At 39.1% G+C, this 72,089-nt stretch overlaps 2 protein-coding genes across 2 annotated transcripts; both read left to right on the top strand.

Moving 5' to 3' along the window:
- Window positions 1-22,857: 22,857 nt before the first annotated feature.
- On the top strand, window positions 22,858-23,799 carry LOC101118521 (olfactory receptor 9K2-like). Its single transcript, XM_015093949.2, has one exon. The coding sequence runs from the start codon at window positions 22,858-22,860 to the stop codon at window positions 23,797-23,799; it is 942 nt and encodes a 313-aa protein (XP_014949435.2).
- A 27,956-nt stretch (window positions 23,800-51,755) lies between these two features.
- On the top strand, window positions 51,756-52,697 carry LOC101120067 (olfactory receptor 9K2-like). The gene has a single exon (XM_004006622.3). It carries the CDS (start codon window positions 51,756-51,758, stop codon window positions 52,695-52,697), a length of 942 nt encoding a protein of 313 aa, XP_004006671.1.
- Window positions 52,698-72,089: the final 19,392 nt, after the last annotated feature.

Here is a 72,089-nt window from a genome sequence, read left to right as displayed (position 1 = left end):
CTGTTGTTTGGCTTGAGTAATTTCCTTCCCAACCTGGGCTTCAGTTTCCTCATTTGTAGAGCAAAATGGCTGTGGCTAGATGACCTTTAGGTCCCACGTGTCTCCTTCCATCTCTGATTTTACAGAGTCTCAACCTTTAATTCCTAAAGGGTAAATGTGTGTATATGTGGGACAGGGTCATGAGCTGGGGAAGGTTGGAGCAGGGAAATGTGTTAATGGCTGTGAGGAAAGATAGATCATTTCTTAAGTTACCTTCTTTCTATCTCAGCCCTTCCCCTTTTCCATTCTTTGTGCTCCAACCTGGGCAGTGTCTGAACTGGCCACAGCTTCAGCCTGATCTAATCTAATCTATCAGAGAGGTAATGAACTATAAAAGTGTGGATTCAATTACAATTAGAGGGGAGTTTTGTGTTGGCTGGAGTCTGGTGCTAGCCAGAGAATAGAAACTCAGGCTAGGTTGAAAGGCCCCATCTGTGCAAGCAGGGTCTGCCGTTAGGGGCTGGGCAAAACCTGACTGAACACAATGAGGGAAGAGCAGAACTCATACCAATGATTTTTTTCAAAGGGAAAAAAGTATTTTTAGATTTCGTCTTTTTTTTCAGGACAGGACCAGAGTAAGGAAAGATTTCCTTGATTTTCTTACTCTAATTTTTTGCCTAGAGACCAGGCATACCGACTCTTTATGGCTTTGACTCTTTCCTCTCAAAGACTCCTAGAGCTTCACCTCTCACCCTCTCCCCTCTTTTTCTAAATGGTAAAGCGTTAGGCAATGGAATAGCCTGTCCTTTGGGTTTCAGAAAACATCTCATTCTCTTGAAATCCAAAAATTCTGCCAAAGAACCTTAGAGATAGTCATTCTTTCTTTATTTCTGTAGTCCAAAATTGTACCCATCTTTCAAAGCATAGCTTTCTGGCATTTCCTAAGGATGTACCCTCAGAGGAATCTCAGAGAAATGTGATCTTTTCTCTCTTAAACTTCCATTTCTCTATACATCTCTCCCAAAAATATCTATTCTATTTTGCCTTGCATTAGAGACATTTGTGTTCTTGTTTTCACTCATTTTTCTTATCATCTTTACTGTGCTAAATCTCTTTGATTTCAGGGACTCCCCCCTCCACTAATCTTTATATCCTTTGCCCTGAGCCCATTGTTAATTAGTGTGTAATGTTCATTAAATACAAGCTTATGAGAGAATAAATACAAACTTGAGAAAGATCGTCTCCTCTTTTCTCTTTTATCTCTTTGCTACTCTACTTTCTTGTTTAGCTTAATTTTCTTTTCCAAAGGGAACACTGAACAAGCCAGTCAAAAAAATAAAATGAATTTTAAAAAGCAAAATGTTTTTTTCCCATGCTATTAGCATGGAAGAGAAGACCCTTGTCCCTTGATCCAATTATAATTATTCTAACCTGAAATGTTATAATTTAAAGTATAAGTTTGTGGAGTCCCACTACAATATATGGCTTTCCTGAAATTCCATATGAACTTAAGATAGTTTCAATATTCATCCATCTATAAGGCAATGTGACAATATTCTTTACATATAGATATTTTATTTTTACCTTTAATTAAGCAACTAATAAAAGCATACTTTATCCCATTTCTGTCTCGTACTAGTATTATGATATTGGGCATACAAAACTTCAGTTTCCTTATTTTTAAAGCAAGTATAATAATTGTATCTTCCTCAAAGATCTTTTGTGCAGATATTGTGTTGTAAAGCAAGTGATAATTACGTATTTGCTGTGTTTATTATATTTACAGTCAAAATTATTAAAAATAGAGAAGCAAAATTTTAAAAAAGTCTATGAAAATCACTCATAATTCATTATCATGTGTCTCGATTTCTTTGGAGAAAGTTTTTAAGTGGCTAAAACTTTTCTTTCATATTTCAACGGACACATATGTGTTAGGGACTGAACTGTTAATGTTTTGAGAATTTATAAAATGTTGAAAAAGACAGCTGTACCTATGTCTTTACAGAGGCTCTCACATTAGACCTATCTAATGAACTGTAGAACACCTGGGTCATGCAGGGAGTAAGAATTCATGCACTGTATTAGGGAGTGGGAACCACACACAGGAGGGCTTCTATTTTAAAATCAAGCAATAACATGAAAATCAGATGCAAAATAAAACCCAGATTAGCATATAATCACATTAGCAGACTAATTGAGTCAGGTGCTCAGCACTTCGGGTAATAAGGTTGCATCCTTCAAAGACAGAATAAGACAAAGTCCAAATTGTTTATCCATCCTTCTATTTCAATGCAGAGCAGAGAGTCTTGGGACCAGATGTGGCCAGGGTCCCATCCGGGCACTTAGCACAGTATCACTTACTCTAGGGGACCTATAAGAGGGGATTAGGGGTCATAGACTGAGTGGGGCAGCCCCCTAAGGCCTGAAGGATTAGCATTTGATGCAGTCAGCTTTGCAGAAAATCAGACTCAAATGAGGATCTAACCTCCTTTATTTATCTTCGTTTTTCAAAAGCTCCACGAGTGAGGGGGTTTCTCTATCTTTCCATACTGTGACATTTTTTCATCCAGAGGAGCCAGGGTGGGGACAGATACGTTGGATCTACAGGTATTGGGCAAATCTGAAATAAACTGACTTTCCTTCAATCCAGACTTCCTCTCCTTCTTTTGGGCTTTTGTTCTTTCTGCACAGTTACCTTTTATCCATTCTCTCCACCTAGATGCGTAACCTCAAATATTTCAATTGGAATTAGTTCCTCTTGAGTTTGAAAGGAATCAGAAAAATAAGTCCTTAATTTCTAGCCCCCTCAATGTATTTGAACCAGTTGTTAATGTTGCTACCTTTGCTTTTAGTCTCTCAAAATTTATCTGCATAGTGATTAATACACATAGTCAGGGTTTTCTAAGCTCCCTGTCTAAATCATTATAATATAATGGAGAACACTAGAACAAAACAGACTAGAACCTAGTGTAATTATATATCTAGATTAACTGCAAATTCATTTGGTTTACTTCCTTCAATTTTCATGATAAGTAGGATAAATTTACGAGATATTTTGGAAGGTGTTCATGACCCCAGGTCTAGATATTGGATGACAAAGCCATATCCAGGATCATTCACTTTCATAACAGGGTTCTTTTCACGATACTCCCAACGTACAATCATAGCTGACCCTTGAGCAATGCTGGAGTTAGAGGTGCTGACCCTGGTGTAGTCAAAAATACACATATAACTTTTTACTTTCCCTGAACTTACTTGCTAAAAGCCTACGTTGACCGAAAGCCTTATAAATAGTCCACTAATATATTTTGTAGGTTCTATATATATCTACATATGTTTTATGCATTCATGAAACATCTAGTTTAATTTTTTTATATTTATAGGCTATGCAGTTCGTAAGATTTTTCAAATTGCTGCAGTTCCCAAAAAGTTTTCCAATTTATCCATTGGGGGGGGGGGGGAAATCCATGTATAATTAGATCTGCACAGTTCAAACTCATGTTATTTAAGGGTCAATTATATTTCATTTTTCTGTTTCCCTCTACTATTTTTTTCAACATCTCACAAAGTTGCAATTATTACAACTTATCTGCAGCAATTAAGATTCATCTGAAAGTGGAATATTTTGTCCCCGTTTATTTTCTCCCTCAAATTTGCATTACACATTAACCAAAGGGATCAAATATTTCTACGAAATACTCCTATTTTCTACCTTTTTCTCTGAGGCATATGAAAAGCACAACAGACAAATTTCTTAGTAAATCTTCAAGCTAATAAGATGCATAGAAGTTCTTAGACTAATGACGCTTTTAATATTTATTACTTGTGTGGCAGTGGGCAAGATTCTCTGTAAGATTCAATTATATACCCGGTATGTAGAGGGTTCCCAGGTGGCACAGTGGCAAAGAATCCACCTGCCAGTGCAGGAGACTCTAGAGAAACGGTCAGGAAGATCCTCTGAAGGAGGAAATGGCAACCCACTCCATTATTCTTGCCTGAAGAAACCCATGGACAGAGGAGCCTGGCGGGCTACAGTTTATGGGGTCACAAAGAGTTGGACATGACCAAGTGACTGAACATGCACACTCACACACACACACACACACACACACACACACACACACACACACATATGGAAGTGAAAAAAAAGTGAAAATGAAAGTTGCTCAATCACGTCTGACTCTTTGTGACCCCATGGACTGTATACTCCACGCAATCCTCCAGGCCAGAATACTGGAGTGGGTAGCCTTTCCCTTCTCCAGGGGATCTTCCCAAAGCAGGGATCAAACCCAGGTCCCCCACATTGCAGGCAGATTCTTTACCAGCTGAGCCACAAGGGAAGCCCAAAAATACTGGAGTGGGTTGCCTATCCCTTCTCCAGTGGATCTTCCCAACCCAGGAATCGAACTGGGGTCTCCTGCATTGCAGGTGGATTCTTTACCAACTAAGCCTGCACCAGGGAAGCCAGCCAAATAGCAGTCTGTAAGCAAAAATATTTCTTAAATTGTCTTATACTTTGTAGACTTGGCATGGAGACAAAGGGAATTTAAAAGAAGGAGAACAAAACAGAATTTATGGCCCCAAGACATCAATAATCTAAATAAATGGCTGAAATCCCAAACTGCAAGCTCATAGAGAGAATTCTAGTTTCTGATTCCACATGTAAGGGGTTTAGAAGTTCCCTTTCTGTCCTAGCAAGAAAAAGCTGAGAAGACCAAAAAACCAATAACTCTTCTCGGATTCACAAGAGAGGGGAGGACACAAGGCAAACCATTATCCCCGAGACTGAAGAGCCAGACAGGACACAGGTGATCCAGTTCACCAGCGCAGAGGCTCACAAGTGACACCACTAAAGGCGAGGCACCTGTGCTGTAAATGATGAATTGCTGGAGGCTCAGCGCGGACACTTCTGAGAGTTAAAAACTCCAGGGGATCCCATCAGGAGGAGAAGGGAAGCACAGTTTTGTGATTTACCTGTGGGAGCTCAACCAGATTCTCACAGCAAATAACAGAAAAATCACTGGATGTTTCAGGCAGTTGGAGGGAAAGAAACAGTTTCTTGTTTTTGTTTTTTAATTGGAGTATAACTGCTTTACAATGTTGTGTTAGTTTCTGCTGTACGACAAAGTGAATCAGCTGTATGGATACATATACCCTCTCCCTCTGGGACCTTCCTTCCACCTCCCCTCCCCATCCTGCCCGCCTAGGTCATCACAGAGCACTGAGCTGAGCTCCCTGTTCTATATATACAGCAAGTTCCCACTAGCTGTCTATTTTACACACGGTAGTGTGTTTATGTTAAGTCTTGTCTCCAAATTCATCGCACCCTCTCCTTTCCACCGTGACCACATGTCTGTTCTCTGCATCTGCGTGTCGATTCCTGCCCTGGAAATAGGTTCATTTTTCTAGATAGGTACCATTTTTCTCTATTTTACATATATGTGTTAATATATGATATTTTTTTCTCTTTCCAACTTTGCTCCGTATGACAGCCTGTAGGTCCATTCACATCTCTACAAAAGACTCAGTTTTGTTCTTTTTTTATAGCTGAGTAATAATACCACTGTATATATGTATCACATAGTTTTGAAATACTTCAGAGCACTCTATTCTTAACAAGGCCTGTCTTCTGCAGAAACAAGTTCACCAGAACCTGCCTGACTAGCGGGTGGGAAACGCCCCATGTCAGCCATCTCTAGCTGTTGTGTCACCTAAGGTGGGGAGCAGAAACTGAGACGTTCTTGTGACGTTCACGGTCCAGAGGCACAGGCTCCTTAGAAGACAGAGACCTGGATTGTAGGAGACTATAGAGGCTTTTCCTCTTCACGCACCTCACAACCATATCACAAAAGGTCTATTTGTAACAGTTCCATTTACCCATTATGATACATCTGGTTATTAAGAAAAAGTTGTAAGGCATACCAAAAAGGTAAAAAAACACAATTTAAAGAGACAGAGCAAGCTTCAGAACTAGATATGACAACGTTGTTGGAAGTAAAACAGAAACCAACAAAATTCTGTAAGCAATTATCTTTCAATTAAAAAATAAATACATTAAAAAACACTGCACCCCCTGCAGTGGAAGCACAGAGTCTTAACCACAGGACCACCAACGAAGTCCTCACAGACGTTTTTCAGAAGTGTCTTCAGGCTTCCCTGCTGGTTCAGTGGTAAAGAATCCACCTGCAATGCAGGAGACGCAGGAGACCCCGGTTTGATCCCTGGGTCAGGAAGCTCTCCTGGAGCAGTGCATGGCAACCCACTCCAGCATTCTTGCATGGAGAATTCCACAGTGGAGCCTGGCAGGCTACAGTTCACGGGGTTGCAAAGAGCTGGACATGACTGAGTGACTGAACACACACATACCCCCCAGGATTTCATGTTGGGATAAAAAGCATAAGTTGCTGATCCATTCTTCAAGGGCATTGATGCCTAGGCAGAGACAGATATTACACTGTCACAAAATATATGATGTTTGCCTCTATCAAAGTATTGATCAAGTACTACATGACACAGGGAAAGGAAATTTGTATAGAGAGAAGACAGAGACTGTTAGACAGATGATTATTTCCCTGGTGGCTCAGACAGTAAAGCGTCTGTCTACAATGCAGGAGATCTGGATTCGATCCCTGGGTAGGGAAGATTCCCTGGAGAAGGAAACGGCAACCCACTCCAGTACTCTTGCCTAGAAAATCCCACCGACGGAGGAGCCTGGTGTCCATGGGGTCACAAAGAGTCGGACATGACTGAGTGACTTCCCTTTCTTTCTTTCACTTAAGTTATGCATTAAAGGATAAAAGTAGAGAGAAGCATTCCAAGCAATGGGGATGCCAGGCAAAAGACAAACTTAAGAATAATTGAGGTGTACTGGGAATAAGGGATGTTCTAAAAGATCACTGAGCAGTATTGGTGGGTGGTGGTGTGCGTGGAGGGGGTTGGTTAAGGATGAGTTCAGAAAAGCCATAACTAAGTAATGCCATTCTGAAGTGTTCGTGTTTGATCTTACCAATGATAGGGAGGCACTAGCATCTTTTACACAGAGAAGTGGCAGGATTCAGTCAGTGACTGGCATCCTGGTTCTAGGATTGGTTTATTTTGGAGAAGTATGATTAACAAATCAACGTATCCTGGTGGGATTTTGTTGTCTGTTGGGATGGTATGGTATATTTTCTCTGAGTCAGATTTAGGGAGACATAGATTACTGAGGGCCTCATTGATGAATGAGGAGTGGATTAGAGGCAGAGATGGCCCATCATGGATGTTCTGTCCCTAGACCTGGACTCCGCTCCCATCTCTCTGTGTGCTCACGAGAAACTTTTTCAAGGTGCCAGTCTGGTATTCATACCCCATCTGTCATGATTCTGGTCGCAGCCCTGACTCTCATTACAGTGGTGGGCAGCCCCCTTCCTGGCCACCTCCACCGCCCTCTCACCCAGCCTCTACACCCAAACAATCGGACCAGAGTCCGGTTGATTGTTTCCTATGGAAATCAGGCAAGTAGAGCCCCAGGGGGAATAGCTCTAGTCTCTTATATTCATTTTCTTCCAGAAAGGACAGGGATTGAGGAAGGCAGTTTCTAGCCCTTCACATATGTCTGAGAGAAAGGGACAGAAAATGGTTTAGGGTAGGAAGGGATAAGGCAGGAGCAACAGAGTTGCTTGCTTGCCTCACAGACACTTCTGATGGGGAAAGAACTCCAGATTTCTAGGGTGCTAAAAACCAAGAGAGGCAACTTCACATCCAGCTATCCTAAATGTTAGCATATTAACAATGTGAGGATATTATCATAAAGTGGGATAAAGAGACACCTCATTTGTTCTATTACACCAAGAATTCTATAAGCAAACACAACCTCATCTAGGGCTGCAGGTCATTTGCTTATTTTTGTTCTGTAGGACAGAGCTGGATAAAAGCATCTTTTTTCTTTTAAATTGGTTAGTTACTCAGTGATGTTCAAAGAGCCAGAAAGCTAATGTGCAGATAAAAATATCTGCAGGTTTGACAATTATTTTTAGACTTCGTATGGGTACTGACTTTTGATGATCCTTCATTATTTCCTAACTAAACTAGAACTCCTTTACAACCGTCTATATCTAATCTAACCTATATTTATATCTGTACCTCCTAGACATTTTGTTATACTTTCAAATTTGTATTAATTGTACCTTGTCTATGGCCCTTACTTTCTACCTACCAATTCCAAATTTTTGCAAAGAAAACAAACATGAATTACTGTGTAATTATTTTTTAAATTCCAAATTGATGTATTTTGTTAGAGAAACTTTGATATTATGAAACCAGGAATATTCCTGCCAATCGGACATTTGTGTAAATCAGAGGTTGAGCTAGGCTTAGGGCCCAGGTGTTCTCCCCAGGGGGCAATATGGGTGGATGATGCCCGGTTGGGAGTTGGATCAGAGGGTGAGTGAATGGACAGACTCAGACAGCTGAGGTTTTTATTTGATTTGATGATTTGATTTGATTTGAGAAATTTCTTAGACACAGAATAACCCTGTTCCTTTTGTTTCGTTTGCCTAGTGTTTATTTTTGACAGCATCTTATTAGCACACCTCCTTTTTTTTTTAGAAATTATGAGATTCCCCATTTCTTATTCAATTAAGTAGTAACACTGAGAACAGTCTGTCATTCAAAGCCTCCACCAATAATCTAAATTTATTACCCTAATCATTTACCCAAATATTTCTGATTACAAACTCTATATGCACTTTTAAAAACAGACCAAAAATTTTTTTCTATTAGTGCAGACTCTGCTTTGGACTTTCCTAGACAGGGCTTTTGCTCCTACATGAACTTTTGCTTGGATTTCTTATAATCTATTCCTCCCTCACTTCTCCTTAGACAACCCCATTTTTGCCGATTTCTTGAAATCAGTCAGATGGGATTTGGCTCCTTCATTTAAATCTTCAGGATAGTTCTTACTTCATTGATGTTATTTGCAGTTTTATTGTATTAACTTTTTAAAAGCCACATATCAATTTCACAGCTGTAGTCCAGGCCCTCGATGGGGTATTGGGTGACCTCCCCTTATCCTCACCCCCATCTCCAACCCACCAGATCCCTATACCTGAAAAATACATGATCTCTCCTACTAATTAGAGAAGAGGTAATGCACATTTTAACACACAAATATGTATGTGTGTGTGTGTGCGCATGCATGTATGTGCTAAATCGCTTCAGTTTTGTCTGACTCTTTGCAACCCTATGGACTGTAGCCCTCCAGGCTCCTCTGTCCATGGGATTCTCCAGGCAAGAACACTGGAGTGGGTTGCCATGCCCTCCTCCAGAGGATCTTCTTGACCCAGGGATTGAACCCATGTCTCTTATGTCTCCTGAACTGGCAGGCAGGTTGTTTACTACTAGAGACATCTGGAAAGCCTATATATATAAAGTTGGAAGATGCGAGATACTGAAGTTCACACACACACACACACACACACACACACACACACACACAGACACATGCTATATACCTTTGCATCTTCCAACTTTGGACCTCTATTTATTCAATGTAAAGTTAAAGGGGTTTGATTCAATGGTCTTTAACATGTATGACTGATTGATTGACAAACTGTTACAGATTCTACAGTGCTTCCTAACTGCTTCATTAAGGGCATTCTTTATGATTGTTGGAGGGCAGGGACTAGCCTTTAAAAAGGGCGTCTTACAGAATCTGTCTCATAAATATTTATTTGAATTAAAAGCAAATGTCTAGAGTCGTCTTTACTTTGAGAAGTTCAAATCGAGCCTCTTTCTCCCCTCTGTTGCCTCCCCAGTTAGCAGAAACCCTGCTGTGACTGCAGCCTCCTGTCCCCGGGCCTGGGTCACAGCTTGCTGAGACTCAGCTTTCCGGAGGGGCTGCAGACGCTGGGGGGTGACAGATGGCTCAGTAGCAGCAACAGTTTAGGAAGGAGTCACCGAGGGGAATCTGAGAAGAGCATGTGTCAGGTCTTCTTAAGAGGTAGAAGAAAAGATCAAAGGGGATATAAATATCAAGTGTTGTTTCAGAGAGAGGTTTTGGCGAATTTGGACTAAGGAAACACATACAAAATCCAAAGCTTCTTCCTCGGGTAAAAACTTAAATTTTCCACTTTCTCTGCCATCTTCAGAAATCGTTGCACAGATTGCTCTGTCCTTGCCGTCTCTTCCAGGTTAGATTAGATACCTTCAGGCAGGATCTTTTTTTCTGATTCACCAGGTTCTGGGGAGGGGTCAACACCTCTCTCTGGCCCAGGGTTAAGGCCCTAACCTGACACCTGAGCTGTGAGCCTAGAGTTCTAGAATACTGAACTTTCAGGGCTGGTAGGAGGCTAAGGAGTCACTGAGATTTGAATACCTGGGCCAAGGCCCTGAAGCGGCAGGAATGACTAGGGTATGAATAGGACACGGGTCCACTATGATTTTATTTCCAGTTTATCTTTGAGCAAGTGATTCAATTTCAGGGCCTAATCACCAGGCTGTTCACTCACGTGCAGCCTTGGGGAGAGCCCCTCCCTCTGGGGCCATTAATTCTGGAAATCCTCAACTTTCTAAACCTATTATACCATCACCTCGGTCAGGATTAGACAGGGTGTCCACCTAGCGGCAGCAGAGAAGAACAGTAGCTTGAAAGAGCCGTGTTCCTTAATTCTCTCTTTAAGATGCTGGGAGACAGAACAAGGAGTGACACTTCCTCAGGCACATTCTTCCAAAGGACCAATCATATTACTTTTGTGAAAGGCTGTCACCGAGTGCTTTACAGTTTATGAAAATGTTTTACAAAAGCTACAACTTTTATCATGCATAATGCTATGGTAGATGGTCATGAGAGATGATTGATATGAAAATGTAAGTTATACTAAGAGGATTTAAACAATTAAGGATCTTAATTTAATATAGGGCTTCCCAGGTGGTGCTAATGGTAAAGAATACTCCTACCAATGCAGGAAACTTAAGATACAAGAGTTGGAACCCTGGGTTGGGAGATTCCCTGGAGGAGGAAATGGCAATCCACTCCAGTATTCTGACGATGATTTAAAGTGGGTGACTTAAGGTGACTCTGCCCATTTCCTAGATGGGAAACCTGAGGTACAACATGAACAATGACCACAGAAGAAATCAGGGTCAAAATAAAATTAGGCTCATCACACTGGTTTTCAATCATTCTAATATACACAGCTGGCCCTCCATATCTTAGGGTTCTGCATCCATAAATTCAAACAACTGCAGATCAAAGATATTCCAAAAAATTCCAGAAAGTTGCCAAAAACAAAACTTGAGTTTACTCCACGCTGGCAACTATTTCTGTAGCATTTACATTGCAAGGGCTTCCCAGGTGGTGCTAGCAGTAAAGAACCCGCCTGCCAATGCAGTAGATGTAAGAGACGCAGGTTTGATCCCTGCAGACCCCCTGCAGAAGGAAGTGGCAACCCACTCCAGTACTCTTGCCTGGAGGATTCCACGGACAGTTGGCAGGCTACTTACAGTCCATGGGCTTGCACAGAGTTGGACACGACTGACATGACTTAGCATGCATACAGGCATTATAAGTAGTCGGCTGCTAAGTTATGTCAGTCATGTCCGACTCTGTGTTACCCCATAGACGGCAGCCTACCAGGCTCTCCCATCCCTGGAATTCTCCAGGCAAGAACACTGGAATGGGTTGCCATTTCCTTCTCTAGTGCATGAAAGTGAAAAGTGAAAGTGAAGTCGCTCAGTTGTGTCCGACTCTTTGCAACCCCATGGACTGTAGCCTACCAGGCTCCTCCGTCCATGAGATTTCCCAGGCAAGACTACCTGAGTGGGTTGCCATTGCCTTCTCCTATAAGTAGTCTAGTGAAACTGAATTCGCTCAGTTGTGTCCGACTCTTTGTGATCCCATGGATTGTAGCCCACCAGGCTCCTCCTCCACGGGATTTTCCAGCCAAGAGTACTGGTGTTGGGTTGCCATAAGTAGTCTAGAGATGATTTAAAGTATATGGGAGGATGGGTGTAAGTTACATGCAAATACTATGCCATTTTATATAAGGGACTTGAGCATCTGTGGATTTTGGTATCCAGAGGGGTCTGACAACCAATTCCTTATGGATACAGAGGGATGACTGTACTCACATATCAAACAATGGTATAGGTAGAATGACACTTGTTTCTTGAACATGCCTGAGCCCGAAGTGAGAATTCTCAGAGCAGTAGAAATAGGATACTCCTCCCACCTTTTCCCAGCCTCTTCAGTTCAGTTCAGTTGCTCAGTTGTGTCTGACTCTTTGTGACCCCATGAATTGCAGCACGCCAGGCCTCCCTGTCCTTCACCAACTCCCAGAGTTCACTCAGATTCATGTCCATTGAGTCAGTGATGCCATCCAGCCATCTCATCCTCTGTCATCCCCTTTTCCTCCTGCCCTCAATCCCTCCCAGCATCAGAGTCTTTTCCAATGAGTCAACTCTTTGCATGAGGTGGCCAAAGTACTGGAGTTTCAGCTTTAGCATCATTCCTTCCAAAGAAATCCCAGGGCTGATCTCCTTCAGAATGGACTGGTTGGATCTCCTTGCAGTCCAAGGGACTCTCAAGAGTCTTTTCCAACAACACAGTTCAAAAGCATCAATTCTTCGGCCCTCAGCTTTCTTTACAGTCCAACTCTCACATCCATACATGACCACTGGAAAAACCATAGCCTTGACTAGACGGACCTTTGTTGGAAAAATAATGTCTCTGCTTTTCAATATACTATCTAGGTTGGTCATAACTTTTCTTCCAAGGAGTAAGTGTCTTTTAATTTCTTGGCTGCAGTCACCATCTGCAGTGATTTTGGAGCCCCCCAAAATAAAGTCTGACATCCTCTTTACCAAGGATGTTTAGTGGGGTTTAAAAGACAAATTATTCCAAGTCTTAAGGGAGGTAAGGGGGAAAAGAAACCATACCACTGAGATAACTGTGGGGTGCTTTACATTTGTCATTCAAAGTTTAAAGCTAATGATAATTTTAAGAGAGAATATAGTGAAAGAACCCACATTGGAGAGCAACACTGAAAAATTTTCTGGTGTGAATTGTCATATATTGGAAGAAGTGCTAAGTGGCGCTTATGCAATTTCCTGCCTAAATACTTTAAATCTTTAAGGGGCAGATGAAACATGTTTAGTGATTATTTGTTCAAAACAATTTATGTATCTAATTAAAACATAACAACTGTCTGGTATAGTTATAATCACCCTCATTTTATACAGGAGTCAACTGAATATTAGAGATTTAAAGCTAAAATGTCACTCCAGTTCACACAGCTGGTAGTTGATTCTAAAATTCTTTCTCTTTTTATTATGCAACAGGTACACCTTGTTTTATTGCACTTCCTTTCATTGTACTTTGCAAATACTGCCGTTTTTACAAATTGAAGGTTTGTGGCAACCCTGAATGGAGCAGGTCTAATGGAGCCATTTTTCCAGCAGCATTTGTTCACTTCATGTCTCTGTGTCACATTTAGATAATTCTTGAAATATTTCAAACTTTCCCATTATTGTTATACTTGCTGTTGGTGATCTGTGATCAGCGATCTTTGATGTTACTATTGCAATTGCTCTGGGGCCCCATGAACTGCACCCATATAAGGTGGTGAACTTGACTGCTGATGTGACAACAAAGGATTTAGAATGAAACCATAAACTTAATTGATAAAGCAGCGACGGGGTTTGAGAAGATTGACTCCAAAATTGAAAGAAATTCTACTGTGGGTATGAAACTATCAAATAGTATCACATACTACAGAGAAACCATTTGTGAAAGGGACAGTCGATTGACGTGGCGAAATTCATTGTTGTCTTATTGTGAGCAACTGCCATAGTCACTTCAACCTTCAGCAACCACCACCCTGATCAGTCAGCAGCCATCAATATCAAGGCAAACCCCTCCACCAGTAAAAGGACTACGAGCTGCTGGAGGTTCAGATGTTGTTAGCTTTTTTTTTTTTTTTTTTGTTAGCAATATTTTTAAATTCAGGTCCGTATACTGTTTTTTGATAAGATGCTATTGCATACTTAATCGACTATGCTATAGTGTACAAGTAACTTTTATATGCACGGGAAAACCAAAACATTCATGTGACTCACTTAATTGTGATATTCAGTTTATATTGCAGTGGTCTGGAACCAAGCCTGCAGCATCCGTGAGGTCTGCCTGTGTGTGGGAGTCACGCACCTAGACTTCTGCTATCCATACATTAGCTACCGGCCACATGCTGATATTTAAATTAATTAAAATGAAGTAAAAATTTCTGTTTCTCAGTCACATAAGCTATATTCCAAATGTTCAACAGTCCCGTGTTGCCAGGGGCTACCCTACGGGACAGAGCAGACACAGAACATTTCTGCTAATGCAGGAAGTTGTAGACAGAACAAGATCCTGTCTAGATGAGAAATGGTACCAAGAAGTGAATGAGGGCACAGGCTCTAAGAACCCACAGATTTGGGCTTGAAACCTAGTTTCTCCATCATTAATTTTATAATCTTGAATAAGTCACTTATCTTCTTTAAACCTCAATTCATTGGTTTGAAGCATGAGAACAAGAAAAGATTTTCTCTCAATAGGTGATTATGAGTCAAACGGCAGAATCCCAGAAAACTCGCAAGCATTTGGCAAAAGTTAGCTGTTATTACACACATTCAAGTTTTAAGAAAATAACTAGGTTTTGTTAGAAAGAAGCGTAAAACTGGTTTGATTCACCAGAGTTGTAAAGTAAACCAGGTTGGTGTGGGAGCTTCCCTAAAGGGCATACAGGAAAAATGTGACATTCTGCTCAGACCTGGGCAAACTAGGAAGGTTAGTTCCCTGACTGCATTTAGCCTGAAGGAGAATGTTAGTGAAGTCAACTTAAAGATTTACCTATTTCTTTTTTTATTACTAATTTTTATTGGCTAATAGTTGGTTTACAAGGCTGTGTGATTTTATAGTCTAATATTACTTTAATTTAGTAACATCCATTAATCTTGCAGTTAAACATATGAGGTTCCTGTCCAAAAAAAAAAAAAAAAAAAAGAATTGATACCCAAATTGCTCCCATTTTGTTGTGGGAAGGGATTAGAAAATAGGAAGACCTGTAGGTCAGGACTGGGACTAGAGAAAGAGGAGCACGGCTCAAGAAAAAGCTGCTTGTTGCCTAGTATTCATGTTTTATTCCAAAGCATCATTTCTCTTAGCGACCACCACCATCCGGAGGCGTTGGGGTGGGGAAAGGGCATGTTGAAAGGTTTTTACACTACTAGGGAGTGTGCCCTGGGGGCTAGAAGATGAGGTTCTGATTCCAGTTCTGTCCATGAACTGCTTGTTTGACTTTGGAAAACTGCTTGTTAACTTTTCAGAAACTTTAGGTTTCTTTTTTGGAAGGTGAAGGGAAACTTGGGCTAAATTGATCCTGAATTTCTTCCTAAAGGTAACACTTGGGATTTGATGGGGCGTATCACTCAAGGTTTTCTTTCTGATCATAAACAAGTCAGTGTGGAAGCAGTGCTATTGTGGGGACGTGCTGCCACCTCGTGGTACCGTGGGTTGTCTGCATGCACTCCTTTGGAAAATGTCTGATTTGATACTGAAGTTTAATACTGGTTTCTATTAAAGGAATACAGATATTTGCTTACTATTTTGATGTTTTAGGATGCAATATTTGATACTTGAGCTTGTTTCTAGTGACTTTAAGTAATCGGGCACCATGTCTATACACACGATTTTTTTTTTGATGAAAAATTTGAATGCATTTCATGAACATATGAGATTTAAGTCAGTTATTTCTTAAACTTACAATACAAGGTATTTATGTCATCCACACGAGCCAAATTTTTTCTTAGTAGTTTTTAGAAAATTCATTTCTCAGTACCATGCACACATGCCCCTTTATATAGAGACATTTGCTAGGACAGTATCTTACTACTAGTGAGCATCCTCATCAGTCTATTGTATGAACAATAATAAACAGACTAAGTATGTACCTCCATACTTTGGAGTGGAGCTATCCACTCCAGTATTCTTGGGCTTCCCTTATAGCTCAGTTGGGAAAGAATCCACCTGCAATGCAGGAGACCCCGGTTCGATTACTGGTTTGGGAAGATCTTCTAGAGAAGGGAAAGGCTACCCACTCCAGCATTCTGGCCTGGAGAACCCTCTTTGGGTTGCAGAGAGTCGGACATGAATGAGCGACTTTCACTTCACTTCACATATTAGTATACTTAGTATGTACCTAGCGTCTTTTGTGTTGTCATTCATCTAAGTACTTTACAAACCTTGCTTTAAAAATACAGGTACTAAAGTATAGATCTAAGTACTTTAGAAATTTATTTTGAAATGTATTTCCTCGTATCACTTTTACCTTGTGCCTCTCTTCTTCAAAGTCTGATCAAGCTGAAGTGGGGCTCTGGAGAAGAAGGAATGGTGTAGATGCCTCTTCAAGTCTTGGTCTTGGTCTTTGAACCTTCAATCCCCATTCAGAGTAAAAGACACCTCAGTTGTTTTGCTCTGTATAAAAGTCATTGTGTCTTAAAAAAAAAACCCAAAAAACCACCTTGCACCTTGAGCAAAACTGGCTGTTTTTTTTTTTTAGCAATGGCAGTTGGTGGACATGTGTGGGGAGATTTTTGAGTTTGGAAGAGCTACTGGCCACTTAAGGGTTCATCCAAGCATGTGGTGAAATTATTCCTTCAAACTATAACCCAAAGAGAGACGTAAGAGGTATTGGGGTGTGAGATTAGGTCAGCAGGTAGAATTAGGGATTGGCTGATATCACCTTATTCTGACCGGTATAACACGTGGGATGGGAGGTAATGAGAAAGAAATAACTGAGTTCATGTGCCACTCAGGGACCAGGGAGTCAGGACAAAGAGTAAGCCTGTGCTCATTACTTTTGCTAGTCAACCTCTTCTTATCTCTATTTCAATTCTTAAAACAACTAAAATCCTTCAACAGTATGCAAAGTACTGAAAGCAGTATAATACATGGACATTTAGGAACAAATGTCCTCAATTTAGCAAATTTAACGTTTCCTATTTTTTGCTTCAAAGCTCTGTTTTTAAAATTAAACAATGAAGTGATTCTTCAGTTCAGTTCAGTCGCTCAGTCGTGTCCAACTCTTTGTGACCCCATGAATCGCAGCACGCCAGGCCTCCCTGTCCATCACCATCTCCTGGAGTTCACTCAGACTCACGTCCATCGAGTCAGTGATGCCATCCAGCCATCTCATCCTCTGTCGTCCCCTTCTCCGCCTGCCCTCAATCCCTTCCAGCATCAGAGTCTTTTCCAATGAGTCAACTCTTCACATGAGGTGGCCAAAGTACTGGAGTTTCAGCTTTAGCTTCATTCCTTCCAAAGAAATCCCAGGGCTGATCTCCTTCAGAATGGACTGGTTGGATCTCCTTGCAGTCCAAGGGACTCTCAAGAGTCTTCTCCAACACCACAGTTCAAAAGCTTCAATTCTTCGGTACTCAGCTTTCTTCACAGTCCAACTCTCACATCCATACCTGACTACTGGAAAAACCATAGCCTAAAATCTTAAACTTCTGTTATTTTATGCTCTCTCATGCATAGATTTTTATGGCTGCTATTTATGTTTAGATCCATAGATAATACATACTATGTTTAGTATAATTAATAGTTTATGAAAATTATGCCCTTCCATATACGATTTAACTTCTTTTCATTATTTAATGTTATGCTGGCAAGAGGTACATATCCTGATATATATACATATATGTATACATATGCTGTTTATTCATTTAGAAAATTTATAGCATATAGATCAATAAATTGCCCATCTAATGTCATATTGATTAGAGATTTGTTTCTTTACTCTTTTCATTAAAAATGAAAATGTGTGGATGTCTGCTATGCACATGTCTAAAGGCTTATTTGGAGTGTATGCCTAGAAATGGAATTGCTGGATCCTGTGATATGTAAATATTTTCTACTTTGCTATATATTTATAAATTACTTTCTGAATAGGTTTTGGCAGTTTACACTTCAGGTATAACAATGTCCATTTTTCTTTTCCCTCATTTGTCGGTTTGAATAGCGTGAAAAAAGTAAGGATTTTAACATTTACATGATTATTAGTGATTTTGAGAGCAATTTAAAATTTTTATTTGTTTTATCTTATATGAATTTATCATTAGTCCAACTATCTATTTAGTTCTTTAAAAAAATTTTTTTCTTATAAATTAACATGAAATAATTATGTGTTGAATAGTAAATCTTTGGAGGCTGTGGGTACTTCGTGTATTTTGCTCCAGCCTTTGAGTTGTTTTGTAAATATTGTTTGTGGTCTATTTTGTCATACAGATTAAAAAAATTTAAATATAGTCAAATTTGATAACTCATCATTGTCTTCCAGATAGAAACCTAATCCTGATTTTGAAAGCCCATTTACGAAGTAAAGAACTCATAGCTGTAGATTTCTAAACTAATAATCAAACTCCTGTTTCTTCCTGGTTGGGCTTCAAGGAGATCCTCTAAACATGTAGATATCTCTAAGTCTTTTTTTTTTTTTTTTAAACTAAGAAGAATTTGGCTTATGGCTCAGATAGTGGGGGAGAGGAAGGAGGTGTGTGTGCAGACTTGCCCTGATGAGGCTAGGACACAGAGCCCTTAACAGGTAGTTGAGTTGTCTGGAAATCAGATCAGTGTTCCATGTTCATCAGTTAGGAACTGCCTACCACACTCCTTTGAAAATTGTTGTTTTTAATTTTCCTTATTGAAGTATAGTTGATGTATGTGTGTGCTTAGTCACTCAGTTGTGTCCAGAACTTTGCCACCCCATGAACTGTAGCTCCTCTGCCCATGGAATTTCCCAAGCAAGAATACTGGAGTGGGTTGCCATTTCCTTCTCCAGGGGATCTTCCCTATCCAGAGAATGAACCTGGGTCTCCTGCATTGCAGGTAGATTCTTTACTGTCTGAGCCAGCATACTTGATGTATAATATTATTTAAATTATAGGTGTACAGTATAGTGATTCACAATTTTTAAAGGTTATACTCCATTTATAGTTATTGTAAAGTATTTGCTACATTCCCTGTGTTGTGCGATACATCCTTACAGCTTATTTTATATTTAATAGCTTTAAAGGTGAACATGGGAGCATTCTGAGTTGGATTGATACATAAAATGTAAATGTTGTGCATGCAGATGTATTTGTCTGTGTGTGTGTTTGTGTGTATGTACTACTTCAGATCTTGTATGGATTCCCCCAATTTATGCTGCTCTCACTTATTAGCAGGGGAGCTTACCCTTTTGGCAACTTCACTGATTGATTCTAGTTTCGACATTGTTAGCACTTTAGTTATCTCCAAGCAGTCTTATTTTTGTTAGATTATAGGCTCAAATAACTCTTTCCCATCTTTTTTCTCAGTAATGTCATATGTATTGAATTGAATAAGATGCATTTAGCAGCAAGTAACTAAAGACTCACTGAAAATAGCTTAAGCCTTCAGTTCAGTTCAGTTCAGTCGCTCAGTCGTGTCCGACTCTTTGTGACCCCATGAATCGCAGCACGCCAGGCCTCCCTGTCCATCACCATCTCCCGGAGTTCACTCAGACTCACGTCCATTGAATCAGTGATGCCATCCAGCCATCTCATCCTTGGTTGTCCCCTTCTCCTCCTGCCCCCAATCCCTCAGCATCAGAGTCTTTTCCAATGAGTCAACTCTTCGCATGAGGTGGCCAAAGTACTGGAGTTTCAGCTTTAGCATCATTCCTTCCAAAGAAATCTCAGGGTTGATCTCCTTTAGAATGGACTGGTTGGATCTCCTTGCAGTCCAAGGGACTCTCAAGAGTCTTCTCCAACACCACAGCTCAAAAGCATCAATTCTTTGGCGCTCAGCCTTCTTCACAGTCCAGCTCTCACATCCATACATGACCACAGGAAAAACCATAGCCTTGACTAGACGGACCTTAGTCGGCAAAGAAATGTCTCTGGTTTTGAATATGCTATCTAGGTTGGTCATAACTTTCCTTCCAAGGAGTAAGCGTCTTTTAATTTCATGGCTGAAGTCACTATCTGCAGTGATTTTGGAGCCCCCCAAAATAAAGTCTGGCACTGTTTCCACTGTTTCCCCATCTATTTCCCATGAAGTGATGGGACCAGATGCCATGATCTTCATTTTCTGAATGTTGAGCTTTAAGCCAACTTTTTCACTCTCCTCCTTCACTTTCATCAAGAAGCTTTTTAGCTCCTCTTCACTTTCTGCCATAAGGGTGGTGTCATCTGTATATCAGAGATTATTGATATTTCTCCCGGCAATCTTGTTTCCAGCTTGTGTTTCTTCCAGTCCAGCGTTTCTCATGATGTACTCTGCATAGAAGTTAAATAAGCAGGGTGACAATATACAGCCTTGACGTACTCCTTTTCCTATTTGGAACCAGTCTGTTGTTCCATGCCCAGTTCTAACTGTTGCTTCCTGACCTGCAAGAGGGCTATAATTTCACATTACAGGGTTGCTGGAGACACCTTGATTCCAGGGTGGTTCACTGGCATGAGGACTTCATCAAGGACACAAGTTTCTCTCTACTTTCTGCTCTGCCATCCTCAGCAATTCATTAATATCATTTACGGTCACATCATGGCTGCAACAGTTCCAGCTATCAACTCATTATTTTTGTCTAAAGGAAGAAATATTAAATTTTTTCTCTTATAGGTCTTTAAAAAACAAGATGTTTATTATAAAAATTTCAAAATATACAGACTATAATAAAATAGAAAAATAGTAAAATCCACTTCTATATATTCACTATTTTAATGCAACATTTTTCATTATATTGCATTATATTGCAATATTTTATCATACAGGATGAGAAAACACAATTATTCTTCATTCCTTGTACTTAACAGACTTCTCCAAAAATGAAGTGTTCTCCTTACATTACAAATTCATTATATGCTTAAACAGGTTACTGATCATTCATTGTGTCATTTAATACTCTTCTTAAAGTAAAAATCCCGGACTTCCCAAAATATGTATTTTGTGACTGGCTTGTTAAAACCAAGAGTCAATCAAGGAACACTCATTGCATTTGATGATATGTCATGTAACAGCATCAATAGATAAATTCAGTGTGATTGTAGGAGGCAAAAAAACTGAGGAATGAAAATTATGTGAGATAATATATTTTAACCTTAAAACAAACTTTTCTAATGAGAAATTGTTTCTCAAAAGACCTAGAGATGGTTCAAGGTGAGTTGGAAGAGTAGATGATCTTCTTTCTTTTGTTTCTTTCCTATATGGCCCTCTTGGGATGGACTTGGAACTTGGCACTGTTGTCACCCCATAATTGACTTTATTTTTAGCCTCTTTCAGAGGGACCTTTGCACCCAATTCATGCTGCAATTATTTGAAATAGTTGCAACAGAGATGACTAAGGGTACCAGGTTGCCTCCTGCTCTATTCCCCCAGGTGATCGGGGACTACTACTCCTCACTGGTGATATTATCTTTGCTGGACTTAAATTCCATTTGGCTTCCATCGTTTTCATTCTGAGACCTGTAAGATATATCTCATGTGCATGGCCATGCAATGTGATTCTCCAGGTTCAGGTGCATTTTCTTTTCATTCTCCATAAAGAAATGTTCACAGGGTTAGAGACCTCACCAGGTCATCTATATTATCCTCTAGAAAGAGATAAGAGGTATATAGCTATAGGGGATTTTCCAGCAAAAACACAACAAAGGAAATGAAAAGGCTATTCTTAATTGAAAAATGAGATATTAATCTCTGAGCAGAGCCAAAGACTGAATAAAATTATATATTTCAAAACAAGATTTTATATCTCATGTAAAATTTTAATTCTTAAAATATGCTGAATTTTGACAATGTCTTTAATTTCCCTTCTATGGTTTTACACTCCTTTTTCCATTTCTAGGATTAAACACAATAACTTTTGTATCCTGCTTGTACCGTTAGGAAATTGCTCCACCAAAGTAAGGTGAGAAATATTCAGGTAAGAGATAGATTAATGTCAAATTTGTACAGAAATTTTTAGGAGCTGTCGATTTTTCCAGTAGCACGTCTGAGGTTTGTCCACTTTGAAAAGCTGAAGATGCCTTCATTTTGGATGAAGGTTTTGGAAAACCAAATAAATCTCTTGCTATCCTACTTTAAACTCTCACAAAACTGTTTAGCTACTGACCTGTTTTAATCTCTAACGCCTACTTGCAGAATTTAAAATTACTCTTTTTGGGCTTCCCAAGTGCCTCAGTGGTAAAGAATCTGCTTGCCAATGTAGGAGACACAGGAGACAAGGGTTCAATTCCTGGGTTGGGAAGATCCTCTGGAGAAGGATACAGCAACCTACTCCAGTATTCTTGCCTGAGAAATCCCATGGATAGTGGAGCCTGGAGTGCTACAGTCCATGGGGTCACAAAAGAATCAAATACAACTTAGTGACTATACAACAACAAAATTGCTCTTAAATTTGATTCTTCTGTTGTAAAATGGAAGCATTAAGATGAATTTGAAACTACAGAGAGCAAATATTATTTATCTCTCAAAACTTACAGATATGTTAGACTTACTATGTAAATGAAATGAGCCACTAAACAGGTATAAAGAGAAAATGCTCTATGTGTGAAAGTCATGTGCCTTATAATGGAAAGAGGACTGGAACTGGAGAATCACACTAGAAAATTATGAGTTAGGTGACTCAAATGTTGTGTGCTGATGGGCAATTACAATATACCTCAGAGTCAATTCCTATAAAAGGATGCAGCAGATCATACATAACACAACAGAATGTTATAAAGGAGATGATACGACAAATTTCAATGTCTTATACAAGCGGCAAAAGATATTTTGTGATACCAGGAAATAGGTAGAAGTCTCTATTTTTAATCTTGTCTTGTACCTCTTAGCAGGTTCTTGCCATGGGTGACAAGGGAGCAGGCAACCATTCAGATGTAACTGACTTCATTCTTGTAGGCTTCAGGGTCCGCCCAGAGCTCCACACTCTCCTCTTCCTCCTATTCCTGCTTGTCTATGGCATGGTCCTTTTGGGGAACATTAGTATGATTGGCATCATTGTGGCTGACTCCCAGCTGAACACACCAATGTATTTCTTTCTAGGCAATCTCTCCTTCATTGACCTCTCCTACTCCACTGCTATTGCACCTAAGGCCATGGTCAACTTCATGTCTGAGAAAAAGACTATCTCTTTTGTAGGGTGTGCTGCCCAGTTCTTCTTTTTTGCACTCTTCATTGTAACAGAAGGGTTTGTCCTGGCGGCCATGGCCTATGACCGCTTCATTGCCATCTGCAACCCTCTTCTTTACAGTGTCCATATGTCAAGACGCCTTTGCACTCAGCTGGTGGCCAGTTCCTATTTCTGTGGTTGGATCAGTTCCATCCTCCAAGTCAGTGTAACATTCTCAGTGTCTTTCTGTGCCTCCCGAGTCATTGATCACTTCTACTGTGATTCTTACCAAATTGAGAAGATCTCCTGTTCTAATCTCTCTGTCAATAAGATGGTATCTCTTAGTTTGGCTGCCTGCATTATTTTGCCCTCAATAGTTGTTATTGTAGTATCTTACATGTATATTGTAACCACAGTCTTGAAGATCCCCTCCAGTGAAGGGAGAAAGACAGCCTTCTCCACTTGCAGCTCCCATCTGGGGGTGGTAAGCTTGCTTTATGGGACTGTCTCCTTTGTGTATCTCACACGTCCAAACAATCCTGAACTTCGTAAAGTGGTTTCAGTATTTTACATATTGGTTACACCCATGCTAAACCCTCTGATTTACTCTCTAAGAAACAAAGATGTCAAACAGGCTTTGAGAAAAATCTTATGGAAGAAAAAAGCTTTATCCTAATTCTACTTTCTTGTGATTTCCTCATTAGTGGGCCCATTGATAGTTTCAGCCTGATTTGCTTTCAGTGTGGAGTCAAGCTTGAGTCACTTGAAGATCCTTTACATTGATCATTCCACAGATGAATTATTTTCAGTGAAGGGGTGGTAACAATTTGTCATTCACTCTTCACCATTCACTCTCCCTTAAGAGCAGTGGTATATCTCATGCATCAGTAAAAATTTCAGTCACCCTATAAACAGAAATATACTCCTTACTCTTTTTAGGTAAACTTTATGGAGTGAAGAAAAAAAGAATTTAATTTTATTACTGTTATTTTTCTCTGGGCCCTATTTTTAGATAGTGGGCAGAAAAAATGTTTTGGTAGAATGCTAAGCTCAGAATGTATAATGTTTAGAAGATGGGTCAACCCAAGACAGGGTGATTCTGAGTTGTAAATATTTAATTCTTTAATGAAATTTAACTGTGAATAAATTTATTCACAATTACTTGATTTGGGGCCCATAGTTCTTGAATAAATATCTTGGTAAAAGATTTCTTTTTGTCTGTGCCATCATGAGTTTATCAGAACAACTCAATAAATCATTGGTGTTTAATTGTATCTTACTGTATCTTATTGTTTGTTATTGTTGTTTAGTCAGTAAGTCATGTTAGACTCTTTTGCAACCCCATGGACTATAAATCCACCAGGTATCTCTGTCCATAGGATTTCTCAGGCAAGAATACTGGAGTGGGTTGCCAGTTCCTTCTCCAGGGGATCTTCCTGATCCAGGCATAGAGCTCACGTCCTCTGCATTTCAGGCAGATTCTTTACCACTGTGCCACCAGGCAAGCCCATATCTTATTGTTACTTATTTTAAATATTGTTATTGATATATTATCATATCAAAGAGCTGGAGAAAGGTATCTTTTATCCAGTCTTCTAAAAATAGGATATACAAATCCACAAAGACAGGTCTTTAGTACTAATGTCCTATCTGCTGCTGCTAAGTCACTTCAGTTGTGTCCGACTCTGTGTGACCCCATAGAAAGCCGCTCACCAGGCTCTCCCATCCCTGGGATTCTTCAGGCAAGAACACTGGAGTGGGTTGCCATTTCCTTCCCCAATGCATGAAAGTGAAAAGTGAAAGTGAAGTCACTCAGTCGTGTCCGACTCGTCGCGACCCCATGGACTGCAGCCTACCAAGCTCCTCCGTCCATGGAATTTTCCAGGCAAGAGTACAGGAGTGGGGTGCCATTGCCTTCTCCGATCTAGAAGGTTTAAAAATTGCATTAGATTTAAATAATTGATCCCAGTTTACTGGATTACTCTGTTCACTTTGGTAATTACTATTTGAAAAGTGAAAGTTGCTCAGTTGTGTCCAACTCTTTGTGACCCCATGGACTATACAGTCCATGAAATTCTCCAGGCCAGAATGCTGGAGAGGGTAGCCTTTCCCTTCTCCAGGGAATCTTTCCAACCCAGGGATCGAACCCAGGTCTCTCGCATTGCAGCCTGATTCTTTACCAGCTGAGCCACAAGGGAAGCCCCATTACTATTTCAGTTCAGTTCAGTTCAGTTCAGTCGCTCAGTTGTGTCCGACTCTTTGTGACCCCATGAATCGCAGCACACCAGGCCTCCCTGTCCATCACCATCTCCTGGAGTTCACTCAGACTCACATCCATTGAGTCAGTGATGCCATCCAGCCATCTCATCATCTGTCGTCCCCTTCTCCTCCTGCCACAATCCCTTCCAGCATCAGAGTCTTTTCCAATGAGTCAACTCTTCACATGAGGTGGCCAAAGTACTGGAGTTTCAGCTTTAGCATCATTCCTTCCAAAGAAATCCCAGGGTTGATCTCCTTCAGAATGGACTGGTTGGATCTCCTTGCAGTCCAAGGGACTCTCAAGAGTATTCTCCAACACCACAGTTCAAAGCATCAATTCTTTGGCACTCAGCTTTCTTCACAGTCCAACTCTCACATCCATACATGACCACTGGAAAAACCATAGCCTTGACTTGATGGACCTTTGTTGGCAAAGTAATGTCTCTGGTTTTGAATATGCTATCTAGGTTGGTCATCACTTTTCTTCCAAGGAGTAAGCATCTTTTAATTTCATGGCTGCAGTCACCATCTGCAGTGATTTTGGAGCCCCCAAAAATAAAGTCTGACACTGTTTCCACTGTTTCCCTATCTATTCCCCATGAAGTGATGGGACCAGATGCCATGATCTTTGTTTTCTGAATGTTGAGCTTTAAGCCAACTTTTTCACTCTCCTCTTTCACTTTCATCAAGAGGCTTTTAGTTCCTCTTCACTTTCTGCCATAAGGGTGGTGTCGAAGCAACAGTTAGAATTGGACATGGAACAACAGACTGGTTCCAAATACGAAAAGGAGTATGTCAAGACAGTATATTTTCACCCTTCTTATTTAACTTATATGCAGAGTACATCATGAGAAATGCTGGGCTGGAAAAAGCACAAGCTGGAATCAAGATTGCCGGGAGAAATATCAATCACCTTAGATATGCAGATGACACCACCCTTATGGCAGTTACTATTTATGTGTACACAATTTTTGTTTGCTTTGTATTTTAATTACATATGATATTTTTATTTTCCTAACACTTGTTTTATTGGTGCTGTACTTTAAATGAAGCTATTTATATTTCTAAAGTAATATCTGTGTTGTCGTATTGTTTTAATTTTTTCAATTCAAGTTGTGCTTTCGGATGAAAATTGTAAGCAATCCAATAACATTTGTGTTGTCACACTGTTTTAATTTTTCCAATTCAGGTTGTGTTTTCAGCTGCAAATTGTAAGCAGTTCAATTCTCCAAATACGTTTGTGTGAGTGTGCTCAATCGGGTTGTGTCAGATTCTTTGCAACACGATGAACTGTAACCCACCAGTCCAGATATGTTTAAATCAACAGAAAACATTGCTGAAGAAAATGGTCAAGGTTTTGCATCTATTGTATCTTTTTAATTTACGCATTTGGTAATAAATTTGTTGATGGAAAGATGCAGAAGGCAGAAATGAGAGGATTTGTATAAGATGAACTATTTAATGTGTGTTTGCCTACTTCTACAATTTCAGATTGTATCAGTAAAGTCAATCAATGTTGAAAGAGCTCAGTGATTGTAGAGAGAATGCAACTAATCGTAGAGGGAATGCAACTCCTTGCAGAGATTGGAGAAGGAGGGGCAGAGTAGAGAGGGATGGCGGTTGGGAGAGCAGAGTACCTTGATATTTCTCATACTATTAATAAAAATAGGCTTCTTCTCTAATTCTTACATATTCCAACTTAGAAAATTCCTTAACCAAAGACTACATCAATATTTTTTCTCAAAGGATGAAATGTTTTTTGTACTATTCTGAATGTGGTTCTTGAATTCAAAAATTATTATTTTTTGCTCCTTACTGATATTCTAATAAATTAATTATTTAATCATTTTCACTTCAACTACACATATCATTTTTATTTGCTTAATTGTATATGTAACAATTAGGTTTATTTTGTTCAAAATCATTGAAAATTACTTTGGCTGAAGTAAACAAGGGAAGTTTATAAGAAGGATATGGGAAATAGAAAAGCTAAGGAATCAGCCTTGAAATTGGGTAGGAACCAGGGAGTCCCAAGAAACAAAGAGACAAAAGTTTTAGGAGTCTATTAGCAGAAATCAGTCTCATTGAATACTGCATCTGGAAAATGGAAACTCCAAGCATTTTCAAGCTTCTGTAAACTGAAAAAAAAAAAAGCAACCTAAAAATTGAAAGTTATGCTTTATTCAGTGGAAATTTTTAGGACTTAAGTCCAGGAGGCAGCAGGTTCCTTCTCTCAAGGAACCCTGAGAGAACTGCTCCAAAGAAGGGGGAAGAAGGAGCCAGGTTATATATAAGTTTTGCAACAAGATGCAAGTAGTATGAATGTCAAATTTTTTTTGTAAATTAAGAAAACCAGATATCCTAAGTTAAGGAATTTAGCATATGGGAAGTGCAGCTTCTATGTATGGGAAGATATAAGAGTCTGGGCTTACTGAAATCATTCCTTTGATACATACCTCAACTATCTGGGTTTTTCATGTTCTAAATTTCCTTGGTGGCTCATGATAGGGAGTGGCTGCAGTTTGATGGCTGCTAGATGGCAAGTATTATTTCCTTCCTGAGTTCCCTCAGGGCTCATCAGCTCACCATCCATGGTGGTTGCAATTGCTGATGACTGTGACATCTTTGTTTACTGATATGGCAGGAATATTTCATTTCTCACTTCTTTTACCCTTTTCTGTCAATTTAAGTCCTGATACAGTATACTATGGGCTTCTCAGGTGGCTCGGATGGTAAGGAATCTGCCTGCAGTGCAGGAGACTTGGTTCAATCCCTAGGTTGGGAAAATCCCCTGGAGAAGGGAATGGCGACCCACTCCAGAATTCTTTTTTTTTTTTTTTTTTTTTACTTTTGGAATGCTATAATTGACAGAATGGAAGTATACAAATGAATTTCAAAATGAAATCAATGCACCCAAGAGGGAGATCTAACATGAGATCAGCTCACAGTGAAAATCCGGTCAGAAGGAAGAAGGCCAAAGTCTAAAGCAGAGAGTGAGGAGGGATGCATAAGAGAGAGGAAGGGCCCTGGGACCGAGTTTTCAAGACATGCTCAGCTGATGTCTTCAACTTCCAGGTCCCTGAGGCCTTAATTGGTGGTTTCGGACAAACATGATATTTGGTCACAAAGAGCAGCAGGAGAGATCGGCTGTATCTGGAATGGGGAGGGAGGTTAGAGATCTGGGGAGACTGTAGACAGTCTATGACAAAGAGGATGGAGGCATGAGGGCGTGAGTGCTAATAAGCCTCTGTGTCCCCTTACAGCAACCATCAACCAAACAACAGCAATGTGCTATGAAAAATGACTCAAGTTACTACTTTAGTGGAAGATATGAAGTAGCTACAGGAAACTGCTATGGAAAAGGTTCAGCTTATATGGAGAAAAATACACATTCAAGCACTGGATTATCTATAGTGCCACACTCAGAGTTGGTAGAGGAAAGGAGCTCTTTCTGGGTGACTTGCAGAAAGAGGACAGGACAACATGAAAACTAAGAGAACTCTGTAGAGAACTGAATGCTTCAGTCCTCTCTGTGAAGAAAAGATGGCCTTCTGCAAGTCTTCCATTCTAGTATTCTGGCCTGGAGAATTCCATGAACAGAGGCACCTGGCAGGCTACAGTCCATGGTGTTGCAAAGAGTTGGACATGACTGAAGCAACTGAGCACACACACAGAGTACTATACAGATCAGGTTTTGGGTATGTGTCTGTCCCTTTACTAGAGAATGGCTGGACCATTGACTTTGACTTTATTTAATTAAAAAAAAAATCTGAATCTTTAAAACATAATGACACATTTATTAAAAGGGCTTAAATCCAAAAATCTGACAATACTTCATACTGGTGAGAATGTAGAGCGACAGGAAATATCTTTCAATCTTCATGAAGATGGAAATAGTACAGCAGACAGCTTGGCAGCTCCTTATAAGTTAAACATAAACTAACTGTTCAAATTGGAGTTTGTGTTCCTCGATATTTACCCAACTGATTAAAAAACTTACTGGGGTGGCTACATGACTTTTTAATCATTTGTCAAAGCTCATAGACTTTTATGGTACAAAGAATAAAAACTTAGTTTTTATTCTTTTACCAACTACTCTTGTTGGTAATGTCATTTCTCACAGAAGTACAGGTTTACAACTGTGACAATTCTGTGCATGTATACTGCTAAGCTGCTAAGTCACTTCAGTTGTGTCCGATTCTGTGCAACCCCATAGACGGCAGCCCACCAGGCTCCCTTGTCCCTGGGATTCTTCAGGCAAGAACACTGGAGTGGGTTGCCATTTCCTTCCTCAATGCATGAAAGTAAAAAGTGAAAGTGAAGTCTCTCAGTCATATCTGACTCTTAGCAACCCCATGGACTGCAGCTTACCAGGTTTCTCCATCCATAGGATTTTCCAGGCATGAGTACTGGAGTGGGGTGCCATTGCCTTCTCCAGCATTTATATTGGCACTGAACAAATTAACGTGAATAGACAACAAATGGTGGTGATCATAAGTTTTCTCAGTGTTGGAATGGGAGGTTATAGATTAGCAAAAGAGAAGGCTAGAATTAACATGGGAGATGGGATAAGATTAATATATATGCAGGTGTATATAGAGAGAAAAATTATAGCTATATATGTATACACATATGAGCTTCCCTGCTGGCTCAGTGGTAAAGAAAGAATCTGACTGCCAATGCGGGAAATGCAAGTTTGATCTCTGGGTTGGGAAGATCCTCTGGAGAAGGAAATGACAATCCACTCCAATGTTCTTGCCTGGGAAATCTCATGAGAGGAGCTTGGCAGGCTACCATCCATGGTGTCACAAAAGAGTCAAGACACCACTTCGTGACTAAACAACAAACATGTACACATACACATTTATACACACATATATTTTAGTTGTTTGTTGAAAGAGCCTGGAGGCAATGATACCTCAGTAGCAATAAGAACATCTAGCAACTCAATCCTGATTATTAATTGCATTCTCTAATAAAAGGAACTAGGAATCACTGGAGAAAAGGTTGATTCTGAGCAGGACCCTCCCTGTGAGGCTTTCCCAGGACAGTATTTCCCCCACTAAATCCTCTGCTTTAGTTCCTCTCTGAAGTACCTCAGTTCAGTTCAGTTCAGTCACTCAGTCGTGTACGACTCTTTGCGGCCCCATGAATCGCAGCACGCCAGGCCTCCCTCTCCATCACCATCTCCTGGAGTTCACTCAGACTCACGTCCATCGAATCAGTGATGCCATCCAGCCATCTCATCCTCTGTTGTCCCCTTTTCCTCCTGCCCTCAATCCCTCCCAGCATCAAAGTCTTTTCCAATGAGTCAACTCTTCTCATGAGGTGGCCAAAGTACTGGAGTTTCAGCTTTAGCATCATTCCTTCTAAAGAAATCCCAGGGTTGATCTCCTTCAGAATGGACTGGTTGGATCTCCTTGCAGTCCAAGGGACTCTCAAGAGTCTTCTCCAACACCACAATTCAAAAGCATCAATTCTTCAGTGCTCAGCTTTCTTCACAGTCCAACTCTCGCATCCATACATGACCACTGGAAAAACCATAGCCTTGACTAGATGGACTTTTGTTGGCAAAGTAATGTCTCTACTTTTCAATATGCTATCTAGGTTGGTCATAACTTTCCTTCCAAGGAGTAAGCATCTTTTAATTTCATGGCTGCAATCACCATCTGCGGTGATTTTGGAGCCCCCCCCCCCAAATAAAGTCTGACACTGTTTCCACTGTTTCCCCATCTATTTCCCATGAAGTGATGGGACTCAATGCCATGATCTTCGTTTTCTGAATGTTGAGTTTTAAGCCAACTTTTTCACTCTCCTCTTTCACTTTCATCAAGAGGCTTTTAGCTCCTCTTCACTTTCTGCCATAAGGGTGGTGTCATCTGCATATCAGAGATTATTGATATTTCTCCCGGCAATCTTGTTTCCAGCTTGTGTTTCTTCCAGTCCAGCGTTTCTCATGATGTACTCTGCATAGAAGTTAAATAAGCAGGGTGACAATATACAGCCTTGATGTACTCCTTTTCGTATTTGGAACCAGTCTGTTGTTCCATGTCCAGTTCTAATTGTTGCTTCCTGGCCTGCATATAGGTTTCTCAAGAGGCAGGTCAGGTGGTCAGGTATTCCTATCTCTTTCAGAATTTTCCAGAGTTTATTGTGGTCCACACAGTCAAAGGCTTTGGCATAGTCAATAAAGCAGAAATAGATGTTTTTTCTGGAACTCCCTTGTTTTTCCATGATCCAGTACCTAGATAATAGTATTTGATGCAAATTTCCTGAGTTGTTTTGTAGATGTGAAAACCCTCTATCAGATGGAAGGTGTTAACTATTTGATGACCATAAGCACAGAGCCCCAGGCCTCCTGAAACCTAAGGACTGTTAAGTTAACCCCTGTGACACTACCCTGTTCCCTCATCATCAGCCAGTCAGAACTGTGCAGGATCTTATCACGTACTTTGAGACACCCCTTCCCTCACCTGATATTTTAAAAATGCTTTGTCAAGACCTCTTTGGTAGTCTAGTGGTTAGAAATCTGTCTTTCAATGGAGGGGATGTGGGTTCGATTCCTGGTCAGGGAACTGACATCCCACATGCCTTGAGGAAAGAAAGTAAGTCAGTGCACACCACAACTACTAACCCTGTGCACCTCAGCTAGAGAGCTCACATGCTCTGGAGCCCACACACCACAGCTAGAGAGAAGTTGGTGTCCCACAATGAAAGATCCACATGCTACCATAAATAAATAAATATTAAAAAAATTCCTTTGTGGAAACCCTTTGGGGAGTTCAGGACTTTTTAGGACATGAGTTACCTGTCTCCTTCTGTGGCCTTGCAATGAACCTTTCTCTGCTCCAAACTCTTACATTTTAGTTTGTTTGGCCTCACTGTGCTTTGGGCACACAAATTTGCCTTAACAATTCTAGGGATGGGGGAAGGGCCATTTAAGATGAGCCTGAAGAATCCTATAATATCAAAAAGTAAGGGAGTGCTTAAAAACAACAAACCCCTACGCATTTAAAAAAGATACAGGAATCAATTTGAAAGAGTTCCAAATGAACAAAGCTAGAAATAATCGAGCAAAACATAAAAAACACACATGTGTGCTGTCGCTTCAGTAAATAGAAATATATATATATTTGTATAGCATATAAATAAAATTATATATTTATATTTTATATATTATTTATATAATATATATATATATATATATATATATATAAATTTATGCCATCAGCAAAAGAGAATTTTGCTACTTTCAAATTTGGATGCCTTTTCTTTTTATTGCCTAATGCTCTGGCTAGGGTTAGGACTTCCAAAATTATGTTGAATAAGAGTGGGCACTCCTGTCTTGTTTCTGATTTTAGAGGGAAAGCTTTCAACATTTTACCATTGAGTCTAAAAAACATGTATACTATCATGTAAGAAACGAATCACCAGTCTAGGTTTGATACAGCATGCTTGGGGCTGGTGCACTGGGATGACCCAGAGAGATGATAAGGGGAGAGAGGTGGGAGGGGGACTCAGGATTGGGAACTCATGTACACCCATGGCGGATTCATATCAATGTGTGGCAAAATCAATACAGTATTGTAAAGTAAAATAAAAATAAATAAATAAAATAATAAAAATAAATTTTGAACAGAAAAAAAAAACCAACCAACCACTTTAAAAAAATAAAAAATTAAAAAAATAAAATCACGTGCACGTTAAGTCACTTCAGTCATGTCCAGCTCTTTGCGACCCCATGAACTGGAGTCCTCCAGGCTCCTCTGTCCATGGGATTCTCCAGGCAAGAACACTGCAGTGGGTTGCCATGCCCTCCTCCAGGGGATCTTCCAAACTCAGGGATTGAAACCATGTCTCTTGTGGCTCCTGTATTGCTGGCAGATTCTTCACTGCTGAGCTATCAGGGATGTGGGTTTATCAAACATGACCTTTGTTATGTTTATGTATGTGTGTATGTAATAGGATGTAAATATTACTAATTTTACATCATAGTATTTAAGTTATGGGATATAAAAGAGCAGAGTAAACATCACTCAAGTGTTTTACCTTCTCTTTTGGGGAAGTGATTAGTGTATCTGGATTGTATGTAGGATAGCTGTATTATAGTAGGTGGAGTTATGACCTTATTATTGTATTTTGTTTTGGGGGGATTAAATACCAGACCACCTGACCTGCCTCTTGAGAAATCTTTCCCTCCTCTTGGACTGGAATTTACATCACCACTTTTTTTGCGTCTCCAGCTTGCAGAGCGTAGGCTGTGAGACTTAGCCTCTGTAACCTCATGAGTCAACTTCATAAAGCAAACCTCATTTTAGGTATCTCTATCTATGTATTATTATCTATCATCATCATCATCTATATATCTACTTACTATGTATCTATCTATACATCTGTGTAGTTTGATCACCTGTTCATCCTATGGGTTTTGTCTCTCTGAAGAATCAAAATTAATACAACTATTAAATGGTAGAGTTTTATTTGTAACTTACTATATTATGATCTTTTGATATTTCTTCCAAGAATTCTCAAAAGGTTTATTTTTTTGTTTGTTTGTTTGTGGTAAATTTCCCTAGTCTTGGTGTATCTGAGAATATTTTTATGGAATCCTTTCATTTAAATTAAAACATTTTTAAGTCCTCAGTTCTTGACTCAATTCCCTCAGTGCAGCCTTTATCTTTTTTTAATTTTTATTTTTACTTTATTTTACTTTTACAATACTGTATTGGTTTTGCCATACATTGACATGAATCCACCACGGGTGTAAAGTCAGATGGCAATATCACTCTTTTTCCCCTAAGGTCATCTCTTCTTTCTTTCAGAGAGGCTTTAGAAATTCTTAAATATTACTATATTCTAAATAACATGTGTGCATACTAAGTCACTTCAGTCATGTCCGACTCTTTGTGACCCTATGGTCTATAGCCCTCCAGGCTCCTCTGTCCATGGGATTCTCCAGGCAAGAATACTGGAGTGGGTTGCCATGTCCTCCTCCAGGGGATCTTCCTGACCCAGGGATCAAATCTGCATCTCTTACATCTCCTGCATTAGCAGATGGGTTCTTTACCACTAGCACCACCTGGGAAGCCCTCTAAATAGCATAGATATTCTTAAGTTTTATCATAGTATATATCTGTGTTTTCCTCCTTAAATGTTATGCTTAGTCTTCTATGAGCATTTTCTATTTGAAATTGTACACACACACACACACACACACACACACACACACACACACACACACACACACGAAATTCAGATAAATTCTTAAAATAACTGTTCTCAAACATTTGCTACCCATGTTTAGCCTGGAGCAAAAAAATAATGAGATGGCTGTGATGTTCTCTAAGTTCAAAAGAAACGTCTATTTATTTAAAGATTGTGATTCTTTTTTTCTCCCAATTGCTTAGTGGAAAAGAAAACATGAAAAAGTTATTGTCAGACAGAAAAGTCTTTCTTAAAAAGTATTTCCTAAATCATGGTCTTTTACTTCTACTTTTACAATGACAATTAAGAAACAATAATTATAAAAACGACAAAAATTATCAAAACTTGACTGGGCCTACAAGGCACCATGCCAAACGAAGCAGAAAAAAATTACTCAGAAATTAATTAAACTTAAATTTATTGCAAACTATTCTCTGTCTGAAAACAACTTGTGTATAATAAATCCCAGTGGGGAGATTCTAGGTCTGTTTGATAGGATAGTAATGAAGGAAGTTTTTGCACAATGTAGTTACAAACATTAAAACTTCAAGAAGAGAAGCTGTAAAATTACTGGTGGTTGGGAGACACGTTTCTTCTGTATATGCAGTTTCAACTCAAATATCACAAATGATTTATCATATGTCATCAAGTGACTTTTTCTGTCCTAATTCATTTCTTCTAACTTCTGAAACTGAAAAAAAACTCCTAGACAATCTCTATTAGCACCAAAATTACTTAATGACTATATTACACAATTGTTTATTTTAGTCACCTATTCTGATATTATTTCTAAAAAATTTATTCAATGTGGATAATAGATCCCAGATTCAAGGAGTAGAATTATTTATTCTTCAAATTAGAAAAAAAAATCAGTTCCTAAGCTAATCTCTAAATTTTTCTATCTTTCTAATTTTGAAGAGGTGAATTAAACTGAGTTGACTGTTAATTTCTTTTTTGTTGGTTACTACGAGTGAAATGACATAGAACATACAAGACATACAAGATGCACACAAGAGACATACACTCTGGCCAGAGGGACAAGAACTGGGCAAACTAATTGCCGTTTATTATTATAAAGCCCTCCTTAGGCAGAATTCCAGACTGTAAGAATAAGCCTTTTCAGTACAGTGCAGGTGCATACATGTTATCGTACAGCAAAGGGGAGTGAAATCTCTGTCTACTGCAGAGTCTGCACAAAGCCCTCATCTCCTTCTTATCTCAAGAAGGGAATGCTCCCTTGTTTGCAAGGGACCATTAAACTCAAGGCTGTGTCCAGACTCTTTGGCAGAACGCCTCATATGCAAGGATGCTAAGCCTGAGCAGAGAGACCCGTTTGCAGGCACATCTCTGCTACCCTATTAACTCTTCACTTTTTAAATTTTTAAATTGAAGTATAATTAATTTAATTTTATTTTTAAATTGAAACATAGTTGTATTTAATTTCTGCTATACAGCCAAGTTCGTCTGTGTATAGTTCTATGTATTCTTGCCACCTCTTCTTAATATCTTATGCTTCTGTTAGGTCCATATCATTTCTGTCCTTTATTATGAAGAACTATACAGAAAAGATTTTCATGACCCAGATAATCATGATGGTGCGATCACTCACCTAGAGCCAGATATCCTGGAATGCAAAGTCAAGTGGGCTCTTAGGAAGCATCACTATGCAGAAAGCTAGTGGAGGTGATGGCATTCCAGTTGAGCTAGTTCAAATCCTGAAAGATGATGCTGCCAAAGTGCTGCATTCAGTATGTCAACAAACTTGGAAAATCCAACAGTGGCCACAGGACTGGAAAAGGTCAGTTTTCATTCCAATTCCAAAGAAAGGCAATGCCAAAGAATGCTCAATCTACTAAACAATTGCACTCATCTCACATGTAAGTAAAGTAATGCTCAAAATTCTCCAAGCCAGGCTTCAGCGATATGTGAACTGTGAACTTCCTGATGTTCAAGCTGGTTTTAGAAAAGGCAGACAAACCAGAAATCAAATTGCTAACACCCACTGGATCATTGAAAAAGCAAGAGAGTTCCATAAAAACATCTATTTCTGCTTTATTGACTATGCCAAAGCCTTTGACTGTGGGGATCACAATAAACTGTAAAAAATTCTGAAAGAGATGGGAATACTAGACCACCTTACCTGCCTTCTGAGAAATCTGTATGCAGGTCAGGAAGCTACAGTTAGAACTGGACATGGAACAACAGACTGGTTCCAAATAGGGAAAGGAATATGTCAAGGCTGTATATCGTCATCCTGCTTATTTTACTTATGTGCAGAGTATATCACATGAAATGTTCGGCTGGATGAAGCACAAGCTGGAATCAAGATTGTTGGGAGAAATATCAATAATCGCAGATATGCAGATGACACCACCCTTATGGCAGAAAGTGAAGAAGAGCTAAAGTGCCTCTTGATGAAAGTGAAAGAGGAGAGTGAAAATGTTGGCTTAAAACTCAACATTCAAAAACTAAGGTCATGGCATCTGGTCCCATCACTTCATGGCAAATAGATGGGGAAACAATGGAAACAGTATACTGAGACTTTATTTTCTTAGGCTCCAAAACCACTGCAGATGGTGATTGCAGCCATGAAATTAAAAGATGTTTGTTCTTTGGAAGAAAAGTTATGACCAATCTCAGTTCAGTTCAGTCTCTCAGTCATGTCTGACTCTTTGTGACCCCATGGACCACAGCATGCCAGGCCTCCCTGTCCATCACCTGTCCATCACCAGAGTTTACCCAAACTCATATCCATTGAGTCGGTGATGCCATCCAACCATCTCATCCTCTGTCGTTCCCTTCTCCTGCCTTCAATCTTTCCCAGCATCAGGGTCTTTTCAAATGAGTCAGCTCTTCGCATCAGGTGGCCAAAATATTGGAGTTTCAGCTTCAGCATCATCCTTCCAATGAACACTCAGGACTGATCTCCTTTAGGATGGACTGTTTGGACCTCCTTGCCATCCAAAGGACTCTTAAGAGTCTCCTCCAACGTCACAGTTCAAAAGCTAGACAATATATAAAAAAGCAGAGACATCACTTTGCCAACAAAGGTTCATCTAGTCAAAGCTATGGCTTTTTCAGTAGTCATGTATGGATGTGAGAGTTGGACTATAAAGAAAGCTGAGCACTGAAGAACTGATGCTTTTGAATTGTAGTGTTGAAGAAGACTCTTGAGAGTCCCTGGACTGCAAGGAGATCCAACCAGTCCATCCTAAAAGAGATCAGTCCAGAATGTTCATTGGAAGGACTGATGTTGAAGATGAAACTCTAGTACTTTCATCACCTGATGCAAAGAGCTGAATCATATGAAAAGACCCCGATGTTGGGAAAGATTGAAGGCGGGAGGAGAAGGGGATGACAGAGGAAAAGATGCTTGCTCCTTGGAAGGAAAACTACGACAAACCTAGAGAGTATATTAAAAAGCAGAGACATCACTTTGCTAACAAAGGTCCATAGTCAAAGCTATGGTTTTCCAGTAGTCACATATGGATGTGAGAGTTGAAAGATAAAGAAGACTGAGCACTGAAGAATTGATGCTTTTGAACTGTGGTGCTGGAGAAGACTCTTGAGAGTTCCTTGGACTTCAAGGAAATCAGGCAAGTCAATCCTAAAGGAAATCAACCCTGAATATTCATTGAACGGACCAATGTGGAAGCTGAAGCTCCAATACTTTGGCCACCTGATGCAAAAAGCCAACTTATTGGAAAAAAACCCCTAATGCTCGGAAAGATTGAAGGTGGGAGGAGATGGGGATGACAGAGGATGAGATGGTTGGATATCACCCACTCAATGGACATGAGTTTGAGTGAAATCCAGGAGATAGTACAGGACAGGGAAGCCTGGAGTGCTGCAGTCTGTGGGGTTGCCAAGAGTTGGACATGTCTTAGAGACTGAACAACAACAAACTTTTTAATGATGGCCATTCTAACTGGTGTCAGTCAGAATGTGAGATAGTACTTCACTGTAATTTCACTTTGCTGTAGTGTGACTTTGCTTCACTGTAGTTTCAATTTACATTTCTCTAATAATTAGTAATGTTGAACATCTTTTCACATGTCTATTGGCCATCTGTTTATATTCTTTGATGAAACGTCTATTAAGATCTTCTGCCTATTTTTCAATTGGGCTGTTTGGTTTTATTGTTGAGTTATATGAGTTGTTTTTATATTTTGGAAATCAAGGCCTTGTCAGTTGCATCATTTGCAAATATTTGCTCCCTTTCTGTATGCTGTCTTTTTGTAAGATTATTAATTTCATGAATTATACAAAGAACATATATGTATTAATATAACCAGTGTTATAGAATGTAGAAATTGACTTTCAGGTGAAATACCATTAGAACATTATATTCCAAGGGCAGTTCTAGCACGTGCTGCAAACCTAAAAAAGGAGGTGCCTAAAAACTTACTAACACAACCCCTAACCTCTCATTTGCGGTAAGTATATAAAATAGTCTAGAGGATTTAGAAGGAAGTAGAGGAAAGCTGTTGTGTAGTGCACCTCTCTCTTGGTCCACAAGGATCTGAAGTGTGATATACTTCTGTTGTAAGCTGAAGTCAAGATTGCAGTTTGGTCCTGTTGGCTTGGAGAGCATAATATGTGTCTCCTCACATGAGTGGGATATAGTGTACAGGTTTCTGACTCCACCATTTAAAATGGCAAGAAATACACCCTTTAAAAGGGCAAGAAATTAAAAGGGCAAGAAATTAGTAGGCTAAACACTTTGTGGTAGAGGAACAGATGTCACTGAATGGGCAGCTTTTGCCTCCAAATTTTCAGGGCAAGATGTGTAAAGAGCAATATTGCATACGGACCTGGGATGTCAGGTCCATGAATCAAGGCAAATTGCAAGAGGTCAGACAGGAGATGGCAAGAGTGAACGTCGACATTCTAGGAATCAGTGAACTAAAATGGACAGGAATGGGTGAATTTAACTCAGATGACCATTATGTCTACTACTGCAGGCAGGAATCCCGTAGAAGAAATGGAGTAGAAAAATGGAGTAGAGAAATGGTCAACAAAAGAGTCCGAAATGCAGTACTTGGATGCAATCCCAAAATGACAGAATGATCTCTGTTTGTTTCCAAGGCAAACCATTAAATAATACAGTAATCCAAGTCTATGCCCCAACCAGTAATGCTGAAGAAGTTGAAGTTGAACAGTTCTATGAAGACCTACAAGACCTTTTAGAACTAACACCCATAAAAGATGTCCTTTTCATTAGAGGGGACTGGAATGCAAAAGTAGGAAGTCAAGAAGCACCTGGAGTAACAGGCAAATTTGCCTTTGGAATCTAGAATGAAGCAGGGCAAAGACTAATAGAGCTTTGCCAAGAAAATGCACTGGTCATAGCAAACACCCTCTTCCAACAACACAAGAGAAGACTCTACACATGGACATCACAAGATGGTCAACACGGAAATCAGATTGATTATATTCTTTGCAGCCAAAGATGGAGAAGCTCTATACAGTCAGCAAAAACAAGACCAGGAGCTGACTGTGGCTCAGATCATGAACTCCTTATTGCCAAATTCAGACTGAAATTGAAGAAAGTGGGGAAAACCACTAGACCATTCAGGTATGATCTAAATCAAATCCCTTATGATTATACAGTGGAAGTGAGAAATAGATTTAAGGGACTAGATCTGATAGATAGAGTGCCTGATGAACTATGGAATGAGGTTCATGTCATTGTACAGGAGACAGGGATCAAGACCATCCCCATGGAAAAGAAATGCAAAAAAGCAAAACGGCTGTCTGAGGAGGCCTTACAAATAGCTGTGAAAAGAAGAGAAACGAAAAGCAAAGGAGAAGAGGAAAGATATAAGCATCTGAATGCAGAGTTCCAAAGAATAGCAAGAAGAGATAAGAAAGCCTTCCTCAATGATCAATGCAAGGAAATAGAGGACAACAACAGAATGGGAAAGACTAGAGATCTCTTTAAGAAAATTAGAGATACCAAGGGAAAATTTCATGCAAAGATAGGCTCAATAAAGGACAGAAATGGTATGGACCTAACACAAGCAGAAGATATTAAGAAGTGGCAAGAAGACACAGAAGAACTGTACAAAAAAGATTTTCACAACCAAGATAATCACGATGGTGTGATCACTCACCTAGAGCCAGACATCCTGGAATGTGAAGTCAAGTGGGCCTTAGAAAGCATCACTACGAACAAAGCTAATGGAGGTGATGGAATTCCTGTTGAGCTCTTTCAAATCCTGAAAGATGATGCTGTGAAATTGCTGCACTCAATATGCCAGCACATCTGTAAAACTCAGAAGTGGCCACAGGACTGGAAAAGGTCAGTTTTCATTCCAATTCCAAAGAAAGGCAATGCCAAAGAATGCTCAATCTACTGCACAATTGCAATCATCTCACACGCTAGTAAAGTAATGCTCAAAATTCTCCAAGCCAGGCTTCAGCAATACGTGAACCGTGAACTTCCAGATGTTCAAAAGGCAGAGGAACCAGAGATCAAATTGCCAACATCCTCTGGATCATGGAAAAAGCAAGAGAGTTCTAGGAAAACATCTATTTCTGTTGTATTGACTATGCCGAAGCCTTTGACTGTGTGGATCACAATAAACTGTGGAAAATTCTGAAAGAGATGGGAATACCAGACAACCTGACCTGCCTCTTGAGAAACCTGTATGCAGGTTAGGAGGCAACAGTTAGAACTGGACATGGAACAACAGACTGGTTCCAAATAGGAAAAGGAGTACATCAAGGCTGTATATTGTCACCCTTCTTATTTAACTTATATGCAGAGTACATCATGAGAAACGCTGGGCTGGAAGAAGCACAAGATGAAACCAAGATTGCTTGGAGAAATATCAATAACTTCAGGTATGCAGATGACACCACACTTATGGCAGAAAGTGAAGAAGAACTAAGAAGCCTCTGGATGAAAGTAAAAGAGGAGAGTGAAAAAGTTGGCTTAAAGCTCAACATTCAGAAAATGAAGATCATGGCATTGGGTCCCATCACTTCATGGGGAGTAGATGGGGAAACAGTAAAAACAGTGTCAGACTTTATTTTTTTGGGCTCCAAAATCACTGCAGATGGTGACTGCAGCCATGAAATTAAAAGATGCTTACTCCTTGGAAGAAAAGTTACGACCAACATAGATAGCATATTCAAAAGCAGAGACATTACTTTGCCCACAAAGTTCCGTCTCTTCAAGGCTATGGTTTTTCCTGTGGTCATGTATGGATGTGAGAGTTGGACTGTGAAAAAAACTGAGCACCAAATAATTGATGCTTTTAAACTGTGGTGTTGGAGAAGACTCTTGAGAGTCCCTTGGACTGCAAGGAGATCCAACCAGTCCATTCTGAAGGAGATCAGCCCTGGGATTTCTTTTGGAAGGAATGATGCTGAAGCTGAAAGTCCAGTACTTTGGCCACCTCATGCGAAGAGCTGACTCATTGGAAAAGACTCTGATGCTGGGAGGGATTGAGGGCAGGAGGAAACGGGGATGACAGAGGATGAGATGGCTGGATGGCATCACTGACTCAATGGACGTGAGTCTGGGTGAACTCTGGGAGTTGGTGATGGACAGGGAGGCCTGGCACGCTGCGATTCATGGAGTCGCACAGAGTCAGACATGACTGAGTGACTGAACTGAAGTGAACTGATGTGTGAGCTTTTCTTGTAGACTAGACATGAGTTATACACCTTTTCTAAGATGATGTTCACTATGGCTTCTTGGGGAGAGCGGTCACAGATCTCAGTGGAGAGAGGATGGTGATATCATAGGATTTCCAAGAGTTGAGACAAGACTAGTTCAGTTCAGTTCAGTTGCTCAGTTGTGTCTAACTCTTTGCACCCCATGAACCACAGCACACCAGGCCTCTCTGTCCATCACCAACTCCCAGAGTTTACCCAAACTCATGTCTGTTGAGTTGATGATGCCATCCAACCATCTCATCCTCTGTTGTCTCCCTCTCCTCGTTCCCTCAACCTTTCCCAGTATCAGGGTCTTTTCAAATGAGTAAATTCTTTGCATCAGGTGGCCAAAGTATTGGAGTTTCAGCTTCAACATCAGTCCTTCCAATGAAGACCCAGGACTGATCTCCTTTAGGATGGACTGGTTGGATCTTCTTGTAGTCCAAGGGACTTTAAAGAGTCTTTTCCAACACAACAGTTCAAAAGCAACAATTTTTGTCAGTGTTTAACTTTCTTTATAGTCCAACTCTCACATCCATACATGACTACTGGAAAAACGATAGCCTTGAGTAGACGGACCTTTGTTGACAAAGTAATGTCTCTGCTTTTTAATATGCTGCCTAGGTTGGTCATAACTTTCCTTCCAAAGAGTAAGTGTCTTTTAATTTCATGGCTGTTGTCACCATCTGCAGTGATTTTGGAGCCCAAAATAATAAAGTCAGCCACTGTGTCCCCACCATTTGCCATGAAGTGATGGGACTGGATGCCATAATCTTAGTTTTCTCAGTGTTGAGCTTTAAGCCAACTTTTTCACTCTCCTCTTTCACTTTAATCAAGAGGCACTTCAGTTCTTTTTCACTTTCTGCCATAAGGGTACTGTCATCTGCATAGCTGAGGTTATTGATATTTCTCCAAGCAATCTTGATTCCAGCTTGTGCTTCTTCCAGCCCAGCATATCTCATGATGTACTCTGCATAGAAGTTAAATAAGTAGGGTGACAATATACAGCCTTGACGTACTCCTTTTCCTATTTGGAACCAGTCTGTTGTTCCATGTCCAGTTCTAACTGTTGCTTCCTGACCTGCATATAGGTTTCTCAAGAGGCAGGTCAGGTGGCCTAGTATTTCCATCTCTTTCAGAATTTTTCATAGTGTATTGTGATCCCCACAGTCATAGGCTTCGGCATAGTCAATACAGCAGAAATAGATGTTTTTCTGGAACTCTCTTGCTTTTCCCATGATCCAGGGGATGTTGGCAATTTGATCTCTGGTTCCTCTGCCTTTTTTAAAACCAGCTTGAACATCTGGAAGTTCACGGTTCATGTATTGCTGAAGCCTGGCTTGGAGAATTTTGAGCATTACTTTACTAGCGTTTGAGATGACTGCAATTGTGCAGTAGTTGGAGCATTCTTTGGCATTGCCTTTCTTTGGGATTGGAATGAAAACTGACCTTTTCCAGTCCTGTGGCCACTTCTGAGTTTTGCAAATGTGCTGGCATATTGAGTGCAGCACTTTCACAGCATCATCTTTCAGGATTTGAACTAGTTCAACTGGAATTCCATCACCTCCACTAGCTTTGTTCGTAGTGATGCTTTCTAAGGCTACTTGACTTCACATTCCAGGATGTCTGGCTCTAGGTGAGTGATCACACCATCGTGATTATCTTGGTCATGAAGATCATTTTTGTACAGTTCTTCTGTGTCTTCTTGCCACCTCTTCTTAATATCTTCTGCTTGTGTTAGGTCCATACCATTTCTGTCCTTTATTGAGCCCATCTTTGCATGAAATTTTCCCTTGGTGTCTCTAATTTTTTCGAAGAGATCTCTAATGTTTCCCATTCTCATCTTTCCCATAATAGTTTCCTCTATTTATTTGCATTGATCACTTTCTTATTTCTCCTTGCCATTCTTTGGAACTCTGCATTCAAATGGGTATATCTTTTCTTTTCTCCTTTACTTTTCACTTCTGTCCTTTTCGGAGGTATTTGTAGGGCCTCATCAGATAGCCATTTTGCTTTTTTGCATTTGTTTTTCTCGGTGATGATCTTTTCCCTGTCTCCTGTACAATGTCATGAACCTCTGTCCATAGTTCATGAGGCACTCTATCAGATCTAGTCCCTTAATTCTATTTCTCACTTCCACTGTATAATCATATGGGATTTGATTTAGGTCATACCTGAATGGTTTAGTGGTTTTCCCACTTTCTTCAATTTCAGTCTGAATTTGGCAATAAAGAGCCACAGTCAGCTCCTGGTCTTGTTTTTACTGACTGTATAGAGCTTCTCCATCTTTGGCTACAAAGAATATAATCAATCTGATTTTGGTGTTGGCCATCTGGTGATGTCCATGTGCAGAGTCTTCTCTTGTGTTGTTGGAAAAGAGTGTTTGCTATGACCAGTGTGTTCTCATGGCAAAATTCTATTAGCCTTTGCCCTGCTTCATTCTGTACTCTGAGGCCAAATTTGCCTGTTACTCCAGGTGCTTCTTGACTTCCTACTTTTGCATTCCAGTCCCCTCTAATGAGAAGGACATCTTTTTGGGTGTTAATTCTAACAGGTCTTGTAGGTCTTCATAGAACAGTTCAACTTCAGCTTCTCCAGCATTAGTGGTTGGGGAATAGACTTGGATTACCGTGATATTGAATGGTTTGAGGCCAGACTAAATAACTAGTAAAAATTTAAAGTAATTATCCTCAGTGAGAGAAACACAAGGAATTGGAAAGCATTCCTGAAAAACTTATAAAAACTCTTAGTGAAATAGTCATTTTTTCCAAGATTTACTTGGCATTTCCCAGGCTCAGTGGGTAAAAATCCACCTGCAATGCAAGAGACAGGAGATGTGGGTTTGATCCCTGGGTTTGGAAGATCCCATGGAGGAGGAAATGACAACCCACTCCAGTATTCTTGCCTGGAAATTGCCTGGCAGGCTAAAATCCATGGGGTTGCAAAGAGTCAGACACAACTGAGAGACTAGTCAAGCAAGCAACCTGGCATGTGAACAATTAGGTAGCTCATCATAGCCCTTACAAGGTGGGTCTAAGTCTACAACTTTCATAAGCTTTTTACACAATTAGTACTTTTTAATTGTAATAGTATTAAATGAATCATATCAATCAAGTAAGAATTTTGTTCTTTCCCTTTCCTGCCCTTCATTATGAAATGTTATGAAACATGCACAAGATGGGAGAGAAGAGTTCTGAGACAAGGAGAGATTAAAGCTTGGTTATATTCTACTACTGCAGGAGTCTTCTCTTCAGCGAACTCTATATATATGTGCTGTGTTATAAATTATGAGAATGGTATTCACCGACTCTTTTGTGAATTTTACCTCATGGTATAATATACTTTGATATGTGGTATTTATCTAGTGTGTACTTTCAGCTAAAATACCCATTACACTAGCGTCCTATACCATTCCTTTATTTTCATCCACAGATGTACATTTACCTATAGGTAATATCATGGCAAGTCCTCCAAGGCAGGTCTAAGTCTGTGACTTTTTTTGAGCTTTTAAAATGATTACTACTTTTAACTGTAATGCTATTAAATGAATAGCATCTTGGGTCAAAGCCATTCCTATTCAAACTCATAAAGCACATATACAAATAAATTTATTTCCCAGAGATACTATGGTTAACATTAATGTTTCTGTATATATCTATATAAACACTATTCTTTACTATTTAAGGGTAGAACCTACAGCATAGGTTTTTAATTCAACTTTGCCTATTTATTAATTTTATTTATTGGTTATATCATTTTTATCATTAGTTTTCTTTTACTTTTCTTTTTTGCATCAGATGTGGTTCAAGTTGCATAATCTCAATATATTTGGGGGGGGGTCTTTAATTACATAAATATTTGATGAATGTCTATGTGCCAGAGATAGTGTTTATGCCATTTCAAAGTCTCCATTTTGTTATTTTATGTTAATTCAGGGTTTTGTTTTGTTTTGTGTTTTTTTGGTCACATCAGATTTCAGTCTTAAATATATAAAACAGAAATATTTTTCTTTTAAAGCTAATGTTATCCTTTCTGTTATCTGAAGATCTTTTTTTGGGTACCTAACATATTCAAGCAGGCATTTACAAATGTGTGCTGCTTAGAAAAACAGACATACTTGAAGAAAGGAATGGTAATGCCCAGTCATAGGAGAACAGTATGGAGATCCCTTAAAAAACTAGGAATAAAACTACCATATGACCCTAGTTTTTAAAGGCATCTCCATACTGTTCTCCATAGTGGCTGTATTAATTTACATCCCCACCAATAGTGCCAGAGACTTCCCTTTTCTTTACACCCTCTCCAGCATTTATTATTTGTAGATTTTTGACGATGGCCATTTTGATTGGTGTGAGGTGATACCTCATTGTAGTTTTAATTTGAATTTCTCTAACAGTGAGCGATGTTCTGCATCTTTTTGTATGTTTATTAGCCATCTCTATGTCTTCTTTGGAGAAATGTCTGTTTAGGTCTTTTGCCCACTTTTTGATTGGGTTGCTCTTCTGCTTGTATATTTTGGAGATTAATCCTTTGTTGGTGGTTTCATTTCCAATTATTTCCTCCCATTCTGAGGGTAGTCTTTTTGTCTTGTTTATAGTTTACTTTGCTGTGCAAAAGTTTGTAAGTTTAATTAGGTCTCATTAGTTTATTGTTTTTATTTCTATTACTCTATGATATCTCTATAACGATAAAATAGTACACAAGAGGTTGAAGCTAGTAGGTAAAATTGTTTTGAAGTTCAAAATATGCAGTTTATATGAAAGTGCTTAGAAAAATGCTTGACATAATTTGAGTTTTCAATAAATTATTTTGTCACAGCTGTTGTTTCAAGTTACTCCAAAAATAATTTTTAGAATAAAAAATACATGAATTCAATGAACTAAAAACAAAAGCGTTTTTTGACTATAAGATTAATAAGATGAAATATGTAAAGCAACTTTCAGTCATATGCCTTAAAAGAAGTATATATCACAAGTAATTAGGCAGTGATATTTCAAGGTGGTAGATTACATCTAGGCGATATCAAATATTGGCAATGGGATTTTTGCAAGAGACGCTCAGTTCAGTTCAGTCACTCAGTCGTGTCCGATTCCTTGCGACCCCGTGAATTGCAGCACACCAGGCCTTCCTGTCCATCACCAACTCCCGGAGTTCACTCAGACTCATGTCAATCGAGTCAGTGATGCCATTCAGCCATCTCATCCTCTGTTGTTCCCTTCTCCTCTTGCCCCCAATCCCTCCCAGCATCAGAGTCTTTTCCAATGAGTCAACTCTTCACATGAGGTGGCCAAAGTACTGGAGTTTCAGCTTTAGTATCATTCCTTCCAAAGAAATCCCAAAGTTGATCTCATTCAGAATGGACTGGTTGGATATCCTTGCAGTCCAAGGGACTTGCAAGAGTCTTCTCCAACACCACAGTTCAAAAGCATCAATTATTTGGTGCTCAGCCTTCTTCACAGTCCAACTCTCACATCCATACATGACCACAGGAAAAACCATAGCCTTGACTAGATGGACCTTTGTTGGCAAAGTAATGTCTCTGGTTTTGAATATGCTATCTAGGTTGCTCATAACTTTTCTTCCAAGGAGTAAGCGTCTTTTAATTTCATGGCTGCAATCACCATCTTCAGTGATTTTGGAGCCCCCCAAAATAAAGTCTGACACTGTTTCCATTGTTGGAATGTGAAGTCAAGTGGGCCTTAGAAAGTATCACTATGAACAAAGCTAGTGAAGGTGATGGAATTCCTGTTGAGCTGTTTCAAATCCTGAAAGATGATGCTGTCAAAGTGCTGCACTCAATATGCCAGCAAATTTGGAAAACTCAGCAGTGGCCACAGGACTGGAAAAGGTCAGCTTTCATTCCAATCCCAAAGAAAGGCAATGCCAAAGAATGCTCAAACTACCGCACAATTGCACTCATCTTACATGCTAGTAAAGTAATGCTCAAAATTCTCCAAGCCAGGCTTCAGCAATACATGAAACGTGAACTTCCAGATGTTCAAGCTGGTTTTAGAAAAGGCAGAGGAACCAGAGATCAAATTGCCAACATCTGCTGGATCAAGGGAAAAAGCAAGGGACACTAGCAAGGTATTATAAAAATAATTCAGTTGCTGCTGAAAGCAGATCCTAATTGAAAATAAGGACATTGCATCCAGAGATGAGAAGAGTATGCGACAATAATGCATTTGCCTAGTTACATTTTAAAAGGATGATATTTAGAGGGTCAAACAAAGATACTGAGTATTGATTCAGGAGAAGAATTTTGGAAAGAAGCTCTGATAGTCAAGTGAGTAGAACTTTGCTACAGAGAAGTAAACTTTAAAGAAAAAACTTTCTAATAAGAAGTCTTGTCCAAAATAACTTAGTCCCAAGAGTATTCTATAAGTGAAGAAATCACTCTGAGTGTTCCTTGTGTAGTCCTCATGGGATGGTTCTGGAGTTTGTCCTTGTTACAAAATTATAATTGACTGATTTTTCAGTCCCCTCTCAGAGGGACTTCTTCCTCCAAAATTCTGAAAAACTTTCTGCTGCAATTCTCTGAAATAGTTTCATGGGACTGGAAAAAGCTTTGACTACCATGGATTCTGGCTGCTACTATTTGTGTAGCTCATCAGGGACCAGGGAGTCTAGTTGCTTGTCTTAAATTTCCATTTTGCTCCCATCTTCACTCTAAGGCCTGTGAAGCATGTCAGTATGGAGGCAAGAGATTTTCATGCAGTTTGATTTCATAGATTCATTGTCACCTATTTCAATTTTGGTAGCAAAATATCCATACTTATCTAAGAGAACTAAAGAGAGTCCTAGTCCATCATCTTCACTCAGTGTTCATGAAGACAGATACAGGTTTTCAAACAAGACTGTATTAAAGAAAGAGCAAACTTTAATAATAGGTAATGGAAAATTTTGGACCTATAGGCAATACCACTAATGAAGAACATGGTCATGCCATGCTTAAGAGGGTTGTCATTTTACTGGGGAGTAAACAATACTTGAGATTAATTTTGATATTGTCTTTGAGAGTTTTTATTTTTCAATTACATCTTTTTTCCTAGACTGAAATAAAAAGAATTTGGATCTGTGCAGTTTTACATGACAAAGTTTACAAGATAGAAATATACATTCAGGTAAGAATAATTATAGAAAAAGCATGCCTATTTTAGTCACATAATAAGGCATACAAGAACATTTTCTATATGATTAAAATATATTTTTCTTGAATTTCAAAATATGCCATGAGTGAAAGATTATCAAGATGAAAGTGAACCTTGATAATTCATATTCCAATGCTTGAAGGAAGATCATGGTTAAATCAGACTGGTGGTATGATAACTGATATTTAAAATATATTACTAATGATGTGTATTCTATTATCTTTTTATCTCGTTGCATTTCTTAGAATCCAAAATTATAAAAATCCTCTATTTTCTCTAATTTGATTATTTCTAGCCTATTATGAGCTCTTTATAATTCTTCTATGAATAGAGGTGAATCTTTTCATAGTCCATATCCTATAATTTTGTACAAAGGTGATATATATGATATTACTCTACTCTATTATCCTAGGTTAGGTTATCCTTGAAATATTAATATATTACTTTTATTGATATAGCATCAAAAATGTAACATTTGACTTGGCCTAAGAACAAAGTTTCTTCTCTTTCTCCATCTTCTACTCCTTCTTCTTCCTCTTTGCCTCCTTTTTAAACAGGAGCAAAGTGTAAGATTTATTAATCATGTGACTCTTTGCAGAAAGAAGTTATATGTAAAATAATTTTAGAATGTTTCAAAGGTACTTTTCTGAGTCCTTTTTTTGACTGCAAACCAACACATGGTGACCTATGCTTGAAAATGTTCCATTCAGCTTTATGTCTTAAAAGAGTCATTCTATTAGTTCTAAAATAAAATATAACCATCTTCATGAATGTTAACCTTTAAACTTAATTTAATTTGTTATGTCATAGCCTATTAAAACCAAATTAAAATTATTTGAATGGGTTTCACACATGTAGTTTGGCAGTAGAGTGAGGCTAGTGACTGAGAATACTATTATTTTGTTCAGCCATTTACCCATGAATTAATTTCATGGCTTTTTTTTTGGCCATGCACCGTGTGGCTTGTGGGATCTTAGTTCTCCAACCAGGGATCAAACTTGGGCCCTTGGCAATGAAAGCATGGACTCTTAACCACTGGACCACCAGGGAATTCCCTTTTTTTTTTTTTTTTTGAGAAAGTTATTGGGAAAAGCAACAAATGAAAGAAGCAGAGAAAGTCATGAAGGTTTCAGGATCCAGGGAATTTTTTGTGGACCATAAAAAACACAAAATAAAAGCTCTTACAATTGAGGGAATCTTGAGATTCAAAATGAAACTCAGCATATTTTCTAAGGTTTTGATCGTTAGTATACATTCATTTTAATTTTGGTAAAAATATTTTGTGGATCATTTGCTGGCTTTTATTATTCATACCAGTCTTCGAAAGGATAAATGACAGTTGGTTTAGGTATCATCAAGAAGAAAAGATGTGTAAGGTTATCCTTAATTGCTAGACAACTTAATTGACAATGAGTGCATTGTTTCATAGAAAAATAATAGAAATATTTAAAATGAACAAAAATTGTCTTGATTGTTTAACAGGTCACCCAAATTCAAATAAGTTAATTTGGATGCTTCCAGGAAATTAATACTTTCGTTCTCAAAACTACTGAGTTCTAACCATCATATTATGAGTTCAGTAAAATTTGCTATTTAATATATTCTCTTACAGATTAACATTTTTGATTGGTTCTTTCTCTCATTTGGAAAAGTTTGAGATGAAGTGAATGTCTTGACAGATTTATATAGAGAAAACCAGTGTCAATAAACTTCACAGGATAAAAAATATAAAGGTATCATTCACATTTTACTTTCTCACTTAAATAAAATTAGACTAGTTCCAGAAGTTGAAGACTGATTTTATTTTAAAAGATCTCAAAGTAAGGCAATTTAGTTCTTTAGTAATGTACTTGCAATTGTAAGAGCTCTTTTGTGTAGAAAGTTCATATTATCTTGGAATGTACTTTTAGCTTCTTTTCCTTCATTTATCTTTTATTACTGAATTGAAGCAAAGTATTACATGTAAAAGTGAATATTTAATGATAAAATATATGGAAGTATCTTTTTCTTAGTACAAGCTTATCAAATTTTAGAATTTTGAAATCACAGATGACATCTCACAAAATATCTCATTTGATAAACTCTGTTGTGTTGAAATTAACACTAGACTTGATTTCAAAATATTTCATCTTGAGTCTAAATTCCATTTTTAACCAGCTGTGTTACCTCAGGCAACTCAAACTCTCTCTCATATTTCTTTTGCCATATGTGTAAGCTTAATTAGAATAATGGATATGAAAATATTATGTCAATTATAAAGTATTTTTAGATGCAAAGAGTTATTTGTGATATTAGCTAAAGAGTAGAAACTTTGCTGACTTTCTCTTATGCCTTTAAGCAGAAGTTTGCCATGGGTGACAAGGGAGGAGACAACCATTCAGAAGTGACTGACTTCATTCTTGTAGGCATCAGGGTCCGTCCAGAGTTCCACAGTCTCCTTTTCCTACTTTTCCTGATTGTTTATTGGATGGTCCTTCTGGGGAACCTTAGCATGATTGGCATCATTGTGACTGATCCCCGGCTGAACACACCAATGTATTTCTTCCTAGGCAATCTCTCCATCATTGACCTCTCCTACTCCACTGTTATTGTACCCAAAGCCATGGTCAACATCCTGTCTCAGAAAAAGACCATATCCTTTGCAGGTTGTGTGGCTCAGCTGTTTCTTTATGCACTTTTCATGGTAACAGAGGCCTTTGTCTTAGCAGCCATGGCTTATGACCGCTTCATTGCCATCTGCAACCCGCTTCTCTATACTGTCCGCATGTCAAGAAGTCTCTGTATCCAGCTGGTGGCTGGTTCTTATCTCTGTGGCTGGGTCAGTTCCATCCTTCAAATCAGTGTAACATTTTCAATGTCTTTCTGTGCCTCTCGAGTTATCGATCACTTCTACTGTGATTCAAACCCAATTGAGAAGATCTCCTGTTCCAATGTCTTTATGAATAAGATGGTGTCACTTAGTTTGGCTATTCTTATTATTTTGCCCACGATAGTTGTTATCGTAGTCTCTTACATGTATATTGTGTCCACAGTTTTAAAGATCCGCTCCAGTGAAGGAAGGAAGAAAGCCTTCTCCACTTGCAGCTCTCACCTGGGGGTTGTAAGTTTGCTTTATGGGACTGTCTCCTTTGTGTATCTCACACCACCAAGTAACCCAGAACTTCGTAAAGTGGCTTCAGTATGTTACATTTTATTCACGCCTATGCTGAACCCTTTAATCTACTCTCTAAGAAATAAGGATGTTAAAGATGCCATGAGAAAAGTTGTATGGAAGACAAAAGTTTTACTCTAAATATGCTTCCACTTTTACTTTTTCTTGCATCCTTTGATTTTGTTCTCCAAATCTACTAGACTTATGCATTTAATGCTCAAGTTGTTTCTCAAGCCAAAGCAAAATCAAAAACCTTAAAGTTTTATTCAACAGCATTAATAATATCCTATAAATATTCTACAAATTCACTTTTTTACTATTTACTTTTCACTTTTCCACAAGGCAATGTTAAATCTGAAAGTTTTGGACAGCCATGAAAATTTATTGTATTTCTACAAAGAGATATATTTTTCACTCTCCAGGCAATAATAAATATGTAAACAGAGAAGAATAAAATATTATTGTTTCTCTTCCAAGCATACCTAAGTAAAATTTAGAAAATATCTAAGTATAAGAATTCGTTTGGAAACTGTATGACCCAACTGGTTTATATGCAAATAACAGTATAAATGCTAGTGTTGTTTTGTTTTTAACGTCATGCCAAAGATGTGAGGGCATGTGTATATGATGAAAGGAAAAAGGAAAAGCTACATAAACAGTGACTTTTGTTGAATTAAATAGGGGCCAAATAAAAATGAACATGGGAAATTTGCATTCATTTGGTTTAAATTATGACCTTTGTTTGGTTTTCCTTGAATGGCATGGTCATCCTACTTTTCTCCCACATGATGAGAACATTTTATGATATTTATGATGTTTTACAGCTCATGTCCTCTATCTTCTGGGTAATACAAATTATTGGTAGTGAATACGCTGTTAACAGGGGGCTTCCCAGGTGGTGCTAGTGGTAAAGAATCCACCTACCAATGCAGGAGATGCAAAAGATGCAGGTTTGATCCCTGGGTCAGGAAGATCCCCTGGAGTAGGAAATGGCAACCCATTCCAGTATTCTTGCCTGGAAAATCTTATGGACAGAGGAGCCTGGCGGGTTACAGTCCATGGAGCTGCAAAGAGTCAGACATGACTGAGTGACTGAACACACACACAGACGTGATTAATGAAAACACTCAGTTGAAATAAAGTCAGTTTGAAAATCTCAGTTAAAAACATCTTAAACTTTATAATAAGCTCTACGGACAGTTGGGTTTTATGTAAATGTACATACATGTTTGTCTGCACGCATGTGTTATTTGTCTATGTCTGAATATGTTTGGGTTATTTGAATATGGGGTGATTTTAAAATGTGATTAGTTCTAAATATTAGATGTCAATTGAGAAGGGAAGGTGGGTTAAGCAGCATTCCATAGGTCTGATAGATATTAAACTTAGGAAGCCAAGGTCTAGAGAAAGTTGTGCCAGAGTTACCATTTTTACAGTTGATGTAAGTAATACTTTAGTTAAATAATTACAATGCCTAAGTCAGGACAACATTAAATTCTAGGCAAGAACTAATCCTAAGAAATAAAATATAATTATGAGTTTTGTCCATACACTTGGCATTGAGAAAACCTAAAATATGGGTCTTTGATAAGGTCTTCTGTTTTTCTGCTTTTAAGATAGCAAAACCTCCTTTGATGAATGTACAATGGCAAATGTCTTCATGAGTTAATATTGATTAGGGTAAGAGATTTGAGAAATGAATATTCTTATTAAATAGACAAAGTGAGAAGCTAAGTGACTTAATATATCAAGGTTATATTTATCTTTCTCCCTAAACTGGTGAATCTACCATTTTTCGTGATGCTCAGATGCTGCCATTTTCCTTGATATTCAGAAAAATATCATTTAAGAGGGAAATGTGAATTCAAATAAACTTGGGAAACTGATCTTTGGCATTGATTATTGTGTCTGGAAAATACCATTTTTAGGTTTCGGTTTTACTTATTTCCATTGCATATTTGATACCCTTAGAATGTCACTCTTTGATATATCTAACAGGTGTGAGTTACTAAAGACTATTTGGAAAAGGCAACAGAATACTGACTAACAATAAGGCCTAGGTTCGTTTGCTTTAGATTTTAGTCTGGTGGATTATATTTTCTGTTTTGCAGCTATCACAGATTACATTATTCCAATGTATAACCTTCAAAGTGGCATTGCTTAAACCATGCCAGATGTTGGAAGAAATCTGGGAAAGTTGAAAATCAAGGCAGAACGCTTTCAAAGGTGTTAAGTTAAGCTCTCTCTTACTTTCTTCTAATTGTCATAAACATTTTTGGTAAAGATTTTTTTTCTGGTTTCACAGGCCTTATATGAAAAGTAGTGCCTAATTTGTATTTCTCTCATTATGTGTGCCATCGAGATTCCATCAGAACCACCTGATGTCTTATCGACCTTTTGTTGGCTTTTATTGATGAAGTATTTCCTTTTTCAATGTTGCATGGATTGCTTACGAACACCGTCACATTCCAAGGGAGTCTGAAAATTGTATTCTCCATCATGTACATCATAAGTCGTTACTTTGAGGGAACTTTAAGTCTGTATTCACATGGAGAAGTCTCTCAATAGTGATATGATCTTGAGAGGCAGAAGATTGCATTAGATGTCTCAAACACTCTCCTTCGCAATGCACAGTCTCTTCTTCCCCGGTTACAAGTTTTGGGACATGCGCATATGTTGATTGTCTTATAATTCTAGGTGTTACATTTTGTCTTTAAATTTTTTTTGATTGTTAATGTTTACCAACTCTTGAGAGTCCCTTGGACTGCAAGGAGATCCAACCAGTCCATTCTAAAGGAGATCAGTCCTGGGTGTTCATTGGAAGGACTGATGCTGAAGCTGAAACTCCAATACTTTGGCCACCTCCTGTGAAGAGTTGACTCATTGGAAAAGACTCTGATGCTGGAAGGGTTTAGGGGCAGGAGGAGAAGGGGATGACAGAGGATGAGATGGCTGGATGGCATCACTGACTCGATGGACATGAGTTTGAGTAAACTCTGAGAGTTGGTGATGGACAGGGAGGCCTGGTGTGCTGCGATTCATGGGGTCGCAAAGAGTCGGACACGACTGAGTGACTGAACTGAACTGAACTGAACTGAATGTTTAGTGCAGTAAACTTTGGTAAGGACATTTAGAATAATATTTTCTGTTGCCAGAATGCTAAGATTATCTGACTCAAATAATTTCAAGTGATAATTCAAATATTCATAAATATGTTAGAATTACTAAATTAAACATCTGTTGGACAAGGACCCAAAGCATGCTCCATTTATTTTCCTTAGGATAGTTTTAACTCTTATTACGAGGCTTAAATTGTTGTAGCAACTGGAGTAGCTGAACTGATTAGATATTGCAAAAATGTTGAAATTTGAATTGATATTGGACTGTTACTCTTGTGAATTGAGTATATGTCACTTTACCCCAGCCCATAATACCAGTGTAAGTCAAAAAATCAATAAAAATTCTTGAGTGTGTGTACGCTATTATATAATTGAGGACAAAGCTTCTTACTGTTAAGGGCTGCTCAGGGAGGGAGGGGAAGAAGAGGGAAAGGATGGGATAAGAAAGAAGCAAGGTATCCTGGAACTTAAAAAGGAATCCATTTCAATCCTTTTTTTTTCCTTTTTAACTTGAAGTACAGATTTCATTTTCTTTTTTTTAAATATTCTTTTTCAAATTGTTTTCCCATTTAGGTTGCTACATAATACTGAACACAGTTCCCTGTGAAAAACAAGTAGGTCCTTGTTGGTTATCTGTTTTAAATATAGCAGTGTGTCCATCCCAAATTCCCAATCTACCCCACTCTTCCCCTCTTGTAACAATAAGCTCTTTCTCTAAGTCTGTGAGTCTGTTTCAGTTTTGTAAATAAGTTCATTTGCATCCTATTGTTTTTTAAGATTCTGCATATAAGTGATAGCTCATGTGGCTTAATATCATCAAAACAAACAGCCCAATCAAAAAATGGGCAGAAGCATATGCACACCTATGGCTGATTCATGTTGATCTTTGACAAAAAACAACAAAATTCTATAAAACAATTATCCTTCAATTAAAAATTAAATAAAATTTTAAACAATGGACAGAAAACCTATACAGACATTTCTCCAAACAAGACATACTGAAGGTCAATATCATTTCTTAACTATTATAATACTGTAAAAAACAACAACAACAACAACAACAAGACAATTGCCCCCAAAAAACTTTAATCAAAGACTAAATTTGGCTTAAAACTCGACATTCAGAAAACTAGATCATGGCATCTGGCCCCATCACTTCATGGCAGATAGTTGGGAAAACAATGGAAACAGTGACGGACTTTATTTTTGGGGGCTCCAAAAATCACTGCAGATGGTGACTACAGCCGTGAAATTAAAAGATTTTTGTTACTTGGAAGAAAAGTTATGACCAACCTAGACAGCATATTAAAAAGCAGAGACATTACTTTGCCAACAAACGTCCATCTAGTGAAAGCTATGGTTTTTCCAGTAGTCATGTATGGATGGAAGAGTTGTATCATAAAGAAAGCTGAGCGCCGAAGAATTGATGCTTTTGAACTGTGGTGTTGAAGAAGACTCTTGAGAGTCCCTTGGACTGCAAGGAGATTCAACCAGTCCATCCTAAAGGAAATCAGTCCTGAATATTCATTGGAAGAACTGATGCTGAAGCTGAAACTCCAATACTTTAGCCACCTGATGAGAAAAACTGACTCATTGGAAAAGACCTTGATGCTGGGAAAGATTGAAGGAGAAAGGAGAAGGGGACGACAGAGGATGAGATGGTTGGATGGCATCACCAACTCAATGGACATGAGAAAGCTCTGGGAGTTGGTGATGGACAGGAAAGCCTGGCATGCTGCAGTCCATGGGATCACAAAGAGTTGGACACGACTAAGTGACTGAACTGAACTGAATTTTCATAGTTCTTACTTTTACTGAATATGACTTCCAGATTTTGGAAATAGTTTTTTTTTCCCTTATCAGTGTGTAAACATTTATTCACAATGTTTGGCATTGTGGTGACTGATATTGGGTTTCTCAATTGCATGTCGTATAGTTGGGTGTCTTTAGTGACAACCTACATAAATGAACTATGGATAATTTAAGCAAAATATAAATAATTAGACACATACTTTTTTTTTTTTTTTGGCTCCAGCTGCACATACACAATGAGAGGGCTGGAGAGGGTGAGTCCCTTGGCAGTGTTCTAGGAAGTTAAAATGTGAAAAATAGGTAAGAGTCTTCACGTAGGATTCAAACTTGTCAAATGTCACACTATTAGAAATTTTACTTCAAGAAATTTCAAGTTCTTTGTCCTTCTGCTGGATAGTTCTGAGACAGGATCTAATAAATAGCTCTGTTGTTGCTGTTGCTGTTATTGTTGTTTAGTCATTAAGTCACGTTCGACTCTTTTGTGATCCCATGGACTATAGTCCTCCTGGCTCCTCTGTCAATGGGATTTTCCAGACAAGAATACTAGAGTGGGTTGCCAAGGGATCTTCCTGACTCAGGGATGGAACCAATGTCTTCTGCATTAGCAGGTGGATTCTTTACCACTTAGACACCAGGGAAGCCCAATAGATAGCTCTATAACTCCACAAAATGTTTGGCGTGTTCTCCAAACATTTTCTTCAGTGTTCAGTCATTTGAAAATTAGTCACCAAAATATTTGGAAGGTTTTGGAAGATTTCAGTTCACATCTTATTCAAGAGTGAATTCAGTGATTTCAGTTCACATCTTATTCACATCTTCATTCCACTGACTCTCTGTGACTCAACTCAAGTCTAAGAATTGGGAGATGGGCATTATCTGAATCATGGTATCTCAAGTCAACTTTTGATCTTATTCAATGCCTCTCTCTTTTTGTCTCTCTGTCTTTCACTCTCTAAAGAGGGTCCACTTATTTTATTCCTATATATCTTATGATTAGCTAACCCTAGGTGGAGATTACTATGCCACATTCATTTTTGAACTAATAAGTTGCTACTATCATGTTAACCAAATCTTCCTTTGCTCTCTCAGTCAGAAGCAATAATCTGAACACTCTCACTCCTTGATTCTCGCTGATATTAGAAAGGCCACTTTAACCTTAATGTCTGCCACCAACATCCTTAGAGAGAAGTATCACAGCTGCTTTGAGAATTTCTGGCTGTTTGCTTTGTCACTGGTGAAGGAACACCTCAGGGGCACCTAGCCAGGATATATGAGAACAGAATATCTATGGTTAATCCTGCTTAGCACTATTGTCTCCTAAAGATATTAAATTTCCTTTTCTATGCTTTCCCCAAAGTGTTCCTAGTGTCTTAATTTCATTTAATATCCAGTATTAGTTAATAAATTACACTTGTCATCTCAACCAAACATTAGACTTCAACTTATTTACATTAGCTAGCACACTAATTGTCAAATTTTGGTAAGTAAGAATTCTGTCAAATATCTCCCTCCCTCTCAAGTAAAAGAGCCCTAAAATTCATTCACCTCAAAGCATTTTTGCCAATATGTATCCAAAAAATATTCAAAAATTTAAGCCAGTCTTCTACAAATTCTCCATCTGCCTTGGGGCAATGTTCATTTTCTTTCACTAATAAGTGAGCTCATAGAATGAAAATGAGGGGTGGAAAGGGGAACTATAGCTTCTTCCTTCAAGGAAACTTCAGATAAAGGAGCAGCAGCATCTTAAATTGAGCAGAGAATAACTGTCAGGGATGTAGGTCTGCTTCCTTCTGCAAACGTGGTTGAGGTAGTTTCCAAAATGTCAGCATTTTCAAATGTTTTAAGTAATGTTACAAACCAGGACTCTTGCCTGGAAAATCCCATGGACAGAGGAGTATGGTAGGCTACAGTCCATGGAGTCACAAAGAGTCAGACTCGACTGAGCAATTTCACTTTCACAAACCAGGAATTCTCAGTTAATTGTATGAGAGAAATTGAAGGGATTAATCAACATGTTTTGTGTTCGGCAAGCCAAAAATTCGTACTGTGGGTTTAGCTTCCAGCAATTTCATCTCTGCAGCTGTTAACTATAGGAGATTATCTTGTTATGGTGACAAGTACCCTATAGAAACAGAATTTAAAGATCTGAGCTCAATTTTTGCTTTAACTTGTCAGAAGTACTAACAGCATGTTGCAGTCTTTGAATTACCCAAGCCATAATTACAATTCAGATGGTGACTCTATTGGTCCATCACATTCTTGCTTTCAGTGGGTATATGATTCAGTTTAACTGTATGGTAGGTCAGTTCAGTTGCTCAGTCATTACCAACTCTTTGCAGCCCCATGGAATGCAGCATGCCAGGCTTCCCTGTCCATCACCAACTCCTGGAGCTTACTAAAACTCATGTCCATCGAATCAGTGGTGCCATGCAACCATCTCACTCTCTGTCGTCCTTCTTCCACCCTCAATCTTTCCCAACGTCAGGGTCTTTCCCAATGAGTCAGTTCTCATCAGGTGGCTAAAGTATTGGAGTTTCAGCTTCAGCACCAGTTCTTCCAATGAATATTCAGAACTGATTTCCTTTAGGATTGTCTGGTTGGATCTCCTTGCTGTCCAAGGGACTCTCAAGAGTCTTCTTCAACACCACAGTTCAAAAGCATCAATTCTTCAGCACTCAGCTTTCTTTACAGTCCAACTTTCATATCTATATATGACTACTAGATAAACCATAACTTTGACTAGATGGACCTTAATTGGCAAAGTAATGTCTCTGCTTTTTAATATGCTGTCTAGGTTGGTCATAACTTTTCTTCCAAGGAGCAAGCATCTTTTAATTTCTGCAGTCACCATCTGCAGTGATTTTGGAGCCCCAAAAGATAAAGTCTCTTACTGTTTCCATTGTTTCCCCAACTATTTGCCATAAAATGATGGGACCAGATGCCGTGATCTTCATTTTCTGAATGTCAAGTTTCAAGCCAAATTTTTCACTTTCCTGTTTCACTTTCATCAAGAGGCACTTTAGTTCTTCTTCACTTTCTGCCCTAAGGGTGGTGTCATCTGCATATCTGCAATTATATTTCTCCCAGCAATCTTGATTCCAGCTTGTGCTTCATCCAGCCCAGCATTTCACATGATGTACTCTGCATATACGTTAAATAAGCAGGGTGACAATATACAGCCTTAACATACTCCTTTCCTGATTTGGAACCAGTCTATTGGTTCCATGTCTGGTTCTAACTATTGGTTCTTGACCTGCATACAGATTTCTCAGGAGGCAGATAAGGTAGTCTGATATTCCTGTCTCTTTAAGAATTTTCCAGTTTGTTGTGATCCACACATTCAAAGGCTTTGGTGTAGTCAATAAAGCACAAGTAGATGTTTTTCGGGTCCTCTCTTGCTTTTCCAATGATCCAGTGGATGTTGGGAATTTGACCTCTGGTCCCTCTGCCTTTTCTAAATCCAGCTTGAACATTTGGAAGCTCACAGTTCACATACTGTTGAAACGTACCTTCAAGAATTTTGAGCATTACTTTGCTAGCGTGTGAGATGATGCATACGTGTAGTAGTTTGGGCATTCTTTGGCATTGCCTTTCTTTGGGATTGGAGTGAAAACTGACATTTTCTAGTCCTGTGGCCACTGCTGGGTTCAGTGCTTTCATGTATCATCTTTTAGGATTTGAAATAGTTCAATTAAAATTTCATCATCTCCATTAGCTTTGTTTATAATGATGCTTCCTAAGGCCCACTTGACTTTGCATTCCAGGATGTCTGGCTCTTGGTGAGTGTCACACCATCGTGGTTATCTGGGTTATGAAGATCTGTTTTGTGTAGTTCTGTGTATTCTTGCCACCTCTTCTTAATATCTTCTGCTTCTGTTAGGTCCATACCACTTCTGTCCTTTTTTGAGCCCATCTTTGCATGAAATGTTCCCTTGGTATCTCTTATTTCCTTGAAGAGATCTCTAGTCTTTCCCATTCTATTGTTTTCTTCTACTTCTTTGCATTGATCACCGAGGGAGGCTTTCTTAACTCTCTTTGCTATTCTTTGGAACTCTGCATTCAAATGGGTATATCTTTTCTTTTCTACTTTGCCTTTCACTTCTCTTCTTCTCAGCTATTTGTAAGGCCTTCTCAGACAACCGTTTTGCCTTTTTGCATTTCTTATTTTGGGGGATGGTTTTGCTCCCTGTCTCCTGTAGAGTGTCATGAACCTCGGTCCATAGTTCTTCAGGTACTCTGCTATCATATCTAATCCTTTGAATCTATTTGTCACTTCTACTATATAATTGTAAGGGATTTGATTTAGGTCATATCTGAATGGTCTAGTGGCGTTCCCTACTTTCTTCAACTTAAGTCTGAATTTGGCAATAAGGTGTTCATGATCTGAGCCACAGTCAGCTCCTGGTCTTGTTTTTGCTGACTGTATAGAGCTTCTCCATCTTTGGCTGCAAAGAATGTAGTCAATCTGATTTCGGCGTTGACCATCCAGTGATGTCCACGTGTAGAGTCTTCTCTTGTGTTGTTGGAAGAGGGTGTTTGCTGTGACCAGTGTGTTCTCTTGGCAAAACTCTGTTAGCCTTTGCCCTGCTTCATTTTTTACTCCAAGGCCAACTTTGCCTGTTACTCCAGGTATCTCTTGACTGCCTTCTTTTGTATTCCAGTCCTGTATAATGAAAAGGACATCTTTTTTGGGTGTTAGTTCTAAAAGGTCCTGTAGGTCCTTATAGAACTGTTCAACTTCAACTTCTTCAGCATTGCTGGTCAGAGTATAGACTTGGATTACTGTGCCATTGAATGGTTTGCCTTGGAAATGAACAAAGATCATTCTGTTGTTTTTGAGATTGCAGCCAAGTACTGCATTTCAGATTCTTTTGTTGACTATGATGGCTACTCCATTTCTTCTAAGGAATTCTTGCCCACAGTAGTAGATGTAATGGTCATCTGAGTTAAATTCACTGATTCTAGTCCATTTTTGTTCGCTGATTCCTAGAATGTCGATGTTCACTCTTGCCATCTCTTTTTGGACCACTTCCAATTTGCCTTGATTCACGGACCTGACATTCCAAGTTCCTATGCAATATTGCTCTTTATAGCCTCAGACTTTACTACCATAACCAGCCACATCCACAACTGGGTGTTGTTTTTGCTTTGGCTCCATCTCTTCATTCTTCTGGAGTTATTTCTCTACTGATCTCCAGTAGCATATTGGGCACCTGCCGACCTAGGGGGTTCACCTTTCAGTGTCTTATCTTTTTGCCTTTTCATATTGTTCATGGGGTTCTAAAGGCAAGAATACTGAAGTGGTTTGCCATTTTCTTCTCCAGTGGCCCACGTTTTGTCAGAACTCTCGCCCATGACCCGTCCATCTTGGGTGGCCCTACACAGCATGACTCATAGTTTCATTGAGTTAGATAAGGCTGTGATCAGTTTGATTAGTTTTCTGTGACTGTGGTAGACAATTTTGCCACAAATCATGTGACCATCTAGGCTCCATGCCCAGTATAAATTTTTTTTCTTGTATTATATTTTTGGCCATATAAGCAATTACCAGATCTTAGGTTTCCATTAAACAATTATATTGGAATGGTGTTTGAGTATTTTTGTTTTGAAAGTTTTGGGTGCAAATAACAGAAACTCAGTTAAGTAACTGAGGCAGATTTATATATTAGAAGGATAAGGGCATTGGTTAACACAAAACATTGATAGGAAGGCAGAGAAAAGAAGCCAGACATATAGGAATGGTCTGGATGGGACACATCTAAAAATAATGTCACAAGTGGGAAATATAAACTTCAAGTATTACAGTTCTCTGGGCCACCCTGCTAAAACTTCAAATTCCAGTGAGAATACATTCTATTGGCCTTTCTAGTCATGGGCCTGTTTGTTTGTCAAGGGAAGATAAGACATCTAAATTGAGTCCAGTAGACTGTATCAAAATGAAAATTGTTAATGCCTCAAAAATATGTTAGAGCATTATTAAGGAAGGGAAAATGGAAAAGAGATAGCAAAAAAAGCAATACACAGCCACTATACAGTTTGTATTCCATGGAATAGTTCATGAAAAAGAGATAAGAATTATATATAAAGTAGTGTGTATATGGAGGAGGTGGCTGAGCGGGCGCAGGAGGGCCTAGAGGCGCTATTCCACGTTCAAGGTCAGGAGGGGCGGTGGTGAGGAGATACCCCTCGTCAAAGGTAAGGAGCAGTGGCTGTGCTTTGCTGGAGCAGCCGTGAAGAGATACCCCACGCCCAAGGTAAGAGAAAACCAAGTAAGACGGTAGGTGTTGCAAGAGAGCATCAGAGGGCAGACACACTGAAACCATAATCACAGAAAACTAGTCAATCTAATCACACTAGGACCACAGCCTGGTCTAACTCAATGAAACTAAGCCATGCCTGTGGGGCCACCCAAGGTGGACGGGTCATGGTGGAGAGGTCTGACAGAATGTGGTCCACTGGAGAAGGGAATGGCAAACCACTTCAGTATTCTTGCCTCCAGAACCCCATGAACAGTATGAAAAGGCAAAATGATAGGATACTGAAAGAGGAACTCACGAGGTCAGTAGGTGCCCAATATGCTACTGGAGATCAAAGGAGAAATAACTCCAGAAAGAATGAAGGGATGGAGCCAAAGCAAAAACAATACCCAGTTGTGGATGTAAATGGTGAGAGAAGCAAGGTCCGATGCTGTAAAGAGCAATATTGCATAGGAACCTGGAATGCCAGGTCCATGAATCAAGGCAAATTGGAAGTGGTCAAACAAGAGATAGCAAGAGTGAAAGTCGACATTCTAGGAATCAGTGAAATAAAATGGACTGGAATGGGTGAATTTAACTCAGATGACCATTATATCTACTACTGTGGGCAGGAATCCCTTAGAAGAAATGGAGTAGCCATCATGGTCAACAAAAGAGTCCAAAATGCAGTACTTGGATGCAATCTCAAAAATGACAGAATGATCTCTGTTCGTTTCCAAGGCAAACCATTCAATATCACAGTAATCTAAGTCTATGCCCCAACCAGTAATGCTGAAGAAGCTGAAGATGAACGGTTCTATGAAGACCTATAAGACCTTTTAGAACTAACACCCCCAAAAGATGTCCTTTTCATATAGGGGACTGGAATGCAAAAGTAGGAAGTCAAGAAAACACCTGGAGTAACAGGCAAATTTGGCCTTGGAATCTGGAATGAAGCAGGGCAAAGACTAATAGAGTTTTGCCAAGAAAATGCATTGCTGATAGCAAACACCCTCTTCCAACAACACAAGAGAAGACTCTACACATGGACATCATCAGATGGTCAACACCGAAATCAGATTGATTGTATTTTTTGCAGCCAAAGATGGAAGCTCTATACAGTCAGCAAAAACAAGACCAGGAACTGACTGTGGTTCAGATCATGAACTCCTTATTGCCAAATTCAGACTCAAATTGAAGAAAGTAGGGAAAACCACTAGACCATTCACGTATGACCTAAACCAAATCCCTTATGAATATACAGTGGAAGTGAGAAATAGATTTAAGGGACTAGATCTGATAGATAGAGTGCCTGATGAACTATGGAATGAGGTTCGTGACATTGTACAGAAGACAGGGATCAAGACCATCCCCATGGAAAAGAAATACAAAAAAGCAAAATGGCTGTCTGGGGAGGCCTTACAAATAGCTGTGAAAAGAAGAGAACTGAAGAGCAAAGGGGAAAAGGAACGATATAAGCATCTGAATGCAGAATTCTGAAGAATAGCAATAAGACATAAGAAAGCCTTCCTCAGCGATCAATGCAAAGAAATAGAGGAAAACAACAGAATGGGAAAGACTAAAGATCTCTTCAAGAAAATTAGAGATACCAAGGGAACATTTCATGCAAAGATGGGCTCAATAAAGGACAGAAATGATATACACCTAACAGAAGCAGAAGATATTAAGAAGAGGGGGCAAGAAGACACAGAAGAACTGTGCAAAAAAGATCTTCACAGCCCGGATAATCATGATGGTGTGATAACTCACCTAGAGCCAGACATCCTGGAATGTGAAGTCATGTGGGCCTTAGAAAGCATCACCACGAACAAAGCTAGTGGAGGTGATGGAATTCCAGTTGAGCTAGTTCAAATCCTGAAAGATGATGCTGTGAAAGTGCTGCACTCAGCACTTTCAAATATACCAGCACATTTGTAAAACTCAGCAGTGGCCACAGGACTGGAAAAGGTCAGTTTTCATTCCAATCTCACAGAAAGGCAATGTCAAAGAATGGTCAGACTACCGCACAATTGCACTCATCTCACATGCTTGTAAAGGAATGCTCAAAATTCTCCAAGCCAGGCTTCAGCAATATGTGAACCGTGAATTCCAGATGTTCAAGCTGGTTTTAGAAAAGGCAGAGGAACCAGAGATCAAATAGCCAACATCCGATGGATCATGGAAAAAGCAAGGGAGTTCCAGAAAACATCTATTTCTGCTGTATTGACTAAGCCGAAGCCTTTGTGTGGATCACAATAAACTGTGGAAAATTCTGAAAGAGATGGAATACCAGAGCACCTGACCTGCCTCTTGAGAAACCTATATGCAGGTAAGGAAGCAACAGTTAGAACTGGACATGGAACAACAGACTAGTTCCAAATAGGAAAAGGAGTACGTCAAGGCTGTATATTGTCACCCTGCTTATTTAACTTCTATGCAGAGTACATCATGAGAAACGCTGGGCTGGAAGAAGCTCAAACTGGAATCAAGATTGCTTGGAGAAATCCCAATAACCTCAGCTATGCAGATGACACCACCCTTATGGCAGAAAGTGAAGAGGAACTAAAAAGCCTCTTGATTGAAGTGAAAGAGGAGAGTGAAAAAGTTGGCTTAAAGCTCAACATTCAGAAAACGAAGATCATGGCATCTAGTCCCATCACTTCATGGGAAATAGATGGGGAAACAGTGGAAACAGTATCAGACTTTATTTTTTGGGGCTCCAAAATCACTGCAGATGGTGATTGCAGCCGTAAAATTAAAAGACGCTTACTCTTTGGAAGAAAAGTTATGACCAACCTAGATAGCGTATTCAAAAGCAGAGACATTACTTTGCCAACAAAGGTCTGTCTAGTCAAGGCTATGATTTTTCCAGTGGTCATGTATGGATGTGAGATTTGGACTGTGATGAAAGCTGAGCACTGAAGAATTGATGCTTTTGAACAGTGGTGTTGGTAAAGACTCTTGAGAGTATCTTGGACTGCAAGGGGATCCAACCAGTCCATTCTGAAGGATATCAGTCCTGGGTTTTCTGTGGAAGGAATGATGGTAAAGCTGAAACTGCAGTACTATGGCCACCTCATGTGAAGAGTTGACTCATTGGAAAATACTCTGATGCTGGGAGGGATTAGGGGCAGGAGGAGAAGGGGACAACAGAGGATGAGATGGCTGGATGGCATCACTGACTCGATGGACATGAGTTTGAGTGAACTCTGGGAGTTGGTGATGGACAGGGAGGCCTGGCGTGCTGCGATTCACGGGGTTGCAAAGAGTCGGACATGACTGAGTGAGTGAACCCAACTGAGTGTGTATATGTTAATCCCAAACTCTTAATTTACCTGTCCCCTATTCCCCTCTCTATCCTCTTTGGTAACCATAAGTTTGTTTTCTATGCCTGTGAATGTATTTCAATTTTGTAAATAAGTTCATTTGTAACTTTTTTTAGATTATAGATATAAATTACAAGATATTTATCGCTGTCTGACTTACTTCACTTAGTATCATAAAATCTAAATCCATCCATGTTACTGAAAATGGCATTATTTCATTCTTTTTTATGACTGAGTAATATTCCACTATATACACACATCACATCTTCATTCACCTGTTGATGACATTGAAGTTGTTTCCATGTCTTGGCTATTGCTAGTGCTGCTATAAGCATGTGTCTTTTCTTTGGATATATACCCAGGAGTGAGGTTGCTGGATCATGCATTACCTCTGCTTTTTGTTTTTAAAGGAGTCTTCATAGTGCTTTCCATAGTGGCTGCACCAAATTGCATTTCCACCAACAGTATAAGAAAGTTTTCTTTTCCTCACACCCTCTCCAGGATTTATTATTTGTGGACTTTTAAATGATGACCATTTTGACTGATGTGAGGTAAAAGTAAGCTCCTTGGCCTTCAAAGCTAAACTTTTTTGAAGCTCATCTCACCTTCACAGAACAGGAACCTCATCCTGGGGATCCTGATATGAGCCTCAGACCACTCACTCCTTGGGGAGAACCTCTGAAACTGCAGTTATTTTCCTGTTTGTGGGTCACCCAGCTAGGAGTATGGGTCTTGGCTATCCTGTGACTCTGTGCCCCTACCCTTATCACTGTGGTTTCTCCTTTATAGTTTTAGTTTTAGAATATATTTTCTTGTAAGTTCTGATTTTATTTATAATGTGCCCATGAGAGGGGGTGAGCTCAGGATCTTCTTATGCCACCATCTTGGGGATTCTCTGGTCAAATTGCTTCTGCTAATACCATTCTATCAGAACTCAGCAAATGCTTTGCTCACTATTATACCATATCTTACTGATGCTTTGGCACAAGGCTTACAGGGTTTCCCTGGTGGCTAACAGTAAAGAGTCCACCTGCAATGCAGCAGCCACAGAAGCCGAGGTTTGATCTCTGGGTTGGGAAGATCCCCTGGAGGAGGGCATAGCAACCCACTCCAGTATTCTTACCTGGAGAATCCCATGGACATAGGAGCCTGGTGGACTGCAGTACATAGGGTAGCAAAGAGTCAGACATGCCTGGAGCAACTTAGTACACACACATGCCCTCGCTTCTCAAGAAGAGAATTAAATCAATACACTCATATCCACAAAAGTCAAAAGAACTATCATGCATCTGGTCAAACAATCAGATGAACTTATGGGATGGTGGAATCACTTATTGAAGTGTGACTTACTAATTTCCTGAACCAATTAGTTGGCAATACTTTACAACAGTGGGTTACTGTCATCTAGGATATGGTCTGTGCTCTGCATTCACAACCAATTTATGAAGATATTTCTTTCATAATCAGACTATGGTCCAAGCACAGTGGGTCAAAGTGGGAATGCCATCCATCACTATAAAATCTACTAACCCACTCTCAACATATTTTCTTCACTGCCTGAGACATTTGACATTGCTGAATTAGAATATTTACTACCAACAGAAGGATGATTTTACTAGTATGACAGCAATTGCCTCTGCCTCCTTGGCATACATTTCACTGAACCACAGATGAACAAAACACTCTGAATTTTTTTTGGTAACTGATACTGATAAGCAAAATATATTAATAAAATGGAGACAAAGAGGAGTATGGTAGTGATCCAGGGAGTTTTCCAGGATGTCTCCTAATAACTATTAATGAACAACTATAGCATTTCAGCATGACAAGGCCACAAGTGATCAGATCCTTCATTAATGAATATTTACATTCCCCACTCCTTCCCCACCTCCCTGGGAATACAGCTTCTGGATACTGTGATCATTGGTGAGACCAAGGGGAATATGGATAGGAAAATACCAACTATTGCCTGTAAACAGCTACATACATAAAGATTTTATGAGCCATCATTATTTTCTTCCTTTTTACCTATTCTCCTTCCCTTAATATGTTACAAGACGTATTTATGGCAGTTAATGATTTTGTTTATATCAAAAACAAATTGAGATTTTCTTGACTGATATGGAACAGTTTAAAAATTATTTTGAAGTGTATAGCTATTAAGAAATTATTAACATAATACATGGCATCTGGGTAAACATCTTCGACTCAATCAAAGTTACAAAGTGAACCAATCTCTGGATCTCATCAATCATTATTTATTCTTTACTTAACTAATTAGGGGGCACTTATTGGGCTTTGTCTTTCATCTTGTTCATGGTGCTGTATTTTTATTATCAATTGTTTGATACAATATACCTAAAGAATAAATATGGGAAATTTTGAGTGAAAATGAAATGAATGTTATGGCTAGGAGAAAAATTTTTCTATAATTTATACTTCACAATATAATATTTGCTTTCATATTTATTTCTGTTTTCCTACAAAAACATTGCTGCCATGGTAAATTGAAATGATCCTTTTCAGTGGAGAAACTAAGACTGAAAGAGCTTCTTTGTCCCTCCCAAAGGATTCTCACAAGAAAACAGCTCTTGTATGTATGCTGACTCCTAGCAGACTCAGGCTGCTTTTTTTCCTCCATTTTCTTTCCTTTTTTTTTTTTTTTTCCTTCTTTCTTTTTAAAATTTGAAATCCCTGTCTCCAGGTCTCATGGACCTTGGCTCTGGAGCCTAGACATCTTAGTAACTAATTTATACTTCTTTTTTTCCCCCAGGAGGACTATTTCCCAGAAGGTAAAGTAAACCTCAATGCTGCAATTATTACAAAAATTGATACTGTTATGGCAAAACCATAGCCATTATAAGAAACTGATGCTGTTATTTTGGAAGATTATCAGAGATTCCAGGTGACTCAGGGCCTCTGCTTGGATATAAGACAATCTATTTTCTTTCTTAAAAGCATTCAAGCACTGGAGAATACAAGAAAGAGACTATCTTGATGATGGATTCCTCAGGTTCACCTTGAATAACTACAGGGTATAATTTCTGGAAGTATTTCAGAGTTAGCCAAGCATCATTAGAAAATTCATTTGTTTCTCTTCTACAAAGGACAATGAAGTGAAGTGAAGTGAAGTTGCTCAGTTGTGTCCGACTCTTTGCGACCCCATGGACTGTAGCTTACCAGGCTCCTCTGCCCATGGGATTTTCCAGGCAAGAGTACTGGAGTGGGGTGCCATTGCCTTCTCCAGGGGATCTTACCAACCCAGGAATCAAACCCGGGTCTCCCACATTCCAGGCAGATGCTTTAACCTCTGAGCCACCAGGGAAGCCCAATAGCATTTTCCAATGTCTACTACTGAAGGAAAGGGCAGTAGTTTACATACAGCAATAAGGAAAATATGCCTATTTTCTCTATGGGAAGAATATGAAACTGGGAAGATGAACATGTATTTGGAAATTCTGAGAGGAAGGGAGTTCTTTTTATTTTGACATGAAGATTTTTTTTCAGTATTTGTAGTTGTTACATAGTCATTAACTTTGTTTACTCTTTCTAGAATTAAAACAATAACAAGACAAAAACATCGGAATTCTGCTGCTTTTTACAGTATATGACAAATTAACGAATAATATAAGGTAAGAGTAAATTTTAAAGCGTAATCATGTAAGTTTTTGACAAATAAAGGAAAGTAGAAAGTGGAGTCGCTCAATCGTATCCAACTCTTTGCGACCCCATGGACTGTAGCCTACCAGGCTCCTCCGTCCATGGGATTTTCCAGGCAACAGTACTGGAGTGGGCTGCCATTTCCTTCTCCAGGGGATCTTCCTGACCCAGAGATTGAACCTGGGTCTCCTGCATTGTAGACAGATGCTTTCCCGGCTGAGCCACCAGTAATAAATCACTAACTGACTACTTGTCTATTGACTACTTTAGGAAAAACACGATTCCTTTTCCAGATATAAATGTATTCAGCCATAAGTGAAGGGAAAGTCACTCAGTCATGTCCGACTGTTTGCGACCCTATGGACTATACAGTCCACGGAACTCTCCAGGTCAGAATACTGGAGTGGGTAGCCATTCTCTTCTCCAGGGCCTCTTCCCAACCTAGGGATTGAACCCAGGTCTCCCACATTGCAGGCGAATTCTTTACCAGCTGAGCCAACAGGGAAGACCACTGACTAATTGTCTGTTGACTACTCTGGGAAAAACACTATCACTTTTCCAAATATAAATGTTTTCAGCCATAAACTTATTAACTATAGAATGAGTTTGATAGGAATAAATCTCAAAATTAAAATGATATGATCCCTGCCCCTGTTTAGGATTAAAGAAACATAAATAAGATGTATTATTTTTCAAAAACATTTCACAACACAAATTACAGTGTTTCCTTTCACTGCCCAAATAGTTTATACTTCCTCAGAACCTAAGTTTGATGTATTTAAAATCTTGCCTCTTTGTAATATAATTATTTGCACATTTAAGTTTTAATGGAGCTGAGTACTCTTGCTTGGGAAATCCCATGGACGGCGGAGCCTGGCTACAGTCCATGGGGGTGGTGAAGAGTCTGACACGACTGAGCGACTTCACTTTCACTTTTCACTTTCATGCACTGGAGAAGGAAATGGCAACCCATTCCAGTGTTCTTGCCTGGAGAATCCCAAGAATGGGAGCCTGGTGGGCTGCAGTCTATGGTGTCGCACAGAGTTGGACACGACTGATGTGACTTAGCAGCAGCAGCAGATCAATAACAAAAATCTATCAAGAAGACACCATGCCATTTTCTTGAAAGCCATCTTTTTCTCAGGCAAATATACGTCTCTCAAATTTCTTTATCAAAGAAAAAGATGATAGATATCACACAGTGTTTAAGAGCATGGATTCTGGAGCCAGATTTCTTTGAAATTTTGATCCTAGTTTGTGTCTTTCAAAATATTTTATTTCTTGGTACTTCCTTTTCCTTACTGTAAACTGGGGAATACAGTAGTACTCATCTCATATTATTATTGCATGTATTAAATGAGCTACTATAAAAGCACTAGG

Source organism: Ovis aries, chromosome 3 (genome assembly GCF_016772045.2).
Source record: "Ovis aries strain OAR_USU_Benz2616 breed Rambouillet chromosome 3, ARS-UI_Ramb_v3.0, whole genome shotgun sequence".
In the NCBI taxonomy this organism is placed as follows: domain Eukaryota; kingdom Metazoa; phylum Chordata; class Mammalia; order Artiodactyla; family Bovidae; genus Ovis; species Ovis aries.
This window is presented reverse-complemented; position numbering and strand designations above follow the sequence as displayed.

Bases quoted from the DNA above. Each gene is read 5' to 3' on its own strand.
- LOC101118521 (XM_015093949.2), top strand. From the start codon at position 22,858: ATGGGTGACAAGGGAGCAGGCAACCATTCAGATGTAACTGACTTCATT.
- LOC101120067 (XM_004006622.3), top strand. From the start codon at position 51,756: ATGGGTGACAAGGGAGGAGACAACCATTCAGAAGTGACTGACTTCATT.